This window comes from Podarcis gaigeae, assembly GCF_964106915.1.
Source record: "Podarcis gaigeae genome assembly, chromosome: 8".
NCBI lineage: Eukaryota > Metazoa > Chordata > Lepidosauria > Squamata > Lacertidae > Podarcis > Podarcis gaigeae.
This window is the reverse complement of record NC_139684.1, coordinates 7,274,263-7,344,460: the sequence shown is the minus strand read 5'-3', so window position 1 is coordinate 7,344,460 and position 70,198 is coordinate 7,274,263. Positions and strand designations below refer to the sequence as shown.

Here is a 70,198-nt window from a genome sequence, read left to right as displayed (position 1 = left end):
GCCATTGGGCAATTAGCTTATATATCTTGAGTTTCTAACACTGTTGCAGGTTAAACTGAAATAGGACCATAAATGGGTACTGCTATTTAAAACATACTCTCCTCTTTGGGGGGAAAAATTTAACTGCGTAATCTTGTCAGCTCATCAGAAGGAGCAGTGCCTTAAATCTATGATTAATCCATGTGACTGTTTTGAGTAATATACATGTTTGGGAGAGGATGGAGTTGGAATAAGCAGTGTTACACTAGATCAGTTGTGCTTCCTGGGAAAATAAATACCACTGGTGTAGAATCTGTTTCATGTGGTTGTCCTCAAATTATAACTCTTGTATCTGTAGCCTAAATATTTCACCAGCATAAAATACATTGGTGCAGCCTATATATGAAGCATTTGTTTCCTGGACCACTAGAATTTAGGAACAACACATATTTTAATAGGCAGTGTTTTCATTATTTGCCTTTTAATTCCAGCAGTGGGCAAACTTCCCTCAGCTTGAATCAAAATCTGCTTGGTAATCATGAGCCTTCTCTGTAAGAGTTCAGAAGATATTTCAAGACCCAAAATTGGTCATTTCCATTTATTGTAAATAATCTGTTTTATGTGTTTAATGATGATTGATTTGAAACTCAGATGATCTCATTTGCTAAACATGACCACCCTTTTTTTCTTTCACAGTAAGAGGGTCAAAACCCGGTAAAAATGTGCAACTTCAAGAGAACGAAATAAGAGGATTATGCTTGAAATCTCGAGAAATCTTTCTCAGTCAACCCATTCTGTTAGAACTTGAAGCACCGCTTAAAATATGTGGTAAGCATTGAGATTTGTTGGCTCCAACTATTCCTTTTTTAATGAACTGATGATGATGTGGCACAACTTCTTAGGTGGTATTTTCACCATCTCTGAAGATTGCAAATCATGCTACTTGAGGGCAAAAGTAGAATTGATTTGACTAGAATTCTGAAGGGAAACTTCAAGTAGACAGAATAAAGAGGACACAAATCCCAGAAAGGAGAAGCTTTATCCTTCAACCCAGTGGAGATTTGATTTTAGGTTATGGATACAGGCAACGACCAGTTTGCCTGGGGGTTATGTTTCTGACCCCTGTGCGCATTGGTGGAGCATGCATAAGCCCGCTTCACCACATTATTCCACTGCCCTTTTACACCCTATTTTTCAACCACTTCCTCATTGCTGTGATGCACATGGGCACGCATCAGTTGGTCGTTGTCTGTATCAGTGTTAGTAATATCTGTAACCATTTGTATGCTAAAAAGTGGTGGCCCATTTTTCTTCATCATTGCATGATTCTGTAAGTTGGAGCAGAAGGCCTTGCTTTTCACAAGAAGTCAAAGTAAGTTGTGTTAGATACTGCTTAATGCAAAAGATTTAATATTAAACTGGACTTGCTTAGTCAGAATTAATAACAAATAAAATTTTCACTTCAAGCCAGCTTCAGTTTTTAGGACTGGCTTTGTTGTGCTTCTAACCTCACAGATCACAAATAATAGTATGAAAGTTTCTACTTTGGAGAAAACAATGGTACAGTCCATTGAACATCTCTTTGCAAAAACACCAATGAATGGAATAGGAATTGCTAATTGGAGGAAACTTACTGTTACATATGCTTACTTTTCTTAATGTTGTGTAACAATTCTTATTCTTTAAAGTGAGTATATTAGCATGCATTTGCTTTAATGAGCCAAACTCTCAAACCATATCAACACCATTTTGTTTTGTTTTAAGGTGACATCCACGGACAATACTATGATTTACTTCGACTCTTTGAATATGGAGGTTTCCCACCAGAAAGCAACTATCTATTTCTTGGTGACTATGTTGATAGAGGGAAACAGTCTTTAGAAACAATTTGTCTTTTACTGGCCTACAAGATAAAATACCCAGAGAATTTTTTCCTCCTCAGAGGGAACCATGAATGTGCCAGCATTAATAGAATTTATGGCTTCTACGATGAATGTAAGTACTTCTGGTGCTATCTTTTGAGACTTTGGAAAGTGATTCATAGTGTAAATGGCACTATTTTTACTATAAAATAACCTCTGGGTTTGGAGTGAGTTGCTTATTAATGACAATACTGACTTGCCTAGTTAAGAGACTTTTCTATCATTTTGGCAGGTGAAATATAGTCTTCTTGTTCTTCCTTTGCTCTCTTCAGAAGAGAAAGGTGCAACTACAGTCCGGTCTTCACTGCTCTGCCAGCCTCCATTTAAGTGTTAAATTAAGCTCATATTTATAATGTTAACTTTTTCAGTTTGAGTTTGCAAGTACAAAGCTGAGTGGGCACTGGGTGGTGTTGTCTTACTCCAGTTGCTGGAGATGGATGTGAACTCCTCCCCTTCCTTGGAGGGCAGTTCATTATCAGCCTTGCTTGAATATAGGACATACCTTGTTACTGCTCTTCTGGTCCTTTAATAATCGATTGATTGGTTGTTTAAAAGTAAGCCTGATTGAATTGCATGCCTTTTTTTGTTTTCTGCATGGTGGTTAAGTACAATAGGGATGCTCCATGCCATGACACAATGTGTAATCTCTGTTTCCTTTTGTTGCACTTTCTGGAATTGACTGTAAATTCAGTTTCTGGCTGTTCCATTTGGTGATATAAACCTAGGGTTTGAAAAATATACGTACTTGGTTTCAGGACTTTATGAATCAGATAGTCTGGTTTTCCTATAGCCTCTGTCACTTGCTTGTCTTTAGTAACCAGTGTGCCATTGAGCCCACTGGTTTTAAACTGTGTTGAATCACATAATTTATATCAATAAGCACTGCATTTTTCACAGATACATTTGTACTAAAAGTGGTTTACAAAGAACAGTAAAAGCGTAATACTTCAGTAACTGCCTACAACAAACCTACTACAAACTTTGTGGCTCATATTAATTGAGGTGGGAGGAGGTCCACTTTTTCAGCAGCTTCAGATTAACATTGTACCATTATTCTCCCCAGTGATTTTATAGTACCAAATGATGCTAATGATGGCATTTGCCATAAGCCTTGCAAAGCATGCTCATATTTCTCTGTTTAACGACTTCTTTAATGGATACAAAACAATTGAGCACCTGCTTTGCATACAGAAGGTCCCCAGGTTTTATTCCCCAACATCTCCGAGTAGGGATGGGAAAGAAGAATCCTGTCTGAAACTGCTGCTGCCAGTCAGTGTAGATAATACTGAATTAGAAGTCTAACTTGGTCTAACTAAGGCAGCTTTCTTTGTTCTGATTTGTCTGGGACTGCCTGCTCACTAATATCTGTAATCCCAGGAAGAATTGTTAATAAAGCAGAACATGTGATTAAAAACACAGCCAAACGATCCCTTTCACATTACAGCTTTATATTATGGAATAGTCTGCAGTTCGCTGATTCTGTCTCGGTGGTTTGAACTCCCTGTCCTTTTAATGGCTTAACTCTCCTGATGCTCAGGTGTATTTTTGTATCTTGTAGGCCATTTGCAGCATTCACACTTAGATTCTCCTCATACTCCCCACCCCTTCATTCAGTGAACTTCATACTTAGTCAGGTTTCTAATAGGTTCAGCATAATTTGTTGGTTAGGCTTGCTTGGAAGCAAATTGCGGAAACTGCCATGAGTGTGATAAGAGGATTTGCACTTGATGCTGTCACCATTTGACAGCATCTTAGGCAGCATGTGCTTCAGTAAAGTAAGAGCAATATTCAAATAGGTCTAGGATATGGGAGCCTAAATTCCAGGTCAAGACTAAGGGTCAGTTATCAGTGGTGAAGATGCAGTGAGGGATCATTAGCAAGCTCATGGCTTATTTTTGCCTTGGGAGTCTCCAAAAGCTAGAACAGTTATTAGAATAACATCTGTATGTGAAAAGGGCTGATGTGATGACTGCAAGAGTCCTGCTTGACTGGACTAAAGATTCATCTAATCAAGCATCTCACTATCCTACAGGTAGAATGTGAAAGCACCTTCCCCATTGTTGTCCCTCAAAGCTTGTATTCAGGGGTGCAATACCTCTGAACACAGGTGACGTTTGTCATCAGGGGTTTTAGCTGTTGGTAGCTGCCGCGAATTTGTGTCACAAGCTTATTTAAAGCCATCCAAGCCACTGACCACACTGTGACTTGTGGAATGAGCGCCATACGTTAATAATGCGCTGTGTGAAGTAGTACGTTTCTGTGGTCTGTCCTGAGCTTCTTGCCAGTTTATATCTAGAGCAGGTATTATGACAGAAGGGGGAAAGATCCTCAAGGGTTTGAGATACCCCTGTGTTTGGGTTTTAGCAGGTATGGAGAACAGTTCCTCTCTGCCAACACAGACTAAGACCTTAATGTTAAGCAGGTCAAAGATACAAAAATGTAAATGTAGGTCTCCTTGTCCACCCTATTCTCTTCTTCTGCCACTGTTAAAATCCAAGTGAGTTGATGTACTGAAATATCTCCCTAGGTAAAAGAAGATACAACATCAAGCTGTGGAAAACCTTTACAGACTGCTTTAATTGTTTACCAATTGCAGCCATTGTGGATGAGAAAATATTCTGCTGTCATGGAGGTACGTTGATATATGATTTACAAAGTGATACTTGCTTGACCATCTTGGGTAAGTCAGCATTAGAGCCATTCAGGCCCGTGCAGTGGGGTAGCAGCTGGGTACACTTGCCCCGGGCCCTAGAGGATTAAGCTGGCCAGGGGCCCTTGCCAGGCACCACCTTTTTTATTCTATTTAAGTTTATAATGTTATTCTAACAAGACTCCTGCCCCAGGCCTCAGGCAAGCTCTGTGCTGGCCTGGAGCCACTTTCTCTGTATTATAGGGCACGACATTTCTTTCTATCTAAAGCACAGGTTGAGCACACTGCAAAGTTTCACAGCTAATTTCAATTGAGATAATGTTTCTAACTCTTGACAGGTTTTTGGTGTAACAATGTATTGAAGAATGTTTGTCCAAGCAGCCTATTTGTACCCTTGTTTGCATAGGGGAACACCTGCAAATTACTTTGACCGAGTGTGATATAGAAAGGAGTTATTATATACCAGAGTTGGTCTGAATATAGTTCCCTCCCCCATACCATTTGAACTGCAGTCATGACAATGAATCACCAGAGCAACGAATTTGGTGACGGGAAGTAACCATGTATGCATTTGGTGACGCCACCATTAGAGTGAGGTGACTATAGGGTGCTCCAGCTTACATGTTACTGTAACGATGGGGCTAATGGATAATCTGAGACAGAATGAGAAGTAGACCTCTACTGAAAAGGCCTAATTTTGTAACTGCCGGAACTCTTCCACTGAAATATGATGCTATAAATGCATGCTATCTGCTTGTGGGTAATTGCACACTTGTAGGTAATTGCAGGTTATCTGGACAGTTCCCAGTGCCATGTTATAAAAATACTTGTATTATACTAACCTAGCATCTCCTGGCCCATTTTTGATTTAAATATTTAGCCTTGCCACTCCTGAACTATAAGCAACTGCAGTATGCTTACACAGGCAAAAACATCAGGGTTGCAATACTAGGCGTTGAATTGGGAGGCTACAGCTGAACAGATGTGAGGACAAATATTCTGACCTTGCAGAAAGGACAGGTCATACCTCTTTAATTTGAGGCAGCTGCTTTAAAGCAATAAAATGTCCTACTTTTGAGCAGCTTAGATATAAGGACTGTCTGACTCTGTGATGGGCAGATTGCTCTGGATATGGCTGGTGTAAGGGGAAGGATTAATTCTGTAGCCTTCCTTGCTCCTTCATTCACAGCCTACAGCAGTACTGGAAAAGAGATGGGTTTTTTAGCACTGAGTTCCATCTTGAAGAAATTTATTTTTTGTGCCAATCAACCCTATGCTGTGTAACTCCTCCAAGCCAAATTCCAATGTATAATGGGGTGGTAAAAAGTGGCTGGCGCTGTGGTCTAAACCACTGAGCCTAGGGTTGCTGATAGGAAGGTCGGCGGTTTGAATCCCTGCGACGGGGTGAGCTCCCGTTGCTTGGTCCCTGCTCCTGCCAACCTAGCAGTTCAAAAGCACGTCAAAGTGCAAGTAGATAAATAGGTACCGCTCCGGCGGGAAGGTAAACAGCGTTTCTGTGCACTGCTCTGGTTTCGCCAGAAGCAGCTTAGTCATGCTGGCCACATGACCCGAAAATTTTTTCTGTGGACAAATGTTGGCTCCCTTGGCCAGTAAAGCGAGATGAGCGCCACAACCTCAGAGTCATTCGTGACTGGACTTAACTGTCAGGGGTCCTTTACCTTTACCTTTAAATCTCCCAAACAAAGCTGTGTGTGGTGTCTGAAAAGGGACACTGAAATCCATTTTCTTGGATCAGTTCTTGTTTGAAAAACCATGGGACATTTTTCCTGCTCCAGTACATTAACATTGATTGCAACAAAAAGTACCCTATCACAAAAATGAATAGACTACTGGGTGTGGGTGTGGGTGTCCCAGGCACTTTTTATATATAGAAAGAAAACTAAATTGTATGTTACTGAAATTTGGGGGCATTGTTAATCATTGTGCAGATAACAATATCCTAGTTTATGAAGATCACATTGTAAGTCTACTGTGTGAATTGTGCATTGAAAAGTGCATCCATTTGTCTCACAGTCATGGTAACTGGTTGTAAGATCCTACATGGGAATATTTTAAAGACATTTTACCTCTTTAGGTAAAAAAAAGGAAAGCATACAAAATGTATATTGTACACTCACTCTCTCATATACATACTATTTACCACCTTGATATATTTTACGATAACAGCATGATAGAAATATTTTTATTAAATAAATATATGGAAGGAGTTTTGGTTCAGTGCTTGCGTAAGAAAAAACACTATCTCTGTAGTACCGGCACCTTCCCACTTATATAGGGCTATGTTCCTGGGTACCATGCATATGCATGAAATCATGTGTAGTTGGAAACACGCATCTAAAAAGCCAAATTCCACTACAACTGCCCTCTCCACACCTCCTTTCTCAAACTTCAACTCTCCATAGGCATCAAAGGTTGGTGCAAAGGCTCCTGGAATCGCTAGCCATTTTCCCATTCTTTTTGAGCTGTTTTTGCCCATTTCACACCTTTCTGCAGTTTAAATCAATTTATTTAATTATTTCCCTAACCACACACGCACGTGAGTCAAACATGCATTAAGCGAGGAGATGCCTGTACTATGTTGCTTTGGGTACCTGTTTTCACCGTGGCGATTCTGTAAAGGAGTTTGTTCCTCTTCCTGTTAAATTTTCTCAACTATGACCTCTTTAAATACCCTTGATCTGCCACTTTCTCCTTACGTCAAATTTTTATATTCAGGGATAAACTTACCCTACAGACCACCACTCTTGCACAGCTGTGATCTCTTATTACCAAGTACTCAAGGTACCCAGTCTTGCGTCTGAAGCATGTGTCCTATTCAACAGGTGTCCTATTCATGGGCATTTCCCCCTATGACTCTTTAGTCTTTTTAAAGTACAGCCATTCATATATATTTGTGTGTTAGTTACAAAGTTATATCCTGTAATTCGCTTTGAGAACCTGAACCGCTTGCCCCATCATCTGTGAGGCATACCAAATCAGATGCTTCCACCTAGCTGGCTCTGCAGGTGGAACATGTTTTATTTTGTCTCTACGGCCGTTTCTTTCCAGCATCATTTATGCACATAAGTCTCACGACCACTGACTCTTCTTGCACAGTACCTAGGCAGCATGTGATGTCTACAGCCTTCACACCATTCATGCAAGGCGCCATGGGGGCCTCACACCAATCACAAATTCCTATGTTCCTAATCAACTGATAGCTCAGTTGGTTAGACCATGGTGCTGATAACGCAAAGGTTGCAGGTTCGATCCCTGTATGGACCAGCAGGATATTCCTGCATTGCAGGGGGTTGGACTAGATGATCCTCAGGGTCCCTTCCAACTCTACAGTGCTATGATTCTGTGCTATGCTATGAACTCTACTGCTACCAGTCTTCTTGCCTCGCAGTAGCATCTCCTTGGCATGAGAGGATAGTTCATACCAGAAATGGGACATACCTGAGGAATAATTTTGGATTGCACTGGATAGCTTCCTCAAAATAAGCATAGATGAGGTTGCAGTTGGAATGAAGATATTGTCACTGCACAGTGTGTGCATTTGCTGAGTGCCCAGCATGTGAACAAAATGCAAAGCAGCTGCATCTTAATCCCCTGCAGGCTTATCGCCAGACCTCCAATCAATGGAACAAATCCGACGAATTATGCGGCCTACCGATGTGCCAGATCAAGGCCTCCTTTGTGATCTGCTGTGGTCTGACCCTGACAAAGATGTCCTGGGATGGGGAGAAAATGACAGAGGAGTTTCTTTCACGTTTGGAGCTGAAGTGGTTGCAAAGTTCCTTCATAAACATGATTTGGATCTTATATGCAGAGCTCATCAGGTAAAGACCAAATGCTAAGAGTTGATCCTGGGGAAGGAGCCACCAGCTCCTGGGCCCCAGTGGACACCCCTTGGTCCACCACACAAGAAACTGGTCAGTCTCTCCTATTTTTCCCCTCCCCCTTCATGTTCACTTGCCTCAGAACAATGCTTGCTTGGCCTTGCTGATCTAGCCTTGTCTCTAAATTGCAGAATGACATGAAACAAGCAGCTTGTGAGGTTAATGTGGTTTTGTAGCTAGAAGAATGACTGGATTCATAGGCACAGCCATAGAACTTCCTGCATAGACCACTATGCCACTGTCCCATGGTAAAAGATTTAGATAAATCCTCAGAGCTTCATTCATATATGTATGTGTGTATATATACAGTGGTGCCTCGCAAGACGAAATTAATTCGTTCCGCAAGTCTTTTCGTCTTGCAAGTTTTTCGTCTTGCGAAGCACGGTTTCCCATAGGAATGCATTGAAAATCAATCAATGCGTTCCTATGGAAACCGCCTTCAGACCAGGTCCGGGGACAGTCTGTCCCCCGACCTCTTCTGAAGGCCGGGGGGGGGGAAGTATTTGTTTCCCCCCGCCTGCCTTCCCGGGACAGCGGAGACTTCTCCGCTGCCCCGGGGGATCTTAAAATGCTGGCAGGCGGCAGCGAACGCTTCGCTGCCGCCCGCCAGCATTTTAAGATCGCCCCGGGACAGCGGATTAATTCTCCGCTGTCCCGGGGCGATTTAAAAGCCCCCGGGAAGGCAGGCATGGGGGACAAAGACTTTTGCCCCCCGCCCGCCTTCAGAAGAGGTCCAGACGGCTCTCCAAGTTGCGGATAGCAGCCTGCTGCCCCGCGCGAGGGGCGCTCTGCAGCAGGCTGCTATCCGCAGCCTAGGCGGGAACTCTTCTGAAGGCTGGCGGGGGAGAAGGGCTTTCCTCCCCACCGCTAGCCTTCAGAACAGCCTTCTGAATGTCGGCGGTGGGGAGGAAAACCTTCCTCCCACCGCAAGTCTTCAAGACAGGTCCGGGAACAGAGGAGAAGCGCTGCGCACCTTCCCCTCTGTTCCCATACCTGTCCTGAAGGCTTGCGGTGGGAGGAGGGCTTTCCTCCCCACCGCCAACATGCAGAATGCTGTTCTGAATGTTGGCGGTGGGGAGGAAAAACCCTCCTCCCACCGCAAGCCCCGGGAACAGAGGAGAAGCGCTGCGCACCTTCCCCTCTGTTCCCGGACCTGTCCTGAAGGCTTGCGGTGGGAGGAGGGCTTTCCTCCCCACCGCCAACATGCAGAATGCTGTTCTGAATGTTGGCGGTGGGGAGGAAAAACCCTCCTCCCACCGCAAGCCCCGGGAACAGAGAAGAAGCGCTGCGCACCTTCCCCTCTGTTCCCGGACCTCCCACCGCAAGCCTTAGGACAGGTCCGGGAACAGAGGAGAAGGCGCGCTGTGCTTCCCCGCTGTCCCCAGAGATTTCCCTATGGGCTTTTGTCTTGCGAAGCAAGCCCATAGGGAAATTCGTCTTGCGAAGCCGCTAAAAAATCGGAAAACCATTTCGTCTTGCGGGTTTTTCGTTTAGCGAGGCATTCGTCTTGCGGGGCACCACTGTATATATATATATATAGAGAGAGAGAGAGAGAGAGATGGTTAGAGATCATCACAGAATGGGGTAGGGAGCAGGTGAGATTGGGAGTGGTTTACACTAAGACCATGTCGTGATGACATGGCACAACCGTGGTGAGATTTGAACCAGGGACCTCTGAGATCACGACTTGGGTTAGCAACAACACCAAAGTAATTCTGCTGCACTAGAAGGAGTGGAAGGAGGATTATAAAAAGGTTAGTATTAAAATTATTGCTGTTGTGTGATATTCACCCCCTTTCAATTAATTGAATTGTCTTTGCTTTAAAGGTGGTTGAAGATGGATATGAGTTCTTTGCAAAAAGGCAACTGGTAACTCTGTTTTCTGCCCCAAATTACTGTGGGGAGTTTGACAATGCGGGTGCCATGATGAGCGTGGATGAGACTCTAATGTGTTCCTTCCAGGTACAGTATATTTTTAGGTGCCTCATTTTCCCCAATAATGTTGCTTCTTTTCACTTGTAAGCTGGTCGTCCTTAAATTAAACCAGAATCATAAGTACTTGCTATTTGAAAATGTGTTCCATTTCCTTTAATCTGTGCTGAGGCACCAGCTTGCCATAAAATAAGTAGGACAGCTGTAATCTGTTCCACCTTGAATTGGATTGTCCAAAGAGTCATGGCTCTTCCCTGCTGCCTAATGCTGGTGATCTGAGAGGAGGCATCGAAAATTGCAAGCAGTGGGAGGGAAAGCAGGGTGACATTTATATCCAAGGTGCTGCTGTTTACCTTTATAGCCCTAAATGGATTAGGCCAGAGGTCCCAGGAGACCTGTTACTGAACGAGCCTTTCCCATCCCGTGCATTGAGATTCTGGTGGCACCCTGCTTAGCTACTCTCTTAAGTGAAGAAATGTTGTCTTCCTCTTGGAGCAAGGCTATTTTGGCAATAGAACCTGCATTGACATTCCTGAAGACCCTTCTATTCCCTCTTCCCTTTGGGAGTGGAGGGAGTTGTCTTTTCCTACACTGCAATATTTCAGTAAGGTGAGGCTGTTTAAAATTATTGCCCTGAAAAATAATTATTTTTGTGTGTGCCAAGACCCTGAATGAATGATTTTACAGCTCTAAGACACCTAGCCATGCCCATTGGGTGGAAATCACAAAATTATGGGTGTAGAATATATATATAGCCAGGTTTGGGGATAACACCAGTGGCCCCCTTCTTGTGCTCTCATCTCTGTTCAGCTGCATACAGTGCTTCCATTGCTAAGAAAGAACATTGTCATTCCAGATTTTGAAGCCTGCCGAGAAGAAGAAGCCCAATGCTAGCCGGCCTGTAACACCACCCAGGGGTATGATCACAAAACAAGCAAAGAAATAATCACTCTTGGCCCTGCCTAGTTGGGACTTGTACTATAGTATATAATCATTTTTAAAAAACGGTAACTTGTATCTGTCAGCTTGCTAAGACTAGATTAATGTGTTTGTGGGGGTTTTATTTTTTTCATTTTGATGGATGGCGTTTGCTGGTTGTAACAGCAAATGAGACTTTCTCCCTTCTCAAGAAGAGTTTTTTAAAATTCTTGTGTTCATTTGAAGAGAGAGAAAAATGCTTTTTTCCCTTATTGTTCCAGCTGTATACTTCACAGCAACTTATCCTGTCATTCCGGGTAATTGTACAATTGACTCCTTGAACCTGTACAGACCAGGTGGTGTGTGATGCCTGCTTTTCTTTTAGGACCTTAAGAGGCACTAGTGTGCTGCAAGACTAGGAAACTGATTACTGTCGAATTACATATTGTTTATATGAACCACTGTGAATGTCTTTTATTTTATTGTTTTAAAGGGATTGCTTTTTTTCTTGTCATGTACACTAGTTACGTTGCTGTCAGCATTTTGAAACCACCCCATAACCTTTGCCAGCTTCCCTGGTATGATGTATATTTTAATTCAAGCACACTTCCCTCCCATATACTTCAAAATGACAATTAAAGCCATTATTTTAAAGGTTTGTGTCTCTTTTTGTGAAACCAAAGTGCATAGAGAAAACTTGTTGGCACGGCTCATAGGGATTCATTGGCAGTATCTAAGTCAGGTTTTTTCCTCTGCAGGAAGGACGACTTGAACTAGCAGAGAGTAATGCTGGGATCAGCTGGGATGCAGGATTAAAGCCTTTTGATACTTCCCCTATATTCAATGTCGAAGCTTGCTACTGTGCTATTTTAGCCAGTTCAGAAAGCTGTCACGTGTGGAGAGCTGTTCAGAGACTTGCCTGAGAATTAGAATTCCTTTTAGGGTTTGTTTGTTTGTTTGTTTGTTTGTTGCAGCTGAAGACTTATTCCACAAAGTTTAAAAAACAACCAGCTACAACAGTGAACACTGTTCACCTGTTTCTATGAATATAACACAGTATCCTGTGGTGTGTTGTTTTTTTTAATTAAAAAAAAAACCTAATCTTTTTGAACAGATGACAGTGTACAATACAATGTGGTAAAATGCTTATTAAATGAATAACTTGTTAAATCTTCTCAGTGTCAATTTTATCAGTATTGCATGCATGCAGGGTAGAATGCAACTTTGGAAAAAAATGTTTCACAAAGAAGCTTGAGCCTACCATGCCGGTGAGTCCTCCTTATGAAATGGAATGTAAACAGCAGCTGCTCAAAATGACGGGCCAGGATACACACCTCTGAACCATTCCTGACAGTGCAGTGACCAACGGCCTGGCTGTTCCTTCTGTGGTTCCCTTGTTAGAAAGAGTGAAACCCAGTGCTCCAAGAGAGTAGATTTCAACTGGGCATCTTCTGGGATGAGCATAGATCAGCTTTGCAACAGCTGGTCAGCTTGCAGGCAAGTCTAGATCATAAGGAACTGTACCTAAAGAGTGCCTGTTTCAGAGTCTACTTGGGTTGGATGGGCACAAGATTTAAGAGGCCTCTCTGGGGTCTTAACTGCCAGCAGATATGCAGGACTTTTAACAGGAAGCAAGCAGACTGCATGGATTGTCAGAGAAGGCTGCCTTGCCCAGGGGACCAGCAGTTGTGCAGAGTGTGTGTTCGTTCCCTTTGTTTCATACAATGGAAAAGGAAGGAACCAAAAATGTACTGCAGACCCAGGGCCCTTTTGTTAACACACTTCAAGACGCACTGCAACAAGCAGAAGTGGGAAAGGGCATGCAGAGCTCGTGCCATCAGCTTTTGAGTGAGTCACGGCTCAGAAGAAACTGCAGGTATGCCCTGTATATTCTAAACTGTCTCTTATTCACTTCAGTTGCATAGGTCAAAAGCAGTGAGGGGAGGAATGGTGTAGCAGGAGCAAAGGAGCCTACCCAGTGTAACTGTTGGGTTGATATTCCTTGCTCTTCCCCCCCCCCCCATGCTGAAATAAGTGCTTGCATGCTTGGCATTGCAGCTCTGTGTTCTCCAGCCTTTCTAGTTTACTGCTGGGTCTTGAGACAGTCAAATCCCTAGTTTCTCCTGAATGGGGTAGGATGGAGAGAGAGAGAGAACTTTTTCCCAGGCCTTCAAATCTCCAGGAAATGTTAAATCTATAAAATAGTTAATACACATCTAGTTTTTCAAATCCCCAGTTTTCATGAGCTGGCGTGGTTGAGAGGAGTCCCAGCAGGGTCTCCTAAGGTTGGCACAATAGGAGCTGGAAATTTTGTCGCCTGAGGCAGAGCAGCAACTTTTGTCACATCAAAGTGTGCATCATATCCAAGCCCAGTCAAGTTGTTTTGGCACCTGAAGCAGAAAAGCCCCATCCTTACCATAATAAATAATGATTTGCTGTCCTTTCATTACACCCAATGAAAGGTGGCCATCTCAATCTGCCTAATGGCATGGCCAGCCCTAAGGCCAGTGATCTGAAAACACCTGTGTGAATAGTGTGTACAGACCTGCCTGTGTGTGAACTGCCAAATGGGTTTGGTGCAAGTTTACACAATTACATTGAAGATAGACCTGGAGTTGGAAAAATTGCACCATTTGGAAAAGGCAAATTTCTTCACAGCCAACATGCATGCATATACAAGTCCACATTGTACAACCACAATAGTCTCTGAAAACGCATGCAGATATAATGCTGGGTGGGCTCTTAAGATTGGTTCATACACACAGCTTGTCATAAGCTAGAAGTAGCTACTCAGACCTAGCCTTGTTCTGAGGCCTTGTATGATAGCAGATAGATCCAACCTATGAAGAAAACCCACCAATATGCTATGCAAACTCTAATAAGAGTGGCTGGCGAAACCCAGCCAGATGAGCAGGATATAAATATTATTATGTACAGAACATGAACATTGTCAGGTGTGGATTGTTTCTACCTTTACCCCAACCTGTTGAGCCTGTGCATGTTTGCAGTATGCTCCCTCTTGAAAAACCTTTCAGTTAATTCATATTAATCTCTTCAGTCAACATAGAAGGTGCCTGGAATGGTTTCTTTGGGGGCTGGTCCAAAATACAGCTGCTGGGGGCAAAGGACAAGATTGCACTCCTATTCCATGTGACTGAACATAGTAATTTCATTATTTATACCCCACCCATCTAGCTGGGTTTCCCCAGCCACTCTGGGTGGATTCCAGCACATATAAAAACAATAAAATGTCAGGCATTTAAAACTTCCTGATACAGGGCTGCCTTCAGATATCTTCTAAAGTTGCGTAGTTCTTTATCTTCTTAACATCTGGGGGGGGGGAACATTCCACAGAGAGGGCACCACTACCTAGAGGGCCCTCGTATCTGGACCTGTGTCCTGGCTGAACAATGGGGATGCTCCTTCAGGTATACTGGGTCGAGATCAGCACCAACACTTTGAATTGTGCTCGGAAATGTAAAAAGGTAAAGGTAAAGGTACCCCTGCCCGTACGGGCCAGTCTTGACAGACTCTGGGGTTGTGCGCCCATCTCACTTAAGAGGCCAGGGGCCAGCGCTGTCCGGAGACACTTCCGGGTCACGTGGCCAGCGTGACATCGCTGCTCTGGCGAGCCAGAGCCGCACACGGAAACGCCGTTTACCTTCCCGCTAGAAAGCGGTCCCTATTTATCTACTTGCACCCGGAGGTGCTTTCGAACTGCTAGGTTGGCAGGCGCTGGGACCGAGCAGCAGGAGCGCACCCCGCCGCAGGGATTCGAACCGCCGACCTTTCGATTAAATGGTCTCAGCGGCTATTCCCAGTCACCAGTCTTGCAGCCACATTCTGGATTAATTGTTTCCAAGTCATCTTCAAAAGTAGCCCTAAGCAGGAGATAACCAGAGCATGCACTACTCTGGCAAGACAGTCTGCAGACAGGTAGGGTCTCAGCCTGTGTACCAGATGGAGCTGGTAGACAGCTGCCCTGGGCACAAAATTCACCTGCACCTCCATGGATAACTGAGTCCAAAATGACTCCTAGGGTGCACACCTGGTCCTTCAGGGGCACAGTTACCCAATTCAAGACCAGGGAGTCTCCCACACCTGCCTTCCCCCTGTCCTCCAAAAACTACTGCCTTGTCAGGATTCAGCCTCAATCCGTTAACCTCCATCCATCCTCCAACCAGCTCCAGACACACAGGACATTGACTGCCTTCACTAATTTCGATTTAAACGAGAGGGATAGCTTGGGTATCATATGTTTATTGGTGATTAACCAGCCCCCCACCCCACCCCAATGATCTCTCCCAGCAGCTTCATGGGGAGGGGGAAAGCATGGGGGAGAGAACAGAGCCCTGAGACACCCCACATGTGAGAGCCTAGGGGTCTGAACACTCATCTTCCAACACCACTTTCTGGACGCAGCCCAGGAGGAAGGAGTGGAACCACCGCATAACGGTGCTCCCAACTCCTCAAGACAGTCCAGATGGATGCCACACTACCCAATGGTAGGACTGGTCCCACAAATGACTATGGAAGGAATGAGGGAGGCGTGGCAGGCTGGACCTCAGGCAGTTAAAGATCGTAAGGCAGGAGCTTGCATAAACTTAACATGTTCTGAAAAGGGGCTGCTATGAGACAAGCTGCATGATAAAACGATCAGCATTTCCACCTGCAATAAGTGAGTGATAACAATACTTTGCAGGATTGTCTAAATCAGGGGTGAGGTTCCTGGTGCCCTGCAGATGGTTCTGTATTCAACCTCACAACATCTCTGGATGCCTGGGTCTGATGGGAATTCAGCAACAGTCAGGGTGTTTCTCTCTCTACAGAGGCATTCCCTGCTCTCAGGTGGAAATGCCTCTTCTAAACAGAGGCATTCTTTCTCATCTTGCATGTTAGCAGGCACTGCTACTGGGGCGCAGCCACTCCGCACGCTTGCAAAAAGGAAAAGGGGGAAAAAACGGGCCATCAGGCAACGGGAAAGCGAGAGATGAAACTGCCGCTGACCACAATATGGTTTTCCTCGCCTCCAAATTTCCTTCTGCGATGGAGACACGAGGAGGACGACGACGAAGTTTTTGCAAGCCAAGCAAAGAAAGAAAGAAATAAAGGAAAGGAAATTTCCTGTGCAAAACAGGAACTGGAGCTGGAGGCGGGGTGTCCTGCGCGCACACCCACGCCTGGATTTGACCAGCCCCCAATCCTCACCCAACTGGGGATCCAATAAATAAATTCCTGGAAACTTTCCTTTCCTGGAAAAGCCCAAGGGGCAGAATGGGAGAGATTCTGGGGCGGGCGGGAGTCGCTTTAGAGTTTTATCCTCAGTTTATTTATTGCCCCCAGATGGTCCTCCTCCAAAGCCGCCGCGATCCGGGTCGCCGGGACTTGAGCTGCATCTGCGCTCCTCCCTCCTCGTTCTCTCTCTTCATTATGAAAATAAATCCCACTTTATGCACCAATGAATAGCAGGAAGGCGGAGAAAGAGGCGGCGGCCGCAGCCTCGCCATCAGCAGCTGTGCAGCGTCCGGTCTTGGGCAGGCTGGCGGTTCTGGGTCTGCTCCCTGCTGCAGCCAGACACGGTACTGGGGATGGGTTTTTTGGGGGGGGGGGCGGGGAGCCAGTGGGCAGGGCAGAGGGGCTCCCGAGCAGCACTGCCCCGCCTCTTGGGGTGGCAAGCTGGGAACATGAACCTGAGGCTCCGGGCATCCCAAGGAGGAAGCGTGCGCACCCCCCCCCGGTCCCCAACTCTGCGTGGAGGGGGAGCAAGGAACAAGTTTCTTTCCCTCGATTCCCCCCTCGAGGAGCTGCCTTGGGTGGGGGGCGAAGGGGTGCAGAGATGGTCCCTCCCCGTTCTTTGTGTTAGGTCCCAGAGGCCTCGCTTTCGGGTTTTTGGGGGGCCGCTGGGGGGTAGTTTTCTGGTCTTTGGGGCTCCTGGGATTTGGTGAAGTCAGGAGGCGAGGGGTTGTTGGGTCAAAAGAGCAACAGCAAGGAGGAAAAACGAGACAGATAAACAGATGGTCTTAAAGGGGAATGGGTGGGTCCGAGCCAAACCCAGGGTTCATAAAAACAGTATTTTAAAATAATAACTCTCATATGCCACCCTTCCTTTGGGGAGCTTTGGCTGGTCTAGAGTGGTTTTACTGAAAGGGTTTGAATATTTCCCCTAAAAATTAGGAGTGGGAAATGGGTTGCCTGGGCCTTAAGGGAGCAAGGCGGCTGTGTCTCCAGTTACCCAAATTGTGCTTGAGGGTGTGTCTTTTTATATATAGAATTGTAAAGCTGAAGGAACCCAAAGAGTCATCTAGACCAGTGTTTCCCAACCTTTGGCCTCCAGCTGTTTTTGGACTACAATTCCCATCATCCCTGACCACTGGTCTTGCTAGCTAGGGATGATGGGAGTTGTAGTCCAAAAACAGCTGGAGACCAAAGGTTGGGAAACACTGATCTAGACCAACCTTCTGCAAAACATGTTTTAAAACCCTGCGCAAACCTCACCTGATACATGAGGAGTTAAAATGTGGAATCGGCTCTTGACTACTTTGCCTTCCTACCTTGTTTCATCCATGGCAGTCTAACTTCTCTCTTTTTAAAGTGTATTTAAAATTGCATCTACCCATAGCACTAGCATTTTCTAGGTGTGGTGTAGGGTTCAGGAGTGGTGCGGTGCCATGAGGAAGCCTGGAGTGTGAATGTGTGAATCTTAGAGTTGTAAGTGTCCCAGAATATCATCCAGTCCAACCCCTGCAACACAGGAATCCTCGACTTCTTTGTGTTGGCTCATTGGTCCTAGACAAGAGACCCAATTTGCCCCTTCCAGTCTCTGGCTTTGCAACAAGACTCAGGTAGCAAAGTCCCATGGAGAGTATATTAACTTATGGTCTGTGTGTGTGGTTTGGGAGCTGCACGGTCAGGGGAAAAACAATGCTGTCCAGGGTTGTAAAGACTGCGGAGAGAATAATTGGGTGCACTCTTCCCACCTTAGATCAAATCTATGCTTCCAGGTGCCATAAGAAAGCTGCAGAGATAGCGCAGGATAGTGATCTCTTTCAGCTTCTGCCTTCTGGAAGAAGGTACAGGGTTATAAAGACTAGGACTAGCCGCCTGAGAAACAGTTTCTACCCAAATGCGTTTTTGGTTTTAAACGCAGTATAAGGAGTCTCTATGGGAGTATATTGCATTCATAGCTGTCAACTTCCAGATTTGAAAATAAGGGATCAGCAGCCTCACCTGTCCTGGAGACAGTCTACGGGATATCTAACAATCCCGGATAGCAGCGGGAAACGGCGCTGAAATAAGGAAATTTCTCACAAAAAAAGGGGAAGGTTGACAGCGATGATTGCATTTAAAAACGGGATATCAAAGTTTTTAGGGGGCTAACCAGGTTGGGATAGCTGGGATAGCAGGCTTGTTGGTTTTTGAATGTCTTATGTAGATTTTTCAGTTTCGTTGTTCTGTATGGGACAATGACAATAAAGATTATCGTATTGTATCGTATCGCCTGATGGGAGCTGCAGAGAGCCCATGCGCAGGGCAACTGATTCTCCACTCCTGTCCAACTGGTCCAGGTCAGCAGCCTGTGTTAAAAGAGCTCTCGGGGGTAAGGTAATTTGAGATCACTAGCCATGATGCCTCTGGGCTACTGAGGGTGGCATGACACCTCTGGATATCCCTTGCTGGGGGGGGGGCAAAGTGGGGCAGGGACTGCTGTGTTTGTCTCCTACTTGCAGGCTTCCCAGTGTTGGCCACTGTGAGCACAGGAGTCTGGATTCTGATGCTGATATTTAATGATAGCAACCATTGCTGACAACGGGGGGAGAGGCTCAGGCCCCCTCAGCCTCTCTATCTGGCCCTCGGGACAGTCTCCCTCACTTGCCCTTAAGAGCCCTGAACTAAGAGAATGCCTCTTGTCTGCTTGCCTTGGTCATTTGACCTTTGCCTGGTTGGAAAATAGAAAGGTGAGAGCCACATCCATTGCCCTGCAGAATCTTTTGCCTCTGCCCCCCCCCACGGCATGCGGCCCCCAGAAAGTTCCCCACAAGGCAGTGCAGCCTGGAGAATCTCCCCCTCCCCCGCCTGACTTGTTGCCTGCTCTTCCTCAAAGCTAGGTCCAAGGCGACTAACAACAAAATGCAAAAGAGAACAGTAAAAACAGCAAAGCAATATAACCTTTCAAGAAATTAGTTGGCATCAAAGATAATTGGCCCTGTTCAAAGCAGTTGGCAGCACGATAAAGCAAAGCCACGAAGCCCCCTCATTATGGCCCTTGGGGACAATCCAGCAAAGACGCTTATCAGGACGAGATTCCCACCCCACCCCCAGTTTCATCTGAACCTTCAGGGCTCCTCTGAAATATTTATTGCACGGGCGTTGAGCAAAGGTGCTGCTGTCTGATCTGGGCCCATGATGGGAAAACAGTCAGTAAGTTGTCATGAGCACAGTGAAACCTCAGCAGCCCTCCAGAAAGTTAAATTCACAAGGCCACTCTCTGTTCCCGTGAGGTTTGTGTTTGTGTGTGTTTTGGGGGCTCAGACGTAGAGCATGTTTCACATTGTGCTCTTTCAATGGCTCTTCTGCCGTTTTCCATGCTGGGCTCCAATGGCGTAGCGTGGGTTGTCAGCACCCGGGGCAAGGCAAGTAATTTGCGCCCCCTAACCCGTGGATTTGCGCCCCCTAACCCGTGGATTTGCGCACCCTAACCCTAACCCCCAGATGTTGCAGCCGGGCCCCCCCCCCTGCACCCCCCACGCTACGCCACTGCTGGGCTCCTTTAGCAGGATGGACAGGATATAAATGAGCTGGAGGAAAAGGAGAGCCTGAGAAGGACGTGGAAGGCACAGCAGAAATCAAATGGGAGCAAACAAGGGAGCCCAAGGTGTTTCAGACCTTGCTGGTCCTCTTGCCGGGATGTTCAGAGGAAAGCAGAGCCAACATTCTGATTTCCAGACAGGCATCTACGGTATTCTAACTCGTTTGCCCAAAGTGACCAGTAAGGTAGCAAAAGGGGAGGAAGCCACCTTGGGCTGTGTCCAGTTGCCATTAAGGGTGGCACAGTGGGAAAGGCACAGATCTGATCCACTCGCAGGAAACTCCAGCATGCAAAACTCCAGTTGAAAGGCATGTCCGCTCCTGTTCTGCTCAATGGGGGCTTATGTAAGAAGACCCCTATGGACATCTTGGCCATGTGTAGGGCTGGCGAGATTTTTTTGCTGCTCTCAGTGACTTTACTTGGTTTGGTGTTATCCTCCTACTCTCCTCCCCACCCAGCTACAAAATTAATTGCTAGGTAATTCGTAACTACAGTACACGGTGTTTGCTTATCAATATTTAATACACAAAATAATTTATAAATGCCTTCTTAAAGGTAAAGGGACCCCTGACCATTAGGTCCAGTCGTGACCGACTCTGGGGTTGCGGCGCTCATCTCGTTTTATTGGCTGAAGGAGCCGGCGTACAGCTTCCAGGTCATGTGGCCAGCATGACTAAGCTGCTTCTGGCGAACCAGAGCAGTGCATGGAAACGCTGTTTACCTTCCCACTGGAGTGGTACCTATTTATCTACTTGCACTTTGACGTGCTTTCGAACTGCTAGGTGGGCAGGAGCAGGGACCGAGCAGCAGGAGCTCACCCTGTCGCGGGGATTCGAACCACCGACCTTCTGATCGGCAAGTCCTAGGCTCTGTGGTTTAACCCACAGCGCCACCCACGTCCCTAAATGCCTTCTTAATTTGCTTTAAAATATTTCTCTTTTGGAACTTTAAAAGCCGTAGAAGAGACGTTCAGACAGCACAGTCAGGCCTTCTCTCTTTCTCTTTCTCATTTTTTGGTCAATTAAAATGCAGCCCAAAGCCATTGTTGCTGCCGTGCTGGCAAGAGATTTGTGGCTCAACGTCTACCCAAAGTGGCGGGGAGTGTTGTGACCATTCTGTATGGTGGTAGATCCCAACTCACATCATTCTTGTCTGGGGCCGATGGGAATTGGAGACTAAGAGCACCTGGAGGGTCACAAGTTGTGTCTCTCCAGGTGCTGTTAGACTCCAGCTCCCATCACGGCTAAACACGCCAGGTTGCTTACCTCCTTCGCTAAGTGAGGAAGAAACCTTTCAAGGGCCCTTCAATGTTAATGAAAATATCCCTGTGTTTGGAGGTAAACACAGCTGGATGCTTAAGGTGACGGTTGTGACATCTCTGTGTGATGCAATTTTGTTCCGTTTTAAATTTAGTGCAGTTGATGTTAGAGGTCACGGTTAAGATGTGGTACCTGTCATCATGACAGTAACTCATGTCCTGGGTTGTGACATTCAGACTGAGGTGTGCTTGGTCTTGTTATTCGGCTCACTGGTAAATATGGGTGTGAGTCAAACATAAATAAATCACTATGTAGCAAATTACATGGAAATGCCAAGTCAGAGAAGTGTAAAGGGGATCAAACCGGTTTTTTGTCCTCCTCGTAGCTTTTTTTAACAACTCTTTCTACTAAGTTTATAAATAAATTATAACATATTTCATGGAAATAACATTGTAACTGTAGTTCATGAATCATAAAACAGTAAGGAAGACAGTTGTGTGGACAATGCCATATAAAATCCACTAGTAACCCACAATACAGAGGAGGAAGTATGGATGCAGCTTAGCTATATAATTATTATTACATTAAATTATAAAAATGGGACGTGGGTGGCGCTGTGGGTAAAACCTCAGTGCCTAGGACTTGCTGATTGTAAGGTCGGCGGTTCGAATCCCCGCGGCGGGGTGAGCTCCCGTCGTTCGGTCCCAGCTCCTGCCCACCTAGCAGTTCGAAAGCACTCTTAAGTGCAAGTAGATAAATAGGGACCGCTTTATAGCGGGAAGGTAAACGGCGTTTCCGTGTGCTGCTCTGGTGCTGGCTCGCCAGCTGCAGCTTCGTCACGCTGGCCACGTGACCTGGAAGTGTCTTCGGATGGCGCCGGCTCACAGCCTCTAGAGCGAGATGAGCATGCAACCCTAGAGTCGGACACGACTGGCCCGTACGGGCAGGCCTACCTTTACCTACCTTTAAATTATAAAAAAGTATTGTCTTGACTTCTAAAGTAACCTTGAAAAGTCATTCAGTTTCTCCAATAAAATGGTGTCCCAAATCTTTTTTAACCATTTTGAAATGGTTTGTTATCTGTAAAGCTTTCCATTATGTGGCAATACAGATAAGATCCATATAGGGACCGGCCCTGCTGTTAGGTAGGGTGAGGCAGCTGCCTCAGGCAGCAGATTTGGCGGGACGGGAGAGGAAATGGAGGAGAGAGCTGTGGGTGCTGTGTGGCCCACCATCCATTCTCCAAACTGCTTTGCTGCCTTTAGTTGCAGCAGAGGACACTATCCTGCCGTCAGCACCAAAGTAAGATTCAACGGCCTATCAGTTGTCATCTGTGCGCAGAACTGGGATGGCCAACTACCTTTCTCCTAGATGCCCGCCCCCTTAAAAAATAAAATGAAAAAATAAAATTGCCAAGCATGTAAACCTGAATGTGTGTAAGTTGTGAGTTACCTGTACTCTGGTGAGATGTTAATTGGGGCAGCGCCTGAAGTTGTGTTGAGTAGCTCATCGTATCCTTTGTACAATGGCAGTAAAAAAAGAACAAAGAACTTTCCCAGTGCTACTTGCCTTTTGAGATAGCATTTCACTTAAATGAAATCAAATGCTATCTCACAAGGCTAGCAAATGCACATTTTATCAGAAAGTGTCTGAAGTCAGAAAAGGCTGTGTGGTGACCCCTGGAATTTGCATTCCGAGTGTTCCTTTTCTGCAAGCTCAGGACATTTGAGTGGAGAATCTTTAACCAGGCAAAATTCTTCCTTCGGGCTTTAATGAGAGATGGGTGGAGGGAGGTATTAATAGGGCCAGGAGTGTGTAGCTTTACTGAGCAAAGGGTTCAAAACCTGCCTGCCACGGTGTTTGTAGCATAATAATAATAATAATAATAATAATAATAATAATTTTATTTATACCCCGCCCTCCCCAGCCAAGACCAGGCTCAGGGCGGCTAACAACCAATAATAAAAACAAGTTGATTAAGATACAATTTAAAAGATTAAGATACAACATTAAAACATTAGGGTGCAATCTCTTCATAGGAGGAGAAAGGAAAAAGAAAGAGGGGGAGGGAATCAAGTTGACTCCAAGCCAAAGGCCAGGTGGAACAACTCTGTCTTACAGGCCCTGCGGAAAGAGATCAGATCCTGCAGGGCCCTGGTCTCATGAGACAGAGCGTTCCACCAGGCCGGAGCCAGTGTTGAGAAGGCCCTGGCTCTGGTTGAGGCTAATCTAACTTCCTTAGGGCCCGAGACCTCTAGGGTGTTGCTATATATGGACCTTAAGGTCCTCCATGGGGCATACCGGGAGAGGCGGTCCCGTAGGTACGAGGGTCCTAGACCGTGAAGGGCTTTAAAGGTCAAAACTAGCCCCTTAAACCTGTCCTTGTACTTCACCGGGAGCCAGTGCAGCTGGAAAAGCACTGGGTGAATATGCTCCCATGGCAGAGACCCCGTGAGGAGCCTCTGCGTCACCACTCCCAAAAGAATGCAGAGTGCCTGTGCAAACTTAAATGTTTTGATGCAAATATAGAAATGAGGCCTGTCGTTTAAAGTGAATTGCATCTGTGCCATGGGGGAAGTCTTGTCTCGGTGACCTGTGTGTCCCCTAAGCCGACTGTGTGGAGGTTAACTGTAAATGAGCTGGTTCAAGGTGCCTTCTTTCTTCTTGGAGGGGGGTGTCTTTATTCGCCCCCCATCTAACATGGAATGGAAAGCCCTTCAAATCTTCTTCTTCTTTGGTGATCCCTTGTAGCTGAGTAAGATTGTCTTCCATAAACACGGTTTTAACAGTGAGTCCGTAAGTGACTGTGGAGGCCAATTCTGGATCCACACGTCCTTCCACAGTGGGGACATTGGTTTCCGGGCGGGAGTTGATCACGGTTTGGATTTGCCAAGCGTGCCTTCCTCTTAGCACGTTTCTCCCTTGCGTCCTGGGTTTGAGTGTCTTCAAAGCCCATAACACCTTTGGTAAAGGCTGTTCTCCAACTGGAGCACTCACAGGCCAGTGTTTCCCAGTTGTCGGTTTTTATGCTACATTTTTTTAGATTTGCCTTTAGAGAGTCTTTAAACCTCTTTTGTTGACCACCAGCATTACGCTTTCCATTTTTAAGTTTGGAATAGAGTAGAGTAGAGGAATAGAGGACTGTCAACGAGAGCCAGTGTGGTGTAATGGTTAAGAGCGGTGGACTCATAATCTGGTGAACCGGGTTCGCTTCCCCGCTCCTCCACATGCAGCTGCTGGGTGACCTTGGGCCAGTCACACTTCTCTGAAGTCTCTCAGCCCCACTCACCTCACAGAGTGTTTGTTGTGGGGAAGGAAGGGAAAGGAGAATGTTAGCCACTTTGAGACTCCTTCGGGTAGTGATAAAGCGGGATATCAAATCCAAACTCTTCTTCTTCTTCCTGGGATTTATTTCCAAACCTGAGGAGATCAGTGGCCTCAATGAGCCAGTGGCTTTCTGGGCAGCTGCCCCCATCATGCCATCCACCCATCACAAGGGCATGATTCTGGGCAGCGGGACATAGGGAAGCGAGCAGGACTGGCACATGACAGCAGGCCCCCAGTGCCAAGTTACTCTTTGGTATCAGCACCAGCCATGATTTTGCAGGGGAGTCTGTCCTTTTTGGAAGGCGGGTGGCGCTGTGGGTTAAACCACAGAACCTAGGACTTGCCGATCAGAAGGTTGGCGGTTCGAATCCCCGCAATGGGGTGAGATCCTGTTGCTCGGTCCCTGCTCCTGCCAACCTAGCAGTTCAAAAGCAGTCAAAGTGCAAGTAGACAAATAGGTACCGCTCTGGCGGGAAGGTAAACGGCGTTTCCGTGCGCTGCTCTGGTTCGCCTGAAGCGGCTTAGTCATGCTGGCCACATGACCCGGAAGCTGTACACCGGCTCCCTTGGCCAGTAAAGCGAGATGAGCACCGCAACCCCAGAGTCGTCCACAACTGGACCTAACGGTCAGGGGTCCCTTTACCTTTTACTCTCCCTTTTGGGATTTCTAGCTTGCTGGGCTCAGTGCCCTCTCCAACATACAGAGCGATAGCCACACCTGGCATGTCCTTCTATCCTTCCTATAGAGCAGTGTTTCCCAAACTTGGCTCCCCAGCTGCTTTTGGACTACAATTCCCATCATCCCTGACCCTGCTAGCTAGGGATGATGGGAGTTGTAGTCCAGAAACAGCCAAGTTTGGGAACACTGCTACAGAGCTTATAGCCAGATATACCTATTCCCCACTGGTTCTCTCTGTTCCACCAGGTTTCTGTGATGCTCACTGTATGGGTGTGTGGAGAGAGTCTCTTCCTTTAAATTCCTGGGAGTTTACCTTTGTGAAGACCTCCCTTGGAAAAACAATATAACTCAGGTGGTTAGGAAGGCCCAACAGAGACTCCATTTCCTCAGGGTCTTGCGAAAGAACAATGTTAAACAATTGATCACCTCCTTTTACCAGTCCACAATAGAAAGTGTCCTTTCATAGTGTATCATGGTGTGGTACGTTGGCCTGACAGCCACGGACAGAGAGTCTTTACAGAGGGTAGTAAATACAGCACATGATATCATGGGCTGTTCCCTGAGCCCGCTAGATGACATCGCAGGGGATCGTTGCCTTAGGACAGCGAGAAAAATTCTCAGGGACAATTCACACCCTGGCCAGCACCTCTTTAATCTTCTACCCTCAGGCGGGAGATATAGAAGTATAACCAGTCGTACCAACAGGCTAAAAAACAGTTTCTATCCGTGGGCTGTTAGGCTGCTGAAGGGAAAATAATATAGTGCAAGAGACTTTCGGAGTTGGTGTGTTGTGCGACAAACACACAGAGTGCAATGAGATCGAGTGTTTGTGGGGGGGGGGGAGAATCTCGGTTTATTTCATTGTACACAGGTTGTACATTGGCAATAAAGCTATTATTATTATTATATCCATGTTGTTCTCTAAGACCTGGCACCCCAGTTCTCCCATCTTGGCTTGGAGGCTTATAAACCTTTGGATAAAGTCTGCCTCTTAAATTTGGCCTCTCCAAATTGCTCTCCAAATTGGATTTCCATTTAAGGTGGCACAGTATTCTTCTTTTTGTCATTGTTTCTAGATGCCTCCCAAACCTATGACAGTTGAAGAGCGCTCCATTCTCTGCCAGTGCCCGTAGCGGGGAATGCTTTGTTCTTAAGGATCAGTTTGCTCTAACCACTGCGCTACAGTAGCTAAGAACAAAGCATTCGGGTTTGGGGCAGCTGACAGCCCTTGGAACCCAGCCCTTTATAATAATAATAATAATTTATTATTTGTACCCCGCCCACCTGGCTGGATTTCCCCAGCCACTCTGGGCGGCTTCCAACAAGAAGAACTTCAGTAGTAGCGAATCCTCTGGAAAAACAATCTCTCAAAGAACCAGTTGATGGCATTTTTACCATTGTACTGTGGAGAGTGTATTAACTTTTGGTCTGTGTGTCTTGTTTGGGAGCTGCACGGCCAGGGAAAAACCAATGCTGTCCAGGGTTGTAAAGACTGCAGAGAGAATAATTGGGTGCACTCTTCCCACCTTGGATCAAATCTATGCTGCAGGTGCCATAAGAAAGCTGCAGAGATAGCACAGGATAGTGTGCACCCCGGAAATGATCACTTTCAGCTTCTGCCTTCTGGAAGAAGGTACAGGATGCAGGTGGCGCTGTGGGTTAAACCACAGAGCCTAGGACTTGCCGATCAGAAGGTTGGCGGTTTGAATCCCCGCGACGGGGTGAGCTCCCGTTGCTCGATTCCTGCTCCTAGGGACCTAGCAGTTCAAAAGGACGTCAAAGTGCAAGTAGATAAATAGGTATCGCTCCGGTGGGAAGGTAAATGGCGTTTCTGTGCGCTGCTCTGGTTCACCAGAAGCGTCTTAGTCATGCTGGCCACATGACCCGGAAGCTGTACGCTGGCTCCCTCGGCCAATAAGGCGAGATGAGCGCCGCAACCCCTGAGTTGGCCACGACTGGACCTAATGGTCAGGGGTCCCTTTACCTTACAGGGTTATAAAGACTAGGACTAGCCGCCTGAGAAACAGTTTCTACCCAAATGCAATTCTGGTTTTAAACGCAATATAAGGTGTCTCTTGAGTATATTGTCTTTTAAAATGGGGTTTCTGAGTTTTTAGGAGTTTTTGAATGTCTTATGTAGATTTTTCAATTTCGTTGACAATAAAGATATCGTATCGTATAATATTGTACCGGATCGGATCGGATCGTAGTACAAAGCGGGGGGGGGGGGGCAGTTGCTTTCTTTTCCCTCCCACCCCCAAAGTACCCACCCACCTGAGACCCAAACTGCTCTAGGAGGCTTCTGTTGTGGGGCGAGGAGACACACTGCAAGACTTTGTTTGTTGTGAGTCCTCCTCTTCTTTCTTTGTTTCCAACACATTGATAGTGAGCAGGCGAGCAGGTGTCTTTCAGAGTGTGTTGTGACCCCTCACTTTGGGGCCTGCCTGAAAGCCCCCCCCCATGGCTGTTATTTTATGAAATGCTTCTACAGTGGTACCTCGGGTTACATACACTTCAGGTTACAGATGCTTCAGGTTACAGACTCCGCCAACCCAGAAATAGTACCTCGGGTTAAGAACTTTGCTTCAGGATGAGAACAGAAATCGTGCTCCGGCAGCGCGGCAGCAGCAGGAGGCCCCATTAGCTAAAGTGGCGCTTCAGGTTAAGAACAGTTTCAGGTTAAGAACGGACCTCAGGAATGAATTAAGTACTTAACCCAAGGTACCACTGTATATGGGTCTGCACCCATATACATTGGTAACAAGGGTCCATTAATTCCAGTGAGTCTATTCTGAACAAAAATCAGTTGGCTGCTATCCTTGTGGGCACAAAGACTTTTGTGGTGGCATTTTTTCAAAAATAAAAATAAAATTGGGTTGTGTTTAATGTGGACATAGTTCTTCATGAGGTTTTAAAAACTAAGTTAATTTTTTGAACGAGGGCAAGCACAGCTCCTCATAGAATACTCTGCAGTTTTATTTTTATTTTTGCAATGTAACCGTGAAGCGTACCCAAGAACAGACCACCGGATTTTCTGGCAACTTGTTTTGCTTCTTCTAAAATATGTTTGAGGAAAACCCCCAAAACAGGATAGGGTGTGTGGTTGACTTCTGTTTACTGCCCGGTTACCTGCTCTAAGCAGTTGATAGTTCAGTCGCTCATCCTGCCCTGATAGACCTCCTTGCCAAAGTTGCTCTGTTCGAAGCTAAACCTGTTCTTGAGTGTTTCAGAATTGGTTTGCAAGCGACCTTGACAGAAAGCCACCTTGTGTTAACTGGTTCACTTCTAAGTAGTATCAACAGGTGCTAGATTTGGCTAAACTGCAGCCGACCCATTGCGCTCTGGGGCGGATTTGACAGGTATCGGACTCCCCACCCTCTACCCCCATTCATTCACAAAATGTTCCCGTCCAGTTGTCTGACTTTCAAACAGTTCTGCGTCAGATTCCACCCCCCACCCCCCGAATCACTCGGGGCAAGTGGCTGTTAACCTGCCGAGATAATGGCGATAGCTTGTGTACCCATAACAAACATGGGGTTTTTAAATGACTGGATGTTGACTGTAACCAACATTAGTGCGCTTCTCGTTCTCTCTGTCCAACCCCCCACCCCTTGGCGAGATTTAGCTAGGCAGGAAGCAATGCGGGCGTCTTGCATCCGTCTGCATTGCAACAATATACCTCTTGTGCAAAATACCAAAGCAGACAGGAAACTTTGCTTCGCTCGGCTGTCTCAGCGCTTTGCTGATACTTCCAGTCCCCGGCTTTTCCCTGCCTGCAATTGTGTTTTCTCCCCACCGCTGCTAGTGAAAGCAGAGGCTGTGCGTGGACCAAGAGAGAGGAGCAGACTAGAAGAGGTAAGAGCGAAGGCATGCTAAGCTAAGTAGGGGATCAAGGATCTACGGTGGCTTTCTAGCTGGATGGAGGAAGTGGAGGGAGGGAAGTTTTCTTCCCTCTCACCGGACGCTAGACCTTGTGGACATGCAACACATGTGTCACATAGAGGAGGGAGAAAGGTTGTTTTCTGCTGCTCCAGAGAAGCGGACACGGAGCAATGGATCCAAACTACAAGAAAGAAGATTCCACCTAAACATTAGGAAGAACTTCCTGACAGTAAGAGCTGTTCGACAGTGGGATTTGCTGCCAAGGAGTGTGGTGGAGTCTCCTTCTTTGGAGGTCTTTAAGCAGAGGCTTGACAACCATATGTCAGGAGTGCTCTGATGGTGTTTCCTGCTTGGCAGGGGGTTGGACTCGATGGCCCTTGGGGTCTCTTCCAACTCTATGATTCTAACAAAGCTCAGGGTTGGAAGTTTTGGTGGAACACACTGTCACAGGAGGCAGTCATGGCCACCAACCTGGGTGGCCTTGAAAGAGGATTAGACAGTTCATGGAGGAGAGGGTTCTCCATGGCTGTGACCGATAGCTGCACTGGAGGAAGCAATGCATCTGAATGCCGGTCATTGGAAACTGCAGGAGGGGAGATTCCCGCCCTTGTGCTCTGAGAATTTCCCACAGGCATCTGGTCGACCAGGTCAGAACATGATGCTGGATTCAAGGGGCCACCGGCCTGATCCAGCAGGGCTATTGTTGTGCCTGCATATTCTTATGAATATATATTCTGCATCCATCTTCATAATAATACAGCGGTACCTCAGTTTTTGCTAGGGACGCGGGTGGCACTGTGGGTTAAACCACAGAGCCTAGGACTTGCCGATCAGAAGGTCGGCGGTTCGAATCCCCACAATGGAGTGAGCTCCCGTTGCTCGGTCCCAGCTCCTGCCAACCTAGCAGTTCGATAGCACGTCAAAGTGCAAGTAGATAAATAGGTACTGCTCCAGCGGGAAGGTAAACGGCATTTCCGTGTGCTGCTCTGGTTCGCCAGAAGTGGCTTAGTCATGCTGGCCACAAGACCCAGAAGCTGTACGCCGGCTCCCTCGGCCAATAAAGCGAGATGAGCGCCGCAACCCCAGAGTCGGGCACGACTGGACCTAATGGTCAGGGGTCCCTTTACCTTTTTATATGCTATATGGTTATTTATGGACCTAATAGGTATCTAAACCCATTTGCACATGTTGCCATGCAACCAGTCCATGCAGAATGTAGGCACCCTATATATAGAAAGGAGCAAACCAGTGATATTTTAGGGAGCAGGCTAGCAATCTGCTAGCCCTTACTTACATCATAGGAGCCTACGCAACACAAAGCACTGTTTCTGTTTGTAGGTTTTATTTCATTTGTTTTTTATCTTATATTTTGGAAATGTACACCCAGGGGGTTTTTTTCCCATTAAATCTTTTTGGGGGCCCCAAGAGAGCTATAGCTTTTTTAGCTTATACGTGAATCCGGCGCTGCTTGCAGTGGCCAACCAGATGGGAACCCAGTGGGAAACTAGGCAGCAGAACATGAGCACAAGACATAGCTGTCAACTTTCAGATTTGAAAATAAGGCATCAGCAGCCTTGAAAATAAGGGATCAGCAGCCTCACCTGTCCCGGGGACAGTCTACAGGATATCTAACAATCCGGAATGGCAGCGGGAAACGGTGCTGGAATAAGGGAATTTCCTGCCAAAAGTGGGAAGGTTGACAGCTATGGCCCTATCCACTGAGTGGGTCTATAGGGAAGGAGGAGGTCTTTCAGCTAATTCAGGGCCAAGTTACTCGGGGCTTCAAATCCCTTGAATTGGGGCTGGAAACCAACTGGCAAGAAAAGCAGCTACCTTGATACAAAGGCCATTTTTGTTCTTGGGGATCCCCAGCCCAGTAATCTGGCTGCTGCATTTAGAAGCAGCTGAAGTTTCTGAGTCATCTTCAGAGCATGTCACAAGGACCCAGACTGGAAGTTATCAGAGCACAGAGTTCTGTTGCCAAGGCATTTATGCCCAGTTTTAGCCGATGAACCAGGCAGCTCCTTGTCACCTGAGCCCTCCGGGCGCAGTGATGGATCCCATGAATGCTCTGTGGTGGTTTTACGAACAAAAATAGATCCAGAGAAGCAGAATTTCTAGAGCACTGGACAGGAGGTGGAACTTGATGTCCTCCAGATGTTATTGGCCTACACCTTCCATCCTCCTTGTCTATTTCCCATGACACCTGTAGCGGAAGGAAGTTTCAGTCCAGCAACATCTGGAGGACTGCAGGTTCGCTGTCCACCTAGACCAGCCTCCTGCTTCCATAAGTGCCCAGTTAGTTGCCTCCAGGAAGTCTACAAATAGCGCCTGAACCCCATCCTGCTCTTCGTCCCTGGTGCTTGACGGCCAACAACATTGTTTGGGGTAGTGAATTGTCCCCCAGAACCATCTATCTAAGGCTCTTGGCTCCATTCTAACCAGTCAGGTGAGAGTGATTCAACAAGGAAGGCGAGCTGATCCTTGTTGATCTTGCTTATCTGGCCAGTGTGAACATTAGCAAACCATGTAAGCTGTTAAAAGAAGTCCAGGATGTGATCAGTGGGGCACATTCTGAGTTGGTCTGCAAAGGAGTTGTTTGCTGCCTCTTAAATTGATGCTTTATGATGCAGCACCCGGAAGTAAATCCTGTTGGATTAGGTGGGGCATACTTCACGGGACGTGAGGCTACGACTTTGGCTTGGACTACTGCAATACGCTCTACGTGGGGCTACCTTTGAAGGTGACCTGGAAACTACAATTAATCCAGAATGCGGCAGCTAGACTGGTGACTGAGAGCGGCCGCCGAGACCATATAACACCGGTCTTGAAAGACCTACACTGGCTCCCAGTACAATTCAAATTGTTGGTACTGACCTTTAAAGCCCTAAACGGCCTCGGCCCAGTATACCTGAAGGAGCGTCTCCACCTCCATCGTTCTGCCCGGACACTGAGGTCCAGCACCGAGGGCCTTCTGGTGGTTCCCTTGCTGCGAGAAGCCAAGTTACAGGGAACCAGGCAGAGGGCCTTTTCGGTAGTGGCACCCGCCCTGTGGAATGCCCTCCCACCAGATGTCAAAGAGAAAAACAATTACCAGACTTTTAGAAGACATCTGAAGGCAGCCCTGTTTAGGGAAGCTTTTAATGTTTAATAGGTTATTGTATTTTAGTGTTTTGTTGGAAGCCGCCCAGAGTGGCTGGGGAAGCCCAGCCAGATGGGCGGGGTATAAATAATAAATTATTATTATTATTATTATTATTATTATTATTATTATTATTATTATTATTATTTGGCCTTAGCCTTTGGCACTGCAGCCTTTGAGGCTGTGCAGGAGGAATTCTTCATTTCCCCTGTGATGCGCCACTGAGAGCATGGCATGATTTTTACGTGGTGGCCTTTTCCAGATTGCGACACCGTGGCCCTCTGACAGCCGGCCTTGTGTCATAGCAAAGAGCTTTAGCTGTCAGCTGGGGAAAGTCCCTGGTTTCCTTTGTCTCGAATGTAAAGTCACAAGTCTTTGACCTGAAATGAAAATGAAGTCTCAGGAAACGTAGGAGTGGAAGAGCAAAGCGTCTCTTTTGCCTGCAGAAGGCAACAGCTGCGACCCCTGCAGTCAGCCAGGCTTGCCATTATGAAGCTAAATGGATCCATGGTCTAGCTTGGTATCATGATCTGTCAACTGCTGTTACCCAGGCACAGTATCCAGTTTCTGGGGAGAGGACTGGTGTGCCCAAGTCCTGGTTGTGGACTTTGTGGCAGCATCTGGTTGGCTGATGTGGCAAACCAAATACTGGATTAGAAGATGGCCCTTTGGTCGGATCCAGCAGCCTGACTGTTCTGATATTCTTATGCCTGCATGCTCCCATTTGCTTGCCTTGAAACCTTATTCCTTTGTCTCCTCACCCTTCCACTACCATCCACCCTGCCTCCCACCAAAAATGAAGATTGTTCCTCTTGGATTGGACAGGGGCTTTTGAGGTTTGTTTTTTTGGTTGGTTGGTTTCTATTTCTTTATAAAGCAGCAGGTGGTGGTTGGTTGGTTGGTTGGTTGAAAATTTGTATACAGTGGTACCTCAGGTTACATACGCTTCAGGTTACATACACTTCAGGTTACACACTCCACTAAGCCAGAAATAGTGCTTCAGGTTAAGAACTTTGCTTCAGGATAAGAACAGAAATCGGGCTCTGGCAGCACGGCGCCAGCAGGAGGCCCCATTAGCTAAAGTGGTGCTTCAGGTTAAGAACAGTTTCAGGTTAAGAACGGACCTCCGGAATGAATTAAGTACTTAACCCGAGGTACCACTGTACTACTTGAAAGTAAGAAAACCTCTAAGCAGTTTACAAAATTACAATTCCCCCCTGGAGTGGTTTAACACAATGTATGGTGCTGATGGGACCAGGAAGCTACTTTCTACCAAGTTGAGCTATTACCCCAAACCGCTGCTCTGTCCCAGTTCCTGCCAACCTAGCAGTTCGAAAGCACACCAGTGCAAGTAGATAAATAGGTACCGCTATGGTGGGAAGGTAAATGGCATTTCCATGTGCTCTGGCACTCATCACGGTGTCCCATCGCGCCAGAAGCTGTTTAGTCCCGCTGGCCACATGACCCGGAAAGCTGCCTGTGGACAAATGGCGGCTCCCTTGGCCTGAAAGCGAGATGAGCGCCGCAACCGCATAGTTGCCTTTGAGTGGACTTAACCGTCCAGGGGTCCTTTTCCTTTACCTTACCCCAGTGCTCTTCCCAGTCTCTATCAGTGAGGCTTTTGAGGCCTCTTTTGACCTCTCTCCCCGCCCTGGTACCCAAGATCCTTTTAAAAGGAGGTGCCAGGAATTAAACATGAGACTTTCTCCAAGATGTCCTACTCTTGAGCCCATGTCCCCTTCCTCTGATTTCTTTTATCCCATCAGCCATTACAGCCTTAAAGGCTAGAAACTTCTTTTACAGGGGAAGGGAATTCTTAGGATGCTGAATGTTGCCCTGTGTGGTGGAATAGCTGAAATAATTTTTAATGAATTTGCTGAAATAATTTTTAAAAGGGATACAAAAAAGGGAGATGTGAGGAAGTCAGGAAAATAAGTGAATCAAAGAGGAGAAATTTTAAAAAAGGGATTTTTGTGTTTTCTTTTTAGTGTTTTTTTTCTTTTTTCTGCTTTTTTCTATTTTTTCTATAAGTTAAATGTTTGTATTTTTTGTATTTCGTAACTTTATATTTTTGTGTATGTGTTTTTTTCTTTTTTCTGTTTGTTGTTATTCCTAAAATTTAATAAAATATTATTTAAAAAAAAAAGAATAACAAAAGACACGCATGATAAATGGTCTCCACCATTACCTGTGCACAGGGCAGGTAACAAAACATAGGGCATTCGGTTGGTCCTAGGAACACCCCTGCTTAACCAAACAATGGTTCTGAATCTACCTTTTCAACCATGAGGCCTAGGACAGGTGTCTGCAACCTTTAGACAAAAAGAGCCACTTGGACCCGTTCCCGAAGAAAAAAAAACTGGGAGCCACAAAACCATTGCGACACTTAAAACAAATATATCTCCGGAGCCGCGATCTGACAGCGGGCGGGAAGGTGACGTTGGGACGGTGCGTGACTAATGCACGCACTGCCCCCATGCGACGTCACAGCCAGTACAGCGCCCACCACAATGCGCCTCCTCCCTTCGCTAGTATCCGCCCGGGAGCCGCGGCAAAGGTGTAAAAGAGCCACATGCGGCTCCAGAGCCTAGGAACTTGCTGGTTGCTTTTAAATGCTACTTACTCCAAGGGTGCTTCAGATATTTCCAAACTCTGAATAGGGAAGTAGGTATCATTCCCTCCCACACACAATCCAGACATTTTAAAAAAATAGTCTTGTACTGTGAGATCACATGGTTTCTTCTTCTTCTTATCCTTTTGTATTGTCATTCCTTAGAGGAAGTCCAGCTGTCGTCTTCTCAGGCAGTGATGCTCTCAAGCTTTCCCTCCACAGTGTGTTTCTACAGGGTGATGCCCATTTGAGCTGCCAGCATGTCTATGTACCTGAAGCATTTCACTGTGGTGGGAGATGATCCTGCTCAGTGGAACAATGACTACAGGAAATGGGAGGAAGAGGAGATGGAAGAGGAAGCGAAGACCCCTGAGACTGCCGTCAAAATCGACTCTTCTCCCAGGACCCCCACCTTCCGGGAGGTGATGAAGAAGTTGTTCCAGTCACACAAATTTCAGGTACGTAGCAGGTACCTGCTCTTATGTGAATGGAAACATTGGTGGCCAGGAGACCTCAGTGTTGTATGGAGTGCCCAGCTTTGAAGGGAAAGAAGATGGAGGCCTCTAGGGTTAAATTGGTGACCATGAATAACCAGCCATTGCCACCAGCAGGAGCAATTGAACTCCTAGTCAACTTGGGGTCTCCAAATACTTTGTGCGCTTTCCTTGTAATCACAATTTGTTGTTTTTTTTTTTTTTGTTCTTGGGGTGTCTTTTCCTCAAAGGCACTACAAGCATGTTTGGAGCTGCAATAAAACTCAGTTTTTCCATATCACGTTTTCTAATCACCTTCTTAAAGGATGACACTGGACTTCAAAGTTTAAAATTTGGCTCATAATTATAATTTTAAAAGCAATTACTTTTATGACACGTGTTTTGCAAATGTGTGAAATTCAAAGCACATTCTTTCCTCCTTATGTTGAACTAGTGTGGTCAATCACTTTGTCCCAGCTGGGTCAGGGAGATGGTTGCCCTCCATGCAAAGCCTACAGTTGCAGCCACCTGAGATATGCCGTGGAAATTGTGTATCGTATTTGTCATGTCCTTTGGGAGAGTGCCAGGGAGGAGTCTGTAGAAAGTGCTGGCCTGCACCCACAGACTTTACGCTAAGAGAGTAGAGCTTGGGGAAGGATAACTTGAGGAAGAGACTTGGGGGGTCAGTTGCAAGGCTGGAGATCATGCGGTTAGAAAAAGAGGGCCAGAATTGGGTAGTTAGAAAGATAGTTGATAGTTCTCTCTTTTTTTTTTTAATAATTTTTATTAAGAATTTAAGAATTACAAAAAGAAAAGAAAAAGAATTAAACATAACAAAACAATACAATACAGAAGCAAAAACACTTCATATACATAACAAAACAAGACAAAAACAATTAAAAACACCTCCAATACTTTCAATATTATTATCTTTCATTTACTTGTTTCAGCGACCTCCTCGCACCTCCCTTTTTTGTATTCCACTTCAATTGATTATTTCAGCAAATCCTTTCCATCTTCCTCAATTTTCTGTCCTATAATTTATCTTAACACATTCTAACCTTATTTTTCCCTTTAATCCATTTACAATCTATTGTACTTAATTCTTTATAGCATTTCTGCTAAAGCCATGTAACTTCATTCCAACATCTTTCTAACATTCATTAATTTTACAATATTTCTGTAGATAATCTTTAAATTTCTTCCAATCTTCTTCCGCCGACTCTTCTCCCTGGTCTCGGATTCTGCCAGTCATTTCCGCCAATTCCATATAGTCCATCAACTTCATCTGCCATTCTTCCTGGGTGGGTAAATCTTGTGTCTTCCAATACTTTGTGATGCGTATTCTTGCTGCTGTTGTTGCATACATAAAGAAAGTTCTGTCCTTCTTTGGCACCAATTGGCCGACCATGCCCAGGAGAAAGGCCTCTGGTTTCTTCAGGAATGTATATTTAAATACCTTTTTCATTTCGTTATAAATCATCTCCCAGAATGGGTTGTTATATAGTTCTTAGACAGTTATTAGAAAGATACCTGAGAGTTGTTTGATCCAGTGTTTTGTCTGGATCTTGTGATCCCCATCCTAGATTCTTTTTCACTCAATCCCTGTGGCTTCATCAGTCACACTCACTTCACCTCCTTTTACAAGACTTTGTGTGTAAAAATCAGTGGATCCTGTCAGTTCCCTGCTGGTAACCTATGAGACCAAAATCTGTGTACAGTGGTACCTCAGGTCACATATGCTTCAGGTTACATACGCTTCAGGTTACACACTCCACTAACCCAGAAATAGTACCTTGGGTTAAGAACTTTGCTTCAGGGTGAGAACAGAAATCGTGCTCCGGTGGTGCGGCGGCAGCAGGAGGCCCCATTAGCTAAAGTGGTGCTTCAGGTTAAGAACAGTTTCAGGTTAAGTACAGACCTCCAGAACGAATTAAGTACTTAACCTGAGATGCCACTGTATTTTTGTCAAGAGTTCACCCATGAGGGTGTGAGACCTGAAGCATGCAAGGACTTGCAAACTTGGAAAGAACCAAGTTCAGAGGCAAAATTCACTGACTCAGCATAGCAATGTTGTGGGGTCCTGCTTCCCTGGGGTGTGAAATTGAAAGAAATACACAAGTCTTCTTCTCCTCAAGGTCTAAAACAGCCAGGAAGGCCGCGTTGTCAAAGAGACCATCACCAGCTGAATCATCATCTGCACAGTGGCGTAGCCTGGGTTGTCAGCACCTGGGGCAAGGCAAGTAATTTGCGCCCCCTAACCCATGGATTTTAGCACTCGAGCCAGGTAGGGGCAGATGTTGCGCCCGGTGTGGCTGGCCCCCCCTGCACCCCCCATGCTACGCCACTGCATTTGCACCAGCTTCAGACAGAACCACAAGACAAAACACAAAGCTCCTGAACTGGAATCTATGCCTCATCTGTTAGAAAGAGGGCAGGGAGCGCATCTTCAACATAACTTAAGAGGTTTTGTTGTGAATGACAAGACATTGCAGGCGGCACATGCTCATGGAATACTGACTGCTGCTAACAGAAAGCACCGTACAAACTTTTTGAAAGCATTTTACTAGCAGACGCAGAAAACCCAGGAACAGGCTGTGACTTCGGATGTTGCCATGGAGCAGCTGGTAGAATAAATTCCACAGTATTTTGATGGGAATGGGCAGCTTGTATTGCTAGTAGAATGCTCACCTACAATTATCCCTAGGTCGTAAATCAACATACAGTGGTGCCCCACAAGACGAATGCCTCACAAAACGAAAAACCCACTAGACGAAAGGGTTTTCCGTTTTTCGAGGCGCTTCGCAAGACGAATTTCCCTATGGGGTTGCTTCGCAAGACGGAAACGTCTTGCGAGTCTTGCGAGTTTTTTCGCTTTCCCCCCCTTTTTCTAAGCCGCTAATAGCGCTGATCCACTAAGCCGCTAATAGGGTTGCTTCGTAAGACGAAAATACCGCAAGACGAAGAGACTCGTAGAACGGATTCTTTTCGTCTTGCGAGGCATCACTGTATAAAGAAAAAATCCAGTTGCAATAGCATAGCAATATATGTGACAGGGCCAAGGAAAAATTAATTTGCAACTGTGCAACTTACTGTTCCAGCTAAGTTTACCTTTTCTGTAGTCCGAACTCTAAAACCTGATGTCCTGGTTCCTGCTGTAGTTGTATAAAGCTGCAGTTGTTGACTTTACCCTTTTTCTCTAGCATCAGGAAGAAGATAGCAAGGGCTGTCTTAAACATATGTGACGCCCGGGTACAAAGATCTGCCCCCCCCCGTTGCCCAGAATTTTTGACCTTTTTTAACTGGGGGGCTCCAAAGTTGCTGAACTTTTTAAAGCAAAGGTTCCCCAGAGTTGTGGACCTTTTTTAATAATAATAAATAATAAATAATTTAATATTTATACCCCACCCAACTGGCTGAGTTTCCCCTGCCACTCTGGGCAGCTCCCAATAAAGTGTTAAAAACAATACAGCATTAAATATTAAAAACTTCCCTAAACAGGGCTGCCTTCAGATGTCTTTTAAAGATAAGATAGCTGCTTATTTCCTTCACATCTGAAGGGAGGGTGTTCCACAGGGCGGGTGCCACTACTGAGAAGGCCCTCTGCCTGGTTCCCTGTAACCTCACTTCTTGCAATGAGGGAACCGCCAGAAGGCCCTCAATGCTGGATCTCAGTGTCCGGGCTGAACAATGGGGGTGGAGACACTCCTTCGGGTACACTGGACCGAGGCCGTTTAAGGCTTTACAGGTCAGCACCAACACTTTGAATTGTGCTTGGAAACGTACTGGGAGCCAATGCAGATCTCTCAGGACACCACCACACTTATCTCTGCTCAAGAAAAGAAAACAGGAAACAAAGGGGGCCCAGCACAACAAGCCAGCCTGAGGCTTCGGCAATTGAGCAAAGTTGGTCACCTTGTGGTATAAGCAGCGTGGGCCTCTCCGTGGCCCCACGCCAATCCCAGATGCGCAGGAGGGCGGCGCAAAGCTGCCCGCAGCAGAAGAGCCTGCTGCAGTGCTCCGACCAATGGATCTTCCCCAAACTCCAACTCTTGGGCCCCGGACTCTCGGCCCTGCCCCACATCCCTGGCACCTATAGTTAAGACGGCCCTGGAAATAGCAAAGGTTGGACAGAGTTTAATTGGCATCTGTCAAATGATGAGGCAGATCTGTGGATTTCATGCCGGTCCTCAGTGCTTGGGCTCAACACCCTCACAGATGCTGGCCTGTTCTGAAAAGCTGAGCCAGCAGCATACGTTGGCCAAGATCTTTTCTGCAAACTTGATGCAGCTGAAATGGGCAATGGACAATCCGTATAAAAATCCATCAGAGGTACTGCACATTGCATGGAACCTTGCATGTTAGTGGAAAGCAAATGGATGGAGCCAGTTTAGGAAAAGCATAGATGGAAGGGGAGCCAGGCAGCCATAGAAATGCAGGAAGTGCCTAGTAATTTAGCTTATTATTGTTATCAGCAGCACTTCAGGGTTTCAGACAGGACTGTTCCCCAACCTTACCTGAAAATGCTAAGGCTTGAGACTGGGAGCTTCTGCATGCAAAGCATATGATCTCCCACTGAGTATCTTCCCATTAAATCTGTCCTTAAATTGTGCAATATTCGCCCACTTGGCAGGCCTCTTGGCAAATGGCCCGTTTTGCAATTTTCTTATTCTTACTTCATTTTATGTACTGGTACCTTAACATACCTGACTCATTTGTAAACCAGAAGTGAAATGGTGTGTACACACACCTTTAATCTCCAGCAAAGGAATTGATCACGTTATGGAAATTCCACATAAGGAAAATCAAGTGCTTTCAAATGTCAGGGTTTGAGTCTCTATAAAATGGGTGGTACTATAGTAAAAAAACAGTTCGAAAAGCACCCCTGGGTGCAAGTAGATAAATAGGGACCGCTTACTTGCGGGAAGGTAAATGGCGTTTCCATGTGCTGCGCTGGCTCGCCAGATGCAGCTTTGTCACGCTGGCCATGTGACCCGGAAGTGTCTCCGGACAGCGCTGGCCCCCGGCCTCTTGAGTGAGATGGGCGCACCAACCCCAGAGTCTGTCAAGACTGGCCTGTACGGGCAGGGGTACCTTTACCTTTACCTTTATAGTAAAAAACACACACATGCGGTTTTAAAATAAAGTGATTTTAAAAATGTATAGTACACCACCATCCTGGTGAAGGTGGGTAGAAAATGTGATGTGGAAAAAACCTGATTGTACACAATAGCCCAAAATGTGAAAATCCAGAGCTATTTTCCAACTAATGTACAAACTAATTTTGGTCAACGTTGAATTTTTGATTCAGTATACTTTTTGTAATTTCACAAACTCTCCCCTCAACCTAATTTCCCCTTTGCCTTCCTCAGTTCTGGGAAAGTGGTTTAGTCTAGGAAGACAGGGAACAGGGGTGCATCTACATCAGTGTTTCCCAAGCTTGGGTCTCCAGCTGTTTTCTGACTACAATTCCCATCATCCCTGATTGCTGGTCTTACTAGCTAGGGATGATGGGAGTTGTAGTCCAAAAACAGCTGGAGGGCCAAGCTTGGGAAACACTGATCTAGATGCACCTTCTCTGCTTCTCTGGGTGGCAGCGAGGTGGGCAGGCTCCTCTGGCTGCCCCAGCAGAGCTCCTTGCCAATGGCACAAGGAAGCCAGGTATGTATCTTGTTGTTGCTGCTGTTGTTTAGTCATTTAGTCATGTCCGACTCTTCATGGCCCCATGGACCAGAGCACGCCAGGCACTCCTGTCTTCCACTGCCTCCCGCAGTTTGGTCAGACTCATGCTGGTAGCTTCAAGAACACTGTCCCACCATCTCGTCCTCTGTCGTCCCCTTCTCCTTGTGCCCTCCATCTTTCCCAACATCAGGGTCTTTTCCAGGGAGTCTTCTCTTCTCATGAGGTGGCCAAAGTATTGGAGCCTCAGCTTCAGGATCTGTCCTTCCAGTGAGCACTCAGGGCTGATTTCCTTCAGAATGGAGAGGTTTGATCTTCTTGCAGTCCATGGGGCTCTCAAGAGTCTCCTCCAGCACCATAATTCAAAAGCATCAATTCTTCCGCGATCAGCCTTCTTTATGGTCCAGCTCTCACTTCCGTACATTGGGCTTACTGGTGCATTGCGCCAGGGCACTGGCCTCAGGGGCGTCCCAGTGAGTGGGGGAGCTGCGCTGCTTTGCTTTTCCCTGCATGCCCGCCAGCTGTGCCCAGTCAACCATATGGGTGGCAGGCATGCAGCTTGCCTCCCAAGCCTCTGCGGGAGGAGAGCAACTCTGGGAAATGGGGGGGGGGGGCCCGCAGGTGGAATCTTTGAACCACAGCGCCGGATATGCTTAAGACGGCCCTGGTTATCCCAAATGGAGAACAGTATCGTTAAACTTGCATCCCAGCTCTAAGCAATTCCGTGTGGTTTTAAAGAGGAATCCTCATTGGAGTCTCTCAACTTTCCTGCAAGGTACACTTGGCCATGGGTAGGCAAACTAAGGCCCAGGGGCCGGATCCGGCCCAATCGCCTTCTAAATCCGGCCTGCGGTCAGTCCGGGAATCAGCGGGTTTTTACATGAGTAGAATGTGCCCTTTTATTTAAAATGCATCTCTAGGTTATTTGTGGGGCCTGCCTGGTGTTTTTATACGAGTAGAATGTGTCCTTTTATTTAAAATGCATCTCTAGGTTATTTGTGGGGCCTACCTGGTGTTTTTACATGAGTAGAATGTGTCCTTTTATTTAAAATGCATCTCTGGGTTGTTTGTGGGGCCTGCCTGGTGTTTTTACATGAGTAGAATGTGTGTTTTTTATTTAAAATGCATCTCTGGGTTATTTGTGGGGCCTGCCTGGTGTTTTTACATGAGTAGAATGTGTCCTTTTATTTAAAATGCATTTCTGGGTTATTTGGGGGGCATAGGAATGCGTTCATATTTTTTTCCAAAATATGGTCCGGCCCCCCAACAAGGCCTGAGGGACAGTGGACTGGCCCCCTGCTGGAAAAGTTTGCTGACCCCTGCACTAGGCTGACAGACAGTGAGCTGCCCAAGGTCAAGTCATTCTCTAGGTCTCCTTGGTGCAGAGCCAGCTGCCACCTTTCTTCCATGGCTGATGAACACCAAGCCTCGACTTTGCAATCTTCTGCTTGGCTTCAAAGGTTTGCATATTTATTCTGGTCTTGATTCTTCCTCTCCCAGATCTTAGTTGTCTGCCTGGTTATTTTGGACGCCATACTGGTCCTCGGAGAACTGCTTTTGGACTTGAAAATCATCCACCCTGACAAACACGAGATTGCACCCAAGGTAAGGGCAATAGGGGAGGAATCTGCATATAAATCATGGTTCATGTGTTGCAATTCTGTGAAGTGTAGAATCCACCTTCCTCAGAACCTTAACTTCTCATTTTTAAAATAAGCCAGTTGCTAGACCTGTAAAGATGCATATATATACTTGAAGAGATTTGTGTAGTGCCCTTTCTCTGTGAAGCAAATATGGGAAGGTGTGTATGTACATGTGACCCACACATCCCATAGTTTGCTACAGGTTGGTAAAAGGTAAAGGGACCCCTGACCATTAGGTCCAGTCGTGGCTGACTCTGGGGTTGCGGCGCTCATCTCGCTTTACTGGCCGAGGGAGCCGGCATACAGCTTCCGGGTCATGTGGCCAGCATGACTAATCCGCTTCTGGAGAACCAGAGCAGCACACGGAAACGCCGTTCACCTTCCCGCTGGAGCGGTACCTATTTATCTACTTGCACTTTGAGGTGCTTTCGTACTGCTAGATTGGCAGGAGCAGGGACCGAGCAATGGGAGCTCACCCCGTTGCGGGGATTCGAACTGCCAACCTTCTGATTGGCAAGCCCTAGGCTCTATGGTTTAACCCACAGTGCCACCCACATCCTGCTACAGGTTGGAGCCAAGCAGAAATGTATGAACCTGAAATATATCAAATAACGCTATATAAAGATAAAAACTTGACCTGTATAATAAATGAAACATACATTAAAAAAACAGAATCTTAGATCTCAAGGGAGGCCAGAAGGTGTTTTGTTAGTTGAGCAGCCTCTACTGTAAATTTAGCTACATTAGATGTTGCAGACCTATTGGAACTAGATAATGGATATTTAATCTTATCCATAACAATGAGGGTAGCAAGCAATGCTAAATATTCCTCTGAATCTTTATGCCTAGATGTTTTGTACAGTTCAGAGTATATTGCATGGCGTGTGGAGTTCTCAGTGGAAGGGGGCGGGCCCTTCCACAAATGCAAAACGGGTTGATCTCTGGGGATTTTCTCCCTTCCAGAAAATTAAGACTTTATAGGGCTGTAAATGCTTTGTGGAATAAAGGTAGATTTAGCTCCAGTAGGTATTTCTCTTCCCCATGGTAGAATCTAAAGCTGGGGAAAGTATTTGAAACTCTGGGTGAAGCAATAGCATCCCTGTGCTGTTCTGCAAACAGATCTTGGAACAAGTGCTGTAAATATTGCATCGGCTAGGTTGGATTTCAGCAGCAAAAGGGCCACTGGATAAAACTAGTACAGTCGTACCTTGGTTTTCGAACCGCTTAGTTCCCGAATGTTTTGGCTTCTGAACGCTGCAAACCCGGAAGTGACTGTTCTGGTTTGCGAACTATTTTTGGAAGCCAAACATCCGATAGGGCTTCTGATTGGCTGCAGGAACTTCCTACAGCCAATCAGAAGCCGTGCTTTGGTTTCCGAACATTTTGGAAGTTGACCGGACTTCCAGAACGGATTCCGTTCGACTTCCAAGGTATGACTGTATATCCAGTACGTTTCTGAGCACAATTCAAAGTGTTCGTGCTGGCCTTTAAAGCCCTAAACAGCCTCGGTCCAGTATCGCTGAAGGAGCGTCTCAACCCCCATCATTCAGCCCGGACACTGAGGTCCAACGTCGAGGGCCTTCTGGCGGTTACCTCATTGCGAGAAGTGAGGTTACAGGGAACCAGGCAGAGGGCCTTCTTGGTAGTGGCGCCCGCCCTGTGGATGTCAAGGAAATAAGCAGCTATCCTATTTTTAAAAGACATCTGAAGGCAGTCCTGTTTAGGGAAGTTTTTAATATTTAGTGCTGTATTGTTTTTAACACTCTATTGGGAGCCGCTCAGAGTGGCTGGGGAAACTCAGCCAGATGGGCAGGGTATAAATAATAAAATTATTATTATTATTATTATTATTATTATTATTATTATTATTATTACTACTACTACTATTATCCTCACTCAAAATCTACTGCTTGCTCTCCAGGTGTTGTTAAAAGTGTATTAACTTTTGCCTTGCCCTCTTTGCACCCTGGCAGGTGTTCCACTACCTGAGCCTTAGCATCCTCACCCTCTTTCTGGTGGAGATTTTCTTCAAACTCTTTGTCTATCGGTTGGAGTTCTTCCATCACAAGTTTGAGGTCCTGGACGCCATTGTTGTCATCATCTCATTCGTTCTTGACATTGTTCTTCTCTTCCGGGAGCATGAGTTTGAAGCACTTGGATTACTGATCCTTCTTAGACTGTGGAGAGTGGCCAGGATTATAAATGGTAAATCTTGAGGAATAGATGGATTTTGGTATGGAACCATTCACAGTGCACAGGCACTAATACCCATCCAGGAATTTCTTGAAGAAAGCCATTGTGGTGTAGTGGTTAAGAGCGGTAGTCTCGTAATCTGGGGAACTGGGTTCGATTCCCCGCTTCTCCACATGCAGCTGCTGGGTGACTTTGGGCCAGTCACACTTCTCTGAAGTCTCTCAGCCCCACTCACCTCACAGAGTGTTTGTTGTGGGGGAGGAAGGGAAAGGAGAATGTTAGCCGCTTTGAGACTCCTTTGGGTAGTGATAAAGTGGGATATCAAATCCAAACTCTTCTTCTCTTCTTTATTGTTTGCTGTCCCAAGTATTGCCTGAACAACAAACTTGCAGCTAGACTTCTTCTTAATCATTTTATTATTTGGCCACAGACCCATTAAAATAGAACAGTTGACAATTTAAAACATTCACTTACAATATGAAGCAAATGACTAAAACATATATTACACAGTACATAGTACAAAGATAAAATTTGAGATACAAATTGCGGTTAGAATCAGTGTACAAGACCTTTCAGTAGAGAACAGGAACTTGGCCATTATCTCTGTTATTAACTTGTTTGTATCAGCCGAGTACTGTTCCAGTGTCCTTCCAAGCTGCTTCCATATTTTGGAGCAGGGAATAATCTCTTGTGACCTTCTCTATGAAGATTACATTCAACAAAGACCTGACCCAAAGTTTTGACTTCCTATCTCCACAAGGTCACAAACAGTCCTCACATGGGATGCCTCTTTGTACTGTAGGAGGGAGGTGGTTAAATCTGGCCCTGGAAAAGGCCTGGTGATACTTTGTCAAATGACCTAGATACAGTGGTGCCCCGCAAGACGAATGCCTCGCAAGAAGAAAAACCCGCTAGACGAAAGGGTTTTCCGTTTTTTGAGGTGCTTCGCAAGACGAATTTCCCTATGGGCTTGCTTCGCAAGAAGAAAGCCCATAGGGAAATCTCCGGGGACCTCTTTTAAATGCTGGCGGTGGGGAGCAAAGCCTTTCCCCCCCCCTCCGGCCTTCAGAAGAGGTCCAGGAAGGCTGGCGGGGGCCGAAAGGCTTTGCTCCCCACCGCCAGCATTTTAAAAGCGGTCCGGGATAGCAGGGAAGCGCTTCCCGCTATCCCGGACGGCTTTTGAAGGCAGGCGGCGGGGGGGAGCAAAGACTTTTGCCCCCCACCGGCCTTCAGAAGAGGTCCTGGACCTCTTCTGAACGCCGGCGGGGGGCAAATGTCTTTGCTCCCCCCTGCCTGCCTTCCCGGGAGAGCGGAGAAAGCGCTGCGCTTTCTCCGCTTTCCCGGACGGCTTTTGAAGGCAGGCGGCGGGGGGGGAGCAAAGACTTTCGCCCCCCACCGGCCTTCAGAAGACCTCTTCTGAAGGCTGGCGGGGAGTGAAAGTCTTTGCTCTCCCCCCCCCGCCTGCCTTCCCGGGGGCTTTAAAATTGCCCCGGGACAGCGGAGAAGTTCGCTGTCCGGGGCGATCTTAAAATGCTGGTGGGCGGCAGCGCTGCCGCCCGCCAGCATTTTAAAAAACCCCGGGACAGCGGAGAAGTCCTCTGCTGTCCCGGGGTTTTTTAAAATGCTGGGGGTGGGAAGAAAAGCCCTTGTCCCCCCCCCCCAGCCTTCAGAAGAGGTCGGGGGACAGACTGTCCCCGGACCTGGACTGAAGGCGGTTTCCTTAGGAACGCATTGATTGATTTTCAATGCATTCCTATGGGAAACCGTGCTTCGCAAGACGAAAAACTCGCAAGACGAAAAAACTTGCGGAACGAATTAATTTCGTCTTGCGAGGCACCACTGTATGTGGCATATCTAGAAAACGCATGTTAAACTAAAAAAAACACTAGAGAGCAAATTCTGTGAGCACATGAGAAAGAATATTGGCAATCAGTATCCTTGATCCATTGTTCTAAAGTAGGTTGTATAGCAGAATTTGATTGTGGGCAGAGGAAGTGCAGAGACTTCTGAATCATTCAAATCCAGTCCTCTCTTCCTGGTTATCCTTGACCTCTCTCCCCAGGCCTCCAGGCCCTTCCTAACAGGAGTGGCTTTGTCACACACACACACACACACACACACACACACACTGCCTTGTTTTCACCCTTCCTGCCTCCTCCATCGCCATTCTTCCCTTGGGTCTGCTGAGACTATTTCCACATGCAGGTTCTTGTGACTTAGCCCATAACGCTTGGCTATACCAGTCTGCTTGCAAGGTAAGGTAAAGGTAAAGGGACCCCTAACCATTAGGTCCAGTCGTGACCGACTCTGGGGTTGCAGCGCTCATCTCGCTTTATTGGCCCAGGGAGCCAGCGTACAGCTTCTGGGTCATGTGGCCAGCATGACTAAGCCGCTTCTGGCGAACCAGAGCAGCGCACGGAAACACTGTTTACCTTCCCGCCAGAGCGGTACATATTTATCTACTTGGACGTGCTTTCGAATTGCTAGGTGGGCAGAGCAGGGACCGAGGAACGGGAGCTCACCCCATCACGGGGATTTGAACTGCTGACCTTCTGATCGGCAAGTCCTAGGCTCTGTGGTTTAACCCACAGCGCCACCCGCGTCCCAAACCAACAGATAAAACTGGACCTGCAGCTGGAGGGCCTTGATTCAGCTCCAGCTGCTTCCTCTCCATCCTCCCTCTCCTCTTTCCAGTGAGAGGAACATCCTAGAGGACAGTTGTGAGGATAACCGCTGTAAAGAGCTCGTGAAAGTGATCCCTGGGTCTCAGCCAATAGGGCCTGGCTAACTTTCTTGTCCTCTGTATCCATTCCCCAAGGAATCATCTTGTCGGTGAAAACACGGTCTGAGCAGCAGATGTCCAAGCTGAAGCAAGCCAACCTGCAACTCACCCTAAAGGTCCAGGAGATGGAAGCTAGCTGTGCAGAGAAGGTAAGGCCGTATTTTCAGTGGCTGAAGCTCTGATCCAGCTGCGTGTAACTGAGTCGGCTTGAAATTAAGTCACAGAAGCAAAAGTACAGGACAGGGAGCAGCTTTAGCAGCCCATCACACAAGCTCATAGATGCCAGGCACATGGCGGGCGAATGTGGCTTAGGGAAAGTAGATGCATGCAACAAGTTAGGACATGGACCATGCGATTAGGCCCATGGCCTGAGGTTCCCCATCACTGATGTATTTTGAGAGGTGAGAACAGGAAGAGCCCCTCTAAGCTGATGCTCCCCCTGCTGTCTCTCAAGTTTTGCTTCTGCGCTCCAGGCTCCCTTAACTGTCTAAACAGGCGTTTGGGATCACGATGGGTAAGTGCTCTTGAACAAATCACCGTACAGTGGTGCCTCGCAAGACGAAATTAATCCGTTCCGCGAGTCTCTTCGTCTTGCGGTTTTTTCGTCTATTAACAGCTTAGCGACTTTAAGAAAAAGGAAACAAACTCACAAGAACTCGCAAGACGTTTCGTCTTGCGAAGCAAGCCCATAGGGAAATTCGTCTTACGGAACGACTCAAAAAACGGAAAACTCTTTCGTCTTGCGCGTTTTTCGTCTTGCGAGGCATTCGCCTTGCGAGGTACCACTGTATATTAAGAAGTGGAGAGTCAGGTGGATCTTGCAATGTGCTCCCACTGACTAGAACAAGTAGAGGGACCCCGTGACACTCAAGAGGTTGCTGGGCCAGAGCTGCCATCACCCCTGGCTGCTGGCCACCCTACTGAGAAATTGGTGCCCTTCAGAGTCTTGGGCTCCCAAGGTCCCATCCCTGGAGTTGAGAGAGGGCAGCTAGCACATGGACCTAATGCATGTTCACGTGTCTGCCTTTTCTGAGGGTTTCATGGGGTAGCCAGTGAGACTCCACCACTCCTGACTGGGGCAGAATAAGCTGGCTGCCTCTTTGTGCTGCAGAGGATTAGTGGGTGATGCAAGCAATCAAAGGCTGCATATAATTTGTTCTCCATTACAGCGCACAACCTCAAAAGATGTGCAGGTTATTCCTAGGATGTGATATATGCTGAGTGTTCACCTAGGTTGGTTTTCCATTTAGCCTTCTGAAAAGCTGTTTGGGAGGCTGTTACGAAGTGATTAAGTTTTGACATTTGTTTCATTTTTGTTTCTTCCCCCGCACCTCAAAGCTGGGGGAATGTCCTCTAGTTCCCCATAAACAGCCTCCCAAACTGACCTCAGAATTACTCTTCTCCAACAGGAGCTGGAAATCGAAAGGCTTAATGCTGTGTTGAAGCAACATGGACTTGTCGGCTAGTCCAGATAGGGCCCAACGGAGCCGGTGCCACCACGGAGAAGCTAATTGTGTTTCCATACTGTGCCATTTTGAACATACTCTTTTGTACATTCCCTTCCATGCCTAAAACAATATTCTATCCCTATTGCTTGTTAAGACTCAAGTGTTGAAAAAAAAAATCTGAAAACCAATTATTACAATCTTTAATTGTACAGCTGTACAGTTTTTAAAAAATAGCAAAAATAATTTAATAAAAGTCAAATCTGTGAAACCGGTTGGCATTGATTAGCTTCACAAAACTGCAAGTTACTATTGAAGTACCTAAAGAGGAAGGAGGATGGATGGCAGGTGAGTCAGTGGCCTTCCCCCCCAAATTCCTGGGTATGCCTGACAGAGCAATTCCTTTAGTCTAAAAAATAAAATAAAATAATAAAGCAATGTCTTACAATAAGCTTTTCCTACTTGCAGGACCATGGAAATGAATATAGGAACATGCATTGCACTTTGGAGAGTTAGTAGTTATGAAGAATGGAAAACATGAGGAAAATAAATTCGGAAGAAATATCAAGGTGTGTAGTACAATCCAAGTGTGTGTGTTGGGGGGGGGGCAGCAAAGGTGGGAACTGGAGCTTCCCAGGAGACGCAGAAGCAAAGTATAGCCATCTTGATTCACAGCTCCTTCCTTTACAATTCCCTGCAAAGATGGTGACTGTCCACGTATTACAAGAGGAGGGGAGGAATGGCTCTGTCCTGGGGGTAGGCACAGCACAGGAGTTGAGCTGTACTCCACAAAACCTCCACTGTAGCACATGATGGAAGCTGCATTTGCTGAAGGACCCCTCTCGCTCACTGCTAAACAGGATTATGGAGAGGATTTGCTGCTGTTTCCTCTAGTCCAACCCTGCCACGGCTTATTTGGGGCTCCTTTCCCCACATACTCCCTTTTCAGACATGTAGCCAGTCAATGTTTTGGAGGGATCTTTGATCCCAGTGGAAGAGTGGTTTGAAACCTGGTTCCCTCTCGCTTTGAGAAAAGGAAGGAAGGAAGAAGCAGCTCACGCTGCGACTAAACAAAAGGGAAGAAAAAGTCGAAGGGCAAGTTGGCTTCGATGGTTGGTCGTGCTTTGTAACCCGGCTCAGCAGGCGCAGAGACGTCAACAAAAGTGGCAGAGCTGAAGATCTGGATTGTTTGTTCGCTTCCTGAGTCAACCTGCAAGAGACAGGTTAGGACAGGAAATAAATGTTTCACTTCACAGAATGAATCATGCAGGTCAAATGCTGAGCTCCAAAATAAAAGAGGTTGTTGTGTCAGTGTTAGCTGGCAGAATATATATGATAAGGAGCCAAGGTCAGGAGAGCTTTAAGATCAGGACTGTGCATGTTTAGAGCACCAACTCAGTACAAAAACATTTCCTTTCCAGCTATTGGGGGTTTAGCAGCAGCTAGTTTCAGAACTGAAAGGAAGACACAACAGGGATGCTGGAGAGATAAAATGCAAGAAACACAGGGCTACTGCTGAAAATGGCAACTCTGCATCTTGTTGCCCCTGCTCCTTGTTAATATGTAGTACAATCTACCCTGAGTCCACTTCCAGCGCCACACCACTGGCTGCTCCGAGGGTACATGGCCATGGGAGAACTCACACAGGGCATGGGCACCAGCGGGCAAAGCAAGCTGTACCATGGGGAGAGGGGGGCAGTGGTTGCTTTCAGCAGCAGTCCCGTGCTGCTTGTTCAATCACATTTATTCTCCTGCTTTGCCAACATAAAAGCTCAAGGCACCTAATGAAAGAAACATGCAATGCAAAGAGGCCCAAACAGGCTAGTGGAAGTGTCCCTCCCATGCCGAATGATTGGCTGGCTGGCTTCTGGAGTGCAAAGTTGGGGAGGGGGCAGCTGGGAAAAGAGGCTGCTGAGAAGGACCTCTCTCTTTCCCCTCTCTTTCTTTTTTCCGTTCCACCCATATTTCTGAGAGTCCCTTCCTCCCTCTTTCCACTTTAGCCACAAGGAACTTGCAGGGCTCCAGCTAAAAAGGATGGCTGTGTAGCAGGTCCTCCTACAGAACCCCAGGAGTCCATAAAGCTTCCTTCCAAGCATGTTGGGGGGACTTCACCTTTAGAGCGGAAGTGCAAACAGAACCTTCAACATGCCAAGATTTCCCTTTGAGCAAGTTTCATTAGCAAGACATCTGCCTCATATACAGACATGGAACCTTGCAAATGCGAAAGCCAATTTAGTTAAAAATACACGCAAGGAGCTCCCTTCTATCACAGGAGATCACCACCCACCTGGGGCAAGGCGGCTGTCATTACCGTTGCAGTGAGACTCACGATTTTCGCCTGGGGGTTAACTAAGGAGCCATATTTAGTCCATTTAACTTCTATTTGAAATGACACGGGAATTTCACAGGTGCTCTGAAAAAGGAGACAAGACGTTTTGTTAGCTACAAGGCATCATTGGCAAAAAAGAGAGAGAACTTCAGGCTCGTTCCAGCTACCCGAAATGGATCCCCATTCCTATTTATGCTACTGAAGACCCTCCAGGATTGCAGCCGTAACATTTCCCCAGATAGAGACGGAACTTAAAATACAGGTGAAGAAGTTAGAGGGCCAAAAGTAGTAAAATTACCTCATGGCTACCCATATTGACTTAGGGCAGGGTGGGCATACTCTTACCGGTTCGGTGACGTTGTTAGAAATTTGTAGCCAGTCCAGTTCATTCTGGGGTAGAGAATCTCCAAAAGAGGCCACGTAGTCTGGGAAGTTTTGACCCTTCAGCACACTCAGGAGCGCTGGGGCCAAGAGCCTGCAGTCCGCATCCTTGGTAATTCTTTCAGAAAAGAAATTTCTGTGTCAACAGTGCTGGACGGCAACCAACTAATGAACCACTCTTCAAGAGCAGCACATAAAGGCTACTTGTGGAGCAGTCTAACCACGCCTTTCCCATCTTTGGCTATTCTACTCAATGCGACAGTGCTACTGGCAATGTAAGGCAGGGTTGTATATTTGGGGGTGGAGGGGGGAGAGAAAGAAAGCCAATAAATCACTTACACCATTCCCATTCCTCCATTTTGTCTACCTGAGTCAAAAGGTGAGTTTCATTTCTTTCAAAGTTAGCATAAATGCAAAGAGGGGGTCTGCGGTCAGTAGACTGGCAATTGCCCTAACAGTGGAAATGCAACCTTGGCTGGCAACTCAAGTTTTGCCAGAGTGACACTTTGACCAGGGGGTGGCAAGTGCCCACCCTATTGGCCAGGGCTGACCAAAGACATTTTGGTACCTGAAGCGAACCACAAAATAGCTCCCTGCCCCCAAACACACCAGGGAAGGAGTGATTGAAGATCTATACCAGAAAGATGTGGCATTTTTGGGGGAGGGTGCTGCTGAGGAGGCAGCAGATCTGGCCGCTAAAGAGAATGCAGCTGTTGCTGCAACAGCAGCAGCGGGCAATGAATTCCTGGGCTACCCAATCTGCCGCCCCTGTGGATCCAGCCACCTGAGGCATTTGCTTCACCTTGCCTCATAGGCCTGCCGGGCCTGTCCCTGGCGTGCTGGAAATCAGCTTTACAGCCACCACATCTGAAATTGTTGCAGGAGAGATCGCTCTCTCTTTCTTTTAGAAATGCCCAAGCAAAGGGTATTGGAAGGGACACAGCAGGAGGAGGGAGTAGTGTGTGTGTGTGCGCGTGAGTGAGTGAAGGAATTGTATTAGACCGTGTTTACTGAAGCAAAGTCCAAAATTCAAGATGGAGGCACCCAAGGGGCATGAAACTCTGCCACTCTGCTAAGTGAGATGCCAGCATTTTCCTTGCAACCCAACACGGTGATAAACAATTTCTTCAGTATGGAAGTAATAGGAATGGGACGTGGGTGGTGCTGGGTCTAAACCACTGAGCCTTGGGCTTCCGATCAGAAGGCCAGCGGTTCAAATCCCCGCGATGGGGTGAGCTCCCGTTGCTCAGTCACAGCTCCTGCCAACCTTGCAGTTCGAAAGCACCCCAAAAAGTGCAAGTAGATTAATAGGTACCGCTCCGGCAGGAAGATAAACGGTGTTTCCGTGTGCTGCTCTGGTTTCAGTGTTCCACTGCGCCAGAAGCAGCTTGGTCATGCTGGCCACATGACCCGGAAAAAAAGTCTGCAGACAAACGCCGGCTCCCTCGGCCTGTAAAGCGATATGAGCGCCGCAACCCCAGAGTCGTTTGTGACTGGACTTAACTGTCAGGGGTCCCTTTACCTTTTAAGAATAGGAAATGGCATTTGGCATGTCTAAGTACAAGACTGGTTTCAGCCCTTACCGTAGTTGGCATCCAGACAGCATGCTGTACCCAAACAATATTGGGGTTCTAACTCCTTCCACAGCTAAGCAATCCTGAGCAGGTGTACTCTTCATGAGGGTAAGCTGGCCAGCTTCATTTGTGCTCTGAACAATTCCAGATGTAGATTTAGAGTCAAGGGGAAACTGCACAACATCTAGAATCTGAAGGAGCGTCTCCACCTCCATCGTTCTGCCCGGACACTGAGGTCCAGCGCCGAGGGCCTTCTGGTGGTTCCCTTGCTGTGAGAAGTGAGGTTACAGGGAACCAGACAGAGGGCCTTCTCGGTAGTGGCACCCGCCCTGTGGAATGCCCTCCCAGCAGATGTCAAAAAGAAAAATAACTACCAAACTTTTAGAAGACATCTGAAGGCAGCCCTGTTTAGGGAAGTTTTTAATATTTAATGCTGTATTGTTTTTAACACTCGAGTGGCTGAGGAAACCCAGCCAGATGGGCGGGGTATAAATAATAATAATAATAATAATAATAATAATAATAATAATAATAAATCTCTGAACTGCCTTGTCACACCTTGTCAGAGCATTATTACTTGCTCCAGGTGGTGGCCATTCTTTGATCCTGGAACTTTCTAAACAGCTTGCCCAAACCCAAGCATCACCCACAAAATGATGGGGATGACGTGGCTTCTTCCAGCTCAGTGAGTTCAGAAGAGCAAAACAGGCAAAACCAAAAGAAAAAACCTTGGCCATTATCCCACTAAAACTCCCAAAACCAAAACAGCCAAGATAGTTGGCAATGCTCTGTTGTGTGTGCTGGAGTAAGACAGTTAATTCTGTGAAGACTGTCTGGCACCAGTTTCCAGTAGAAAATTTAGAAATTGCTAATTTTGTTGTATTCTTTCCCATATGGGACTACTGTCTTCTGCTCAGGATTGAACAAGTTAAAATTTCTCAGAGAAATAATCCGGTACTGATTCAGCCTTGAAAGCACGGAGCACTATGAAATGTAACTTTTTCCCAGGCAGGGACAGTTCTGCAGAGCTGTGATAAGTCATGAAAAAAGGATATCCAGCAGTCCGAAATCCAGCTTTTATTGGTAGGCCAACAACATAACCAGGGCTTCCGCTGAGACGAACAGGTTGAGTTTCTTGCTATGTGCGGAGGGGACATAAAATACAATACCACTTAATTTTCCATTAACCATTTGTGGCAAAGCAGCTAATAGGAAAAATCTCCTTCAGGATTATAGATAAATTGAATTACTGTTTTCTAAGCAGTAAACCATTTGAATAATAGAGCTCATGTTATTATTACATTGTTGCTTCAGGTACATGCAGAAGACACACAGGTATAAATGATTTTCAGAACCTATGCTTTGAAGGAAAAGAGGAACACACTGAGCGACTGAAATCCTTGTTTTTTTAAGACAGCTGTGCCCTGCCCCACCATCAGCTCTAAAATATTGTTACAAACCAGCTTCCCACAAAGTTATTAAAAATATTTTGGGAGGCTGCAACCCAAATGTTGATCTGCCAAGACTGGAAAAAGTCAGAGCATCTGTCAATAGAGGCTTGGGTTAATAAGAATCTGGGACATTGCTTGCCTGATTAAACCAAGATGATTAAATTAACGAATTTAATAAGGGCCAGAGAAGGAAGATATCAAGAAAACGGATTTGTTGAGAAGTGGAGATTATTTATTAGATACCGGGAAAAGTGTAAGATGTAATGAAAACCTATACACAATGTTGGGTGAAATACAGACTGAGCTATTATAAAGTATGTTAAGTTCTGTAAGATAAAAAAACTAGAATAATCATATGATCATCAGGACTAACATATTAGGAGGTGATTATGGATGTTTAGACAAATTAATGTGCAAAATTAACCATGCACAGAGGAGACATAGATTGGTTATTGTATGGTACGAATGCAGCCACAGTAATTGAATTTGTGTTATAATATCGTGTAACCTTTTTAAATTTTTGTTTCGTTAAATCTTTTTTGGATCTCAAAAATATTAATTTGGGAAATTACCTGAATGAAACGGATCTCAAAGGACTGCAATACAAAACGTTCCATCATGTTAATGGTCCCCAGGATCAAAGATACACCTACACTGGCAATTTCACCTGCCTCTGTGAAGGTAATAAGGTAACTTGCCTGAAATACAAAAAACAAGTAACATTTTGCAGCTTAACTAACAGGAAGGTCCACAGCTCTTTATCATTTACTAAGGGCTGCCACCTGTGCCCACTTCACTCACCAATCCTGCCAATCGCCCAAACCATGCCCCCACTCCCCTTACAGCAGGGATCAGCAAACCTTGTCAGCAGGGGGCCGGTCCACCGGCCCTCAGACCATGTGGGGGGCCGGACTATATTTTTTTGGGGGGGGGGGAATGAACGAATTGCTATGCCCCACAAATAACCCAGAGATGCATTTTACCGTATTTTTTGCTCCATAACACTCATTTTTTCCCTCCTACAAAGTAAGGGGAAATGTCTGTGCGTGTTATGGAGCGAATGCCTACGGATGGCGGGGGGATCTGCTGCAGTCGTGAGCAGAGGATCCATGGTTCCCCTTCCTTCCCTCCTACGTGGCTCGCTTTGCTCGCTTTGAAACAGCAAAGCGGGAGAAGAGCCACTGAGTGGGGAGGAGAGAGGGACAGAGAGCCTGGTTACAAAGCACGGATCCACATGGATCCTCAGGATTTTTGCACTGGGTCACCCCAAATTCACCATCAGATCACATAGCATGTCCATGGCTACAGCTTGCACCAAAAAAAATCACGCACCCACTGTTGCCTGGGGCCGCAGTGGTGCAAAAACGTGGTTACAAAGGATGGATCCACATGGATCCTCAGGATTTTTGCACTGGGCTACCCCAAACTCACCGTCAGATCTCATGTCTGTGGCTACAGCATGAACCACAAAAATCATACATCCACTGTTTCGTTTAGAATTTTTTTTTGTTTTCCTCCTCTAAAAACTATGTGTGTGTTATGGTCGGGTGCGTGTTATAGAGCGAAAAATACGGTAAATTAAAGCACACATTCTACTCATGTAAAAACACGCTGATTCCTGGACCACCTGCAGGCCAGATTTAGAAGGCGACTGAGCTGGATCCGGCCCCCGGGTCTTAGTCTGCCTACCCATGCCTTACTCTCTCCGTCGTCCTCCTCTTGATCCTGCCCCCCCCCCATGTCATACTGCCCACCTCACACCGACAACACCAATTAGGAGGGTGAGGAGAAGGGAAACAAAGAGCAGCAACAGGAGACCAAGACACTTTCTGGGGAGCTGCCGCAACCTGTCCTGACTTCTTCAGCTGTTTGCCTGGAGTCCCCTCCTGCCTCCATGTCCTCCTTCCTCAACCTCCAATGTCGCTGAAGCTGAAGAGGTGGCGTCAGTGTGAGGTGGGGAGCTCCACCAGCCTGTCACAGCTGCTCCTCCGCAGCTTGCCTGGGCCACCCACCACCTGAGCGGCTAGCCTGGGCTGCCCACCTGTTCACTTGCCTGCCCATGTCTCTCTCCTCTTCACTCTCAAATGCTGCTGTTCTGTTGTCACATGACAGTTTGCAGCACTATCATTCAGCAGCTACACAAACTGCAGTATGGCGACATCCTTACATTTTTATTATATGTAACAAGGTAAGATATCCGAGATGGGAAACCCTTTTTCAGACCAAGCGCCACACTGTCATCTGGGCAACCTTCCAGGGGAAGGCACAGGCCACCAGCTGGCAAGGTCAGAGACACAAGAGAGCAAAGCAACAAATGCAAATGTTATTTTTGTTCAGCAGGCTAGTTTCTCTCTGCTCCATCCAGGAAATCAAGAGGTCAAAGACACATTCCAGTCAGGAAAAACGCACAAGGGTATGAAGTAGGGCTGGTAAGAGGTGTGGCCTGGGTAGAGTACCCAGGGCCACATGGAGAGGCCTGGAGGGCCACTTTTGGCCCTCGAGCTTAAGACTGCCCATCCGATTTATATAGTGCCCTGGGCATACATTTCACCTCATCATGTAACAGAAACAAAATACAGGTCCTTGTCCCATACAATCCAAATATTGATGTGGGGTGGGGAACCCAGAAGGAGAAAGATGGCTGCTCGCTGAAATTTCTCCTTTACAGTGGTACCTCGGGTTACATATGCTTCAGGTTACACACTCCGCTAACCCAGAAATAGTGCTTCAGGTTAAGAATTTTGCTTCAGGATAAGAACAGAAATTGGGCTCAGGCGGTGCGGCGGCAGCAGGAGGCCCCATTAGCTAAAGTGGTGCTTCAGGTTAAGAACAGTTTCAGGTTAAGAACGGACCTCCAGAACGAATTAAGTACTTAACCCAAGGTACCACTGTATATTCTAACTGTTGCATTATTGTGAGGTTGATTTTATGTACTGTTTTGTTTTTATACTGCTATTTTATAGTTGCAAGCAGTACTGAATTCTTTTTTGGAAATATGAGGGATAGGAGTTTTTTAAGGAAAACCAAGCAAACTCAGTTCCACGTGGTTATTAGGCTTTTTCCACAGCTGAGTTGAAATTGCTTCACCATGAGGTAGGATTTTAGAATGGGCTTGATGGTTTATATTATGTTCTTAACTGTTACTATTCTTCATCCAGTGTTGTTATCAGCTGCCTTGGGCATAATCCAGTGGGAAAATGCAGAAATGAATGAAGGCACTGTCTTGAGTTTCCTGGGAGAACTCTCCAGAGCAGCCTTAGCAGAGCCTGCTCTAGACGTAACAGAGAGTCCTTTGGTTTCTGATCCTTTGAGCAAAATGGGTCCAGCTGAACCAGCTCTTCACGCCTGCTGGCAAAGTGTCTGCTATTTTATGTTCATAACTGCAAATCTAGAGGGCAGGGGGAGTTAAGCAGCTATATTTCAATGAAAGTCAGAAGGGTTGACCAAAAGGTAAGGAATAGAACAGACCACTTGTCTGCATGGCCCAACTTTTTCTTTTGATGAAGTTTGTTTACAGTTCTACATGTCACCTGGTTTCCAGAACAGAGTACAAGCCCCTTCTCCTGTCTTTTCAAGAAATGCTGAGTTGAAATGCTAACTGCACACTTACCTCCAGGACCACGTTACTGCATGACTGACCATTCAACATGGGGAGAATCAGAACATTAGTGTTCTTCAAACGAGTGCGCAGCCCCTCCGGACTCTGCACGGTTATGGCCTGAATGGTGATATTCACCTGTAAAAATACAACGGAGCAGCCTCAACAAATCCATCTGGCTGCAATCTTGTGCACAAACCAGGCAAAGAGAACTTGGCACATTCACTAAGCTTCTCAGGGCTTTATCAAGAGGAGTACCCTCTGAAAAGCACATTTGCGTGGCTGAGAAACTGACATGCAGAGCTTCCGTGGGAGAAAGCTTGGAAAGCTCTGATGTACAGGAAGGAAAGAAAACAAATCCAAAAAATGCTGAGGGGAACAAAAACACATGCAAAACCTTAGGAACATTTAGAGGAGCAAGTAGAGCAGGGAAGGCTTGAGCGCCTTTTATCCCAGAAGATTTAAGATCCCAGCGCTCCCCTCCCTGCTGACCCTTCCCTTGGAAAAGGACAGGGATGAGGAGGAGGAGGAAGAGGCTTAGATGTCACTACTTGAAGCTACGCTCCTCCTCTCTGTGACTGCCCTCCTCTTCAGAAAGATCTGCATGGGGAGATAGTAATCATCATTTTACAAAGGCGATCAGGGCACTTTTAAACAGCAACACTCCCACCAACCCAGCATGCGCTTTGCTAGCACCTTCCTCCAGAAAAGACCAGGAGGGGGTGTTGGATGCAATTGTGAAAAGGAAAGGGGAGGAGAGGCCTTGTGGCTCCAGGTTTTTGGCCCAGCCAACCAACCAACAATTGTAGACCCCTCACCATTGGTATGGCAGCTGACTCAGAGCCCCACTTAATTGGAAGGTCAATTCGAAGGCAATTAAGCCTTGATTGTAGCATCAGTGTAGTAAGAGACCATATCCAATACAAAGTGCCCACATATAAACAGCAAATCTCTCAAACAGAATAAAGAGACACTTACCACGAGTCTTGACTCTGGTGCCTAGCGGGAATAATAAAGAAGCAGCATTTTAGACACAGCTGCATTCGCTTTTGCAAAAGTAACAAGCGATTAAGCCTCCATCCCAGAATCCTCCACTAATAAAATTCAATTCTTGTTAGAGAACTTGGGGTCTTGTAAACGTAAGTTATAGTTGCCGCTACAAATGGTGCTTACTTTTATTTCTGAATAAAAAGCAGATACATGTGCAATCCTGATTTCCTACCCCACCCCTCAGTTTGTTACATGCAAAATTCCACCCTCTGGCTGGTTCCCAAAATAATCACCTACAGCCAAAACACTAGAACTGGTGTAGAGCTGCATGCTGAGGCCTGGCAGGGTGGTGCACGCATCTCCCGTGATCATCGTGTTGCATTTCACTGCCTGGTTCACAAGAAACCCTGGAGAAACCACAAAATACAAGAGAAGTGCCAAAAATATTTTTTCAGGCTACTAATAAATCCAACTGCACATCGGCGGTCAAACAAAACCACTAAAACGTTTTGCCAGCGGACAGGGAGCTTTATGTTTAGACATGCTGGCCTGTAGGTACGGTATGTTGCGATGGGCACAGAGATTCAGTAATTGATCTCCTGGTTTTTTACTGCTGTTTAACCTGTCTTGCTTTTATGCTTTTTACTTGGCATTTTACTGCAATTTAATTGATTATACTGCAGAATAATAACAGCAGCAACAACACTTATTAAGCAATATGATATATTAGTACAGTGCTGCCTCGCAAGAAGAAATTAATTCGGTCCGCGAGTCTCTTCGTCTTGCGAAGCACCTCTATTAGCGGCTTAGCGGCTATTAGCGGCTTAGAAAAAGGGGAAAAAAGGGAAAAAACTCGCAAGACGCTTTCGTCTTGTGAAGCAAGCCCATAGGGAAATTCGTCTTGCGAAGCACCTCAAAAGACGGAAAACTCTTTCGTCTAGCGAGTTTTTCGTCTTGCGAGGCATTTGTCTTGCGGGGCACCACTGTAGTGGTAATAATGATATTATTTGTTGTGAAACAACCTGTGATCTTTGGACGAAGGGCAGTATACAAATTTAATAAACAATAAACAAAAATACTTGTTAGCTGCCTTGAGCGCCATCTGGTGGACAGGCAGGTTACATATTTACAAAGTTAAGCAATATTTGTTGTTGTTCAGATAAAGCCCAAATAGCAGGGTAGAAAGAGCCAGGAAAGGACAGCACATAATCTCTGACCTGCAGGGTTACCGTGGGTACACCAGGCGAGGAAGAGAGGAGCAGGGAGACTTAGAAACCCATCTGATGTCTGTATGGGATCGTTATACTGTCAACAAAAAACACAGGCGGTTTCATTTTGAACTATAACCACCTCCCTTCCCAGCTGGTAATGCCAAGAACCTTGGGACATTAAGGATATGGTGCTTGAGTTTGCTTGCTTTTCCCTTTCCCTCCACATCCCTTTTCCTCAGATGCTGTGTCTTTTTAGACTGTAAGCCTAAAAAGAAACTGTGCTATTTTCACTGATATGTAAGCCACTCTGAAAGTCTGGCTAAAGAGCTTTCTTTGAATAAATAATTAACAAAATGGGTGTACACATGTACCTCCCCACTTTACCTTGTACTTGCTGGTACTGTTTGTACTTGTAGCCTGCCGGGTGTCCAACTCATCCACCAGTGCAAGGTTGTTTTCAATACCAAAGGTATTGTCGCCAAATTCTTGAAGCAACCTATCAAAATTGTGCATCGTAGGTATTTCTGGGGCTTGGAACGATAAGGCAGCTTTGTCTGGGGGTGGGTAGAGAAGAAAAAGCGCTTCAATGTAGTACATTTAACTGAATTTTGGAGTTTATTTTTACAGTGGTACCTCGGGTTACATATGCTTCAGGTTACATACGCTTCAGGTTACACACTCCGCTAACCCAGAAGTAGTGCTTCAGGTTAAGAACTTTGCTTCAGGATATGAACAGAAATTGTGCTCCGGCGGCATGGCAGCAGCAGGAGGCCCCATTAGCTAAAGTGGTGCTTCAGGTTAAGGACAGTTTCAGGTTAAGAACGGACCTCCGGAACGAATTAAGTACTTAACCCGAGGTACCACTGTACTGAACTTTTGGGACTCATGGAAGTTCTTCCCAAGTCTGGGATTGTACAGGAAAAATGCCAACACATATTGGGGCAACAAGGTTGGAAACAGGGTAGAGACTACTTTAAGAGCATGTGTAAATGGCCATTGAGACCATGCTATGGACCAACCCATAAGGGGAAGAAAATTGACTACGCCTATCAGAGGCGCCGAGTTGCACCCAACATTTGGGGGGGGGGGCATTGTGCATGCATGACATCACGTGCGTGCCACCCCAACCCAACCAGGCTGACTTGGCCCGCCATCCCCCAACTGCCCACTTCCTTGGAGGAGCGTCTCCACCCCTATCGTTCAGCCCGGACACTGAGATCCAGCACCGAGGGCCTTCTGGCAGTTCCCTCATTGCGAGAAGTGAGGTTACATGGAACCAGACAGAGGGCCTTTTCAGTAGTGGCGCCTGCCCTGTGGAACACCCTTCCTTCAGATGTGAAGGAAATAAGCAGCTATCTTCTCTTTAAAAGACATCTGAAGGCAGCCCTCTTCAGGGAAGTTTTTAATATTTAACACTGTACTGTTTTTAACACTTGATTGGGAGCCGCCCAGAGTGGCTGGGGAGACTCAGCCAGATGGGCGGGGTATAAATAATAAATTATTATTATTATTATTTGTTCACTGCCATGAGACTGAGGCTGCCTCAGCAAGGCCACCTCCTCCCCCTCTGCCGAAGCGCTTTAGTGCAGAAGGCGCCTTAGTGATAATGAAAAGGACGCACCAGGGAGAAGACACTTCGCCCCACCACGTCCCTGGCAGAGATCACTAGCACACCTTCCCAGGTGGAGCCCTGGTGATCATCAAAAGGATGTGCCAGGGCGAACCGGCTCCCTGGCGGAGATCGCCAGCACAGCTTTGACGAAGGCGCTCTGGTGATCGTCAAAGGAACATGCCGGCATGAAGGCCCCTCAACACTGAGGAGGCCCAAGACATCTTGGCCCACAGGAGCTGGCCCACCTGAGCCCTATAAATGTACAGAGAGCAGGAATAGTGATGTCCAGGAGACACGTTAACAGGGGCTGGAAGACTAGAGCAGAAACCAATGACATACACTCAGGTGTATTTGGCTGCTTTTAGCTTTTGTTACCAACTTCAAGTCTTCAGGACGGGGCGATATTCAGATGTTAGTCGTACTCAAGAGTTGACACATTGAAATTAAGTAAATTTATGTTGGGTATCACCCTACAGAATGGGGGTGGGGACCTGTGGCCTTCCAAACAGCTGCTAGACACTGACCCATAAGCTCCAGCTAGCATGGCCAATAGTCATGAAAGCTGAAGTCCAGAAGCATCTGGAGGGCTAGTTTCCCAACCCTGCTCTAAATCCCTCTAAACTAATTCAACTGTATTAATGAAATACTTATTTTATTATTTAAAGTATTTTTTTCTTAATTTTTCAACAAAAATAACACAAATAAAAAACAAACGAACAATAAACACTTTAAAAAGATTTTTAAAGCCCCCCTTCATTTACATACTGAAGGCAGTTTGCAAGAAGCAAGAAGTATTGAGGGGTGCTTTTTGGTAAGTACCGTATTTTTCACTCTATAAGACGCACCAGACCACAAGACGCACCTAGTTTTTGGAGGAGGAAAACAAGAAAAAAAATATTCTGAATCTCAGAAGCCAGAACAGCAAGAGGGATCGCTGCGCAGTGAAAGCAGCAATCCCTCTTGCTGTTCTGGCTTCTGTGATAGCTGCTCAGCCTGCATTCGCTCCATAAGACGCACACACATTTCCCCTTACTTTTTAGGAGGGAAAAAGTGAGTCTTATAGAGCAAAAAATGCGGTAGTTTACCGCTTTCTGTAAGGTACCTTTGAAGGATTTGTATTTTGAAAGGCAGTATATAATAAAATAATTGGGATAAATTATAGGGGCAAAAATATAAAACAGTAAAATAACATTGCCATAATACACAGAGGCATCTAAAGACAAACGGAGCAGACTAAGGAAGAGCCAACTATACACTTTAAAGTGTCTTGGAGGAAGTTCTGACACACTGCGAGAAAATGACTGTATTGCTGGCAAAGGAATTCCACAGAGAAAGTATGAAGTTGGAGATTAGTGAGTGGCACATTGTATGTCTCCCTTTCATCCTCTCTCCACCGTGTGTGTGTGTGCGCACGCGCGCACACACACACACACATGACAGGCTTCTTCTTTCTCTCTTCATCTCAACCCTCAACACAAGGCCTTTGAAGAATCAACCAGACAAGAGGTTCCTGCCCGACTTGGCTCTACTTACTGTTGGTGGACTGAATACAGAAAATGCTGGGGTTGACCTTGTCGGCTAATTGAAAGATCCTCTCTGGAGGATGCGCTGTTGGATCTATTGAATAGAGAGCTTCTTGCTGCTTGCAGAGATGCCTGTCACCTCTGCAGGGGAAACAAACATGAAAATTAAAGCTAAAAAAACCAAACAAACCTCTTTTCACATAAGACATCCTTATAACAAAGGGCAGGAGCAGCCCACGGAATGCTTTTGGTACCAGACATGACACTGCAGCAACCATGTGCTATTATAGCTCACCACTCAAGCCTCAGACACTAAAAACAAGGCATATAAATGATAAAGATAATTTATTGCAAATGATTCTGGGGCAAGGGTCTACAACAGCTGGAGACCCTTACTGATATCATGCAACAATATCAAATCATACAAAGGAGATTAACAAGGAATATTAGATACAGTTCAATAGATTTTCAAGCTGCAACCTTCCTTTGGAGTGATATTATCTGCTTATATATGTATATTCCTTTTTAGCCCTATGAAAATACAACTGTTAAAAGTAATGAATGGTTTCCTGTATGAGACAAAGGAAAGCTTTCTATTTACTAGAAGTGTAAATGCACGGCCACCTCTGAACAGCAGCAGAAGCCAAAGTGGAACAAACTGCAGGGGCCTTAGTTGTCTCTCTGGAGAATTCCTGATCCCCTTTTTTCTGCCACCCAAAAAGCAGGTGTGTTAAGAGAGAGCGGAGGCGGTTTCACCCCAGCGTCTCACAGGGCCTGGGCCAATGCAGCTTGTTCCTCCCTCCACTTTTCAACATCATATTGAGATGTTTGGCTGGTGATACACTGCAATGTTGAAAAGCTGGTATTGCCCAGCCCTACTCTGCTGAGGGCTAGATTCAAATCCTGGATCAGTCACATAGGCTTGAGTCAATCTTTTGTCTCACCTGATACATGTGATTACTGCTATGACCAATGAGAATGGAGCTCAGCCTCTGAAGAATTTAACAGAAACAGTGAGAGCACATTATAGGTCAGCTCCCCCGGTAGCGGCTTCAACCGCCACCTCTATCGTTCGTTTTAAGCTTAGGTTTCTAATTTTTCCTTAGTTCCAACTTGTATTTATTGTTAATAAGTGATTATCGGTAAGAAGAATGTCAATGCAAGGAGGTGTTTGCATACAGTGCCTGACATTTTAGCAGCACTTTCCAGAGGGAACAGCACAGAACGTAAACACATGTGATTTGCCTCTCTACTGGCAAGGCCACATTTCTTTTCAGAACAGAAAATTCATCTAAAATTCAATACATTTTTGCTTTGCTGTCTCTAAGAGCTCTGAAAGTACCTGAACGTGGGTGGCAATCAGCAATGTGGGCCAGAACAATGGCAAGCATCAATCCCAGTGATGGGGTGATTCATTTCCCACAGAGCTGGAAATAAGCCCTCACAGTGAGATTGGGCTGATGTATAGAGATGGGAATAGTTTGATAAGGGTGGCCTTTTGTCCCCAGAATTCACAGTTATTTCAAGCAATCTTCTTCTTTAAAAAAAAAAAAGTGAACAAAACTGGTGTTTCAAGCCCTGAATGCTGCAATAAAAACTTGCTGGCATATTTGTATTCAACAAAAATGCCACCAACCAGCCTGGCTTTATTTGGTTGTCTCATTCACAACATACAAAAATACCAGAGGCATAAACAGCTGTTAAGAGGAAAGCAGCTAGATTGCCTAGAGAAAGAAAACCAGAGCAAAGCTCCCCATGCAAAATATGTGGTGCTTTAATAAGACAGAGCGGGGGCAGCAGTGGGACACGAATAGCACATGCTGTATACATAAATGCATCCTTACAAAAGATCCCTTGATGGGTAGATAATTATCCTTCCGGTATGGAGATATGAAAAGCATTGCTACGCTTCTTTTAATTAATTCTAGGATATCAAAGCCAGGAATTTTGTGCTGGATTTTGTGCAATTGATCACATAGCAGAAACGCACAACTCGGCATATTCAGAGAACATCATTTGGCACTTTACAGTGAGTTTGTGGCTTTAACACCTGCAAGGCTAGCTTGAAAAACTGTGGGTAACGGTCAGCAACATCCTAGAAGTCAGAAAAGGGGTTGAGAAGGCAAGATAGTTCTTTTCTTGGCTAGTAGAAGTTTGGCAACATTACCGTATGTGAGCAAACTCAGCTATACTTGCTCAGTTTCTATAATCTACTCCTCTTAGCCAATAGCCTGGATTGCCTTCTTGTGAAAAATGGCTTTTCCTTTTCAACACAGCCCTGTTAATAAATACCCCAGGAAAAAAAAGCTTTCTTCTGATTCAAATATTTTTTACTCCGCTCTTCAGCTGAAAAAGGCCCCCCGAGATTTTTAAAAAGACAATGAGAAAAATATTTCAGCCCAACAGATATACAAAATCCATATTTTCTGTCTCAAGCACCATTTATTAATATCTAAACTAAAATAAAAGTATTTTATTTGAATACTATTAAAATAAAAGTTCCTGAATGGAAAGCGGGGGGGGGGGTCAATTCAAACATGAAGCTTCTTACTCTTATGGGGCTGTACCACCTCAGAATACTCAGAGGGACACATCTCCATTTCAAAACCACTGTATATGGAACGCTCATCCATCAGAGAGACTGATGTGCTGACCTTTCACATTCATGCACATTCTGATGTGGGGAAGCTTCTAGAGAAATCACCTCCCCCCAAGTATTTTGGGGTGGTACAGTGCTACAAAGCCATGTTCAAAACCGCATATTTGAACCAGCTCTTCTTTCCATTCCGCTCAGAAGCTGCATTACACTGGGGTTACAGTCTGGTTTTTAGGCAGACATGCCCATATTCTGAGGCTGTACTGCAGCACAGACCCTTCTTGAACTTATGAATCTGTTCAAAGTTGCATCTTTATATTTCAAGCCATGAAGCATGTGCAAGCACTTACGTGACAACAGGAACTGAACACATAGTGAAGAGGTTGAAATCTGCAGCAGTGCATATGGGGTCACAGCAACAATTTACATCACACTGGTCCACCAGGAGGTCACAGGCACACAACTCGGCCACTGAAAACAAACAGGTTTTCACAAATAGTACTGAATGTTAAACCTCACGGGGGGGGGGGGCAAGGAAGTCCCTCTTCCAGGCGCAATACTGGATACGGCCCAACTACTTTCTTCTATTATATACAGAGCCACAAAACCAGAAGGTTTAAAGGACTTGCTTTCATGCATAGTCTCTCAAAATCTTCTTCTCCATATTCATGCAGCTTATTGTGTGCATTTTAATACTAGTAATTTGTGTTTATATGAATGAACAATAAGGGGGCAGAAATACTGAAATGGGGATACTGAAATAGGGTCACACTTAAATAAATGAACTTGACCTAATTATGACTTAGCTGGCTGCATCCCCGTTGTTTTAAAGATATTTAATGCTTTTGGTTTCCAATGGGCTTGCTTTTTGGTATCTAATTTTAAAACAGCTCTGCATAATCTGCTGTGCTGCTCATCCACACTGAGAAGAGCCCACCAGAGCAAACCAAAAGGTCCACCTGGTTCTTCATCCTTCCATCCGTGGCAGAGAGCAACCAGCTGCATGCACTTGCAATAGGTACCTGAAGCCGCATGTCCCTCCAACACCTATCAAAATGCAGAGCAATGCTGCTTCTGAGCAGCAGGGGCTGAACTTGTGCAATACATGTGTATAAGAAATTAAGCAAAGATCTATCATAACAGTGATAATCTAAACTGGAAATGTAAACAAAAGGAGGGTACCTTTTATCATATGTGGTGGACCTGCCCCAAGGTGAAAGACTTCTGGGAGAAGATTTATAATGAATTGAAAAAAATGTTGAAATATATATCTATTAAGAAACCAGAGGCCTTTCTTCTTGGAATAACAGGTTTAGAATTGCCCAAGAAAGATGTTAAACTGTTTTTGTATGCCACAACTGCAGCACGAATTTTGTTAGCTAAGAATTGGAAAACACAAGGAGTCCCTATAGTGGAGGAATGGCAGATGAAGATGATGGATTTTTCGGAGCTAGCAGACCTGACTGGAAGAGTCCACGACCAGGAGGAAGAGGAGTACCAGGAGGAATGGATGAAATTCAAAGACTATTTACCGTATTTTTCGCCCCTTATGGTGCACCGGCCCATAGGACATACCTAGTTTTCTGGGGGGGGGGGGAATAAAGAAAAAAAATTATCCCCCCCCCAGGCACGGGGCTGGGGCGGGAAGCTGTCCCCCGAGCTTGCTTCTCCCGCCGCCAGCCTTCAAACCAGGTCAGGGGACAGCGGGAAAGGCGTGCTGCGCCTCTCCCGCTGTCCCCCGAGTTTGCGGGGCTAGCGACGGGGAGGAGCATGCTTCTCCCGCCTCCAGCCTTCTAACCAAGTCGGGGGACAGCGGGAAAGGCGTGCCGCGCCTCTCCCACTATCCCCCGAGTTTGCGGAGCTGGAGACGGGGAGGAGCAGGCTTCTCCCACCGCCAGCCTCCAAACCAGGTCGGGGGACAGCGGGATGGCGGCGTTCTGACCCCTCTCGCTCTCCAGGCTTCAGCGAAAGCCTGCATTCGCCCCATAGTACGCACACACATTTCCCCTTCATTTTTGGAGGGGGAAAAGTGCGTCCTATAGGGTGAAAAATACGGTAGTTAAATATGTTAAGATAATTTAATTGGAAAAACTTGCAAATACCAGATAGGTCATGTTAGAGATTAATATGTTTAAAGTTAAAATACAAAGAAAAAGATATGCTAAGTGATTAAGTTAATTTTATGAGAAAATTGGTTTTGGAAAACTGTTATAATGATATACACTGAAATTCACCTGGGGGAATTCGAGGAAGTCACTTAACCATGTTACTAAGATTGGTTTATATACAGTTGAAATTTATGTTTGTTTGTTTAAATTTTTTTGGAAAATTGATTTTAAAAAATTGAAAAAAATACACGTGTATAAGAACATCAGAACTGCACCACTGACGGGGCCAGAAGTCCGCACTGCTCAGCATCCTACTTTGAACAGCGACTACGACGGAGACCTCCAGGAAACTGGGCACGTAGAGACGCCCGTCTGTCGAGCCTGCGCTGCGGTTCCGAGGCAGACTCCCCCTGTATCTGGAGGCTCCATTTAGCCGCCGGGCCTACCGCCTCTTCCCTTTCCTACCCTCCCCACATCGCTCATGGCGGGGCTGGGGGCTCACCGTCGGTCACAGGCGCGGGCCACGGACCAGGTCGGGGAGTCGTTCCGGGGTCCGGCAGCTCCGAAGGGACGGGCACCCCCGCCGCGTCTGTCGGACTGGGCTTGCTGCTGGCGGGGCCCGGGTCGGAAGTCCACGCAGGGCTGCTGTCGGGGCCCGGACTAAGGGAGGCCTGGCCGGGGCTAGGGGTCGGGTGAGGCGGGGTCCCCGCTGTCGGCGCCCCCGACGTGGCCTCATCCCAGCCGGTCGGGGGCTCCGAGGGGGCCGCGCTCGCCGGCGCGTCCGTGGACGAGGACAGCGGCAGGAGAAGGCAGGCCGCGAGGAGCCCCGGGAAGAACCGCAGCGGCGACCCGGAGCCCATCCCGCCTCCCCGTGAGGCCGCCGCGGCCTAGGCAACGGCGGACGCCCGCCGGGCGGTAGCTATGGAGACGGCGCAAGGCACGACGGGAGCCTCGCCAAATCCCGCTGCAGACTTGAAGCCGGCGGCGGCTGCCCCAATCGCTTCGGGTAGAACAGCGCCGCCCCCGAGGCATCTTGGGAAGGAAATGCAAGCATGGCGCTGTTGCTGTGGCAACGACCTTGAGGCCCAATGTTGTTTTTTAGTCGTGTCCGACTCTTGGTGACCCCATGGACCAGAGCACGCCAGGCACTCCTGTCTTCCACTGCCTCCCCCAGTTTGGTCAGACTCATGTTTGTAGCTTCGAGAACACTGTCCCACCATCCCGTTCTCTGCCTTCCCCTTCTCCTTGTGCCCTCCATCTTCCCCAACATCAGGGTCTTCTCCAGGGAGTCTTCTCTTCTCATGAGGTGGCCAAAGTCTTGGAGCCTCAGCTTCAGGATCTGTCCTTCCAGTGAGCACTCAGGGCTGATTTCCTTCAGAATGGAGAGGTTTGATCTTCTTGCAGTCCATGGGACTCTCAAGAGTCTCCTCCAGCACCATAATTCAAAAGCATCAATTCTTGGCAATAAGCCTCCTTTATGGTCACTTCCGTACATCACTACTGGGAAAACCAGAGCTTTAACTATACGGACCTTTGTTGGCAAGGTGACATCTCTGCTTTTTAAGATGCTGTCTAGGTTTGTCATTGCTTTTCTCCCAAGA

The 70,198-nt window shown here is 46.4% G+C and overlaps 3 protein-coding genes and 1 long non-coding RNA gene across 8 annotated transcripts in view; 2 read left to right on the top strand and 2 right to left on the bottom strand.

The window, feature by feature from the left end:
- PPP1CC (protein phosphatase 1 catalytic subunit gamma) overlaps positions 1–12,473 on the top strand; it is a 22,507-nt gene extending 10,034 nt beyond the window's left edge. The window contains exons 2-8 of one of the 2 annotated variants that reach the window (XM_083753387.1): positions 676–807; positions 1,744–1,974; positions 4,429–4,533; positions 8,170–8,393; positions 10,281–10,415; positions 11,242–11,302; positions 12,062–12,473. In XM_083753387.1, coding sequence (XP_083609513.1) covers positions 676–807; positions 1,744–1,974; positions 4,429–4,533; positions 8,170–8,393; positions 10,281–10,415; positions 11,242–11,302; positions 12,062–12,075 — 902 coding nt within the window. In that variant the 3' untranslated portion in view covers positions 12,076–12,473. Of the gene's footprint in view, positions 1–675; positions 808–1,743; positions 1,975–4,428; positions 4,534–8,169; positions 8,394–10,280; positions 10,416–11,241 lie in introns of both variants that reach the window. The other variant, XM_083753386.1, reaches the window with a different exon arrangement.
- Positions 12,474–16,178: 3,705 nt separating this feature from the next.
- Positions 16,179–49,495, top strand: HVCN1 (hydrogen voltage gated channel 1). 3 transcript variants are annotated; one of them, XM_083753443.1, is made up of 6 exons: positions 16,179–16,837; positions 35,232–35,467; positions 42,662–42,766; positions 44,778–45,009; positions 47,816–47,928; positions 49,189–49,495. In XM_083753443.1, the coding sequence occupies exons 2-6, from the start codon at positions 35,270–35,272 to the stop codon at positions 49,243–49,245; spliced, it is 705 nt and encodes a 234-aa protein (XP_083609569.1). In that variant the 5' UTR covers positions 16,179–16,837; positions 35,232–35,269; the 3' UTR covers positions 49,246–49,495. The 3 variants fall into 3 exon arrangements, with proteins under 3 accessions (XP_083609569.1, XP_083609567.1, XP_083609568.1); XM_083753441.1 differs by having other exon boundaries at positions 16,180–16,882; XM_083753442.1 differs by lacking the exon at positions 16,179–16,837 and adding an exon at positions 28,165–29,229.
- On the bottom strand, positions 45,391–47,080 carry LOC310851246. The gene is made up of 2 exons (XR_014567646.1): positions 46,835–47,080; positions 45,391–45,856 (listed from the first exon to the last, which is right to left on the bottom strand). It is a non-coding gene; the product is annotated as an uncharacterized lncRNA (long non-coding RNA).
- Positions 49,406–69,622, bottom strand: TCTN1 (tectonic family member 1). 2 transcript variants are annotated; one of them, XM_083753271.1, is made up of 14 exons: positions 69,100–69,622; positions 66,840–66,960; positions 63,904–64,034; positions 61,143–61,312; positions 60,765–60,852; positions 59,845–59,954; positions 59,536–59,556; positions 58,570–58,695; positions 55,532–55,657; positions 54,564–54,646; positions 53,518–53,658; positions 51,899–52,052; positions 51,512–51,637; positions 49,406–50,434 (listed from the first exon to the last, which is right to left on the bottom strand). In XM_083753271.1, exons 1-14 carry the CDS (start codon positions 69,455–69,457, stop codon positions 50,291–50,293), a joined length of 1,899 nt encoding a protein of 632 aa, XP_083609397.1. In that variant the 5' UTR covers positions 69,458–69,622; the 3' UTR covers positions 49,406–50,290. The 2 variants fall into 2 exon arrangements, with proteins under 2 accessions (XP_083609397.1, XP_083609398.1); XM_083753272.1 differs by lacking the exon at positions 51,512–51,637 and having other exon boundaries at positions 69,100–69,564.
- Positions 69,623–70,198: the final 576 nt, after the last annotated feature.

Coding starts and splice junctions, on each gene's coding strand:
- TCTN1 (XM_083753271.1), bottom strand. CDS start 69,457: ATGGGCTCCGGGTCGCCGCTGCGGTTCTTCCCGGGGCTCCTCGCGGCC. Junction 54,647..55,531: donor TTGAGATCCGTTTCATTCAG/GTAATTTCCCAA, acceptor CTCCGCACATAG/CAAGAAACTCAACCTGTTCG. Junction 53,659..54,563: donor GCTGGATTTCGGACTGCTGG/ATATCCTTTTTT, acceptor CTCTAAATCTAC/ATCTGGAATTGTTCAGAGCA.
- HVCN1 (XM_083753443.1), top strand. CDS start 35,270: ATGTCTATGTACCTGAAGCATTTCACTGTGGTGGGAGATGATCCTGCT. Junction 42,767..44,777: donor AACACGAGATTGCACCCAAG/GTAAGGGCAATA, acceptor GCACCCTGGCAG/GTGTTCCACTACCTGAGCCT. Junction 45,010..47,815: donor AGTGGCCAGGATTATAAATG/GTAAATCTTGAG, acceptor CCATTCCCCAAG/GAATCATCTTGTCGGTGAAA.